This window comes from Peromyscus leucopus, chromosome X (genome assembly GCF_004664715.2).
Source record: "Peromyscus leucopus breed LL Stock chromosome X, UCI_PerLeu_2.1, whole genome shotgun sequence".
NCBI classification, from domain to species: Eukaryota; Metazoa; Chordata; class Mammalia; order Rodentia; family Cricetidae; genus Peromyscus; species Peromyscus leucopus.
This window is the reverse complement of record NC_051083.1, coordinates 18,985,749-19,057,837: the sequence shown is the minus strand read 5'-3', so window position 1 is coordinate 19,057,837 and position 72,089 is coordinate 18,985,749. Positions and strand designations below refer to the sequence as shown.

At 41.3% G+C, this 72,089-nt stretch overlaps 2 protein-coding genes across 2 annotated transcripts; both read right to left on the bottom strand.

The window, feature by feature from the left end:
- Nucleotides 1-36,998: 36,998 nt before the first annotated feature.
- LOC114702847 (BTB/POZ domain-containing protein KCTD12-like) lies at nt 36,999-45,133 on the bottom strand. The gene is made up of 2 exons (XM_028883418.2): nt 44,718-45,133; nt 36,999-38,919 (listed from the first exon to the last, which is right to left on the bottom strand). Exon 2 carries the CDS (start codon nt 38,911-38,913, stop codon nt 38,035-38,037), a length of 879 nt encoding a protein of 292 aa, XP_028739251.1. The 5' UTR covers nt 38,914-38,919; nt 44,718-45,133; the 3' UTR covers nt 36,999-38,034.
- A 4,357-nt stretch (nt 45,134-49,490) lies between these two features.
- LOC114702846 (uncharacterized protein C12orf45 homolog) lies at nt 49,491-50,100 on the bottom strand. Its single transcript, XM_037199125.1, has one exon. The coding sequence runs from the start codon at nt 50,070-50,072 to the stop codon at nt 49,518-49,520; it is 555 nt and encodes a 184-aa protein (XP_037055020.1). The 5' UTR covers nt 50,073-50,100; the 3' UTR covers nt 49,491-49,517.
- Nucleotides 50,101-72,089: the final 21,989 nt, after the last annotated feature.

The following is a 72,089-nucleotide window of genomic DNA, read 5'->3' as shown; positions in this document are numbered from 1 at the left end:
CAAGAAACCTTGCTGTCAGCTACTGGTTTCTCATGGGAAACTTCTGTTTAGAGATTTTCTTTGTAGGCAAGTTTATTGCTCCTGCTTTTTTAAATTTTATTTTTATTTTATCTGCATTGGTATTTTGCCTGCATGTATGTCTGTGTGAGGGTGGTGGATCCTGGAGGTACAGATGGTTGTGAGGTTCCATGCGGGTGCTGGGAATTGAACCCAGGTCCTCTGGAAGAGCAGCCCGTGCTCTTAAACACTGAGCCATCTCTCCAGTCCCTCTCTCCTGTTTTTTAAAGACAAGAATTGGTTTGTTTATTAGTCCAGTAAGAAATAGCAGCAATGTTTTTTCTGAGGTCAGGACTAGGGTTGGGGGTAGAGGAAAGGGGAAGATGAGGGGGGGGCGCGGGGTCACCAACAAGTTATCAAGATTCTGAAGCCTCAAACTCTCCTGTACATTCATCCATTTAACTGGGTAAAGAAAACATGACTGTTCCTAACAATTAGAACCAAGTGTTCTAAAATAAATTTAAACCAAAAATTGTTATGTAGAAACCACCTATCATCTATCCATCGATAGGAGCCAAATACCAGATTTGCTACAGATAATCACATTTCTGCAACTTCCCTTTGCAGTATTGTCACAACCTAAAAAGAAACAAGTTTATTGAAACTTGTCTGATCATTAGCCAAATCTGGCTAGGTGGAGAGAATTTCAGATTACAAGAAAAGCTAGCTGTAAAATTCCATCTTCTGTGCGTGACACAACCGTTATAATCATGAACTTGGGACAGCTGAGGATGGCTGCAGTGGATCTTCAGAATGCACCTGTCTGCTGTCAGAAATGGATGGAGGAGGAGCTTGGGGCTCTATGACTCACCGCTGAACTATTTGCTACTGACAGATTCATGAATAGAAGGATAGAAGGACTAGAAGCCTTTAGTAGTGTGCCTACTTATTGCCCCACCAGGCTCCAATGAGTAGCTCTAATTCCATGGTCATGCAGACGACCCTGGTAAAACTGTGTGGATCACTCACTAAACCAAACCAAAAGCTATTAACCTTAGAAATGGACAGATATGACAAGGACAACTGTTAGGAATGGGAGGGCCATAAGAGAGGGTAGATGGGGGCAAAATAATCAAAATACATTATATACATGTATGAAATTGTCAAATAACAAAGATAATCAATAAAAACCCCAAATCTATAGCTATAGGCTGTCTCTGTAATACTGTTCTTCAATTATGGTACTGTTCTTTAATATAAGTTAATTTAGTGTGTAACCTCTGTCTTGCTTTCTCAGGCTGGGTTGAAGGATGACCTTGATCTCCTTGTCCTCCTGCCTCCACCTTCCAAGTACTGAGATCATGGGTGTGCACTGCCACATCTGGTTTTTTACTACTCATAGATAATTGATTTTGATTCCTGGACAATGATTTCAAATTGAGCCATTTCCAAGTCAAATCTTAGCTTCTTGGAGCATAATAGGGTCCTTTCTCCCAACTCCGTCTCATTTCATAAGCATACCAAGGTTAATCTTAGAAATTATAACACAAAAGCTGCACTCCACTGCTGGTGTGGGTGACAGCTGGACTGAAGAAGCATCCTGAAACATGAACACAAAGACATCTGGAATGGAAGCCCTTTCCTTTCTCAGTAACTCACCGACATAGGAGCAGGCACAGGCATTGCTTCAAGAATGTTCCAGCTGAGTTCAAAGCGAGGCTCATCCTTTTCAATCAAAATGTATTGCCTATTTGGTATGCATGAATGCCTCTGAAAGCTTTTAATAGCAAATGCAAGAGAAAGGATTGTTGCCATGGTGAATTTTCAATAACCTCTTGCTCATTCATTCTTTTCTTTTCTTTTTTAAAATGGGGATCTTTTTTAGTACTGTCAGTTCACTGGAAAACTTTGCAAAGTACTGGTCTTGGTCTGCAGACAGCCATAAATATGAAGTATAGGCTCTGATGAAATGATTGCACTAAAATATTTAAATATTAAAAATGTTGATCTGCCACATGGAAGAGAAACTTAAGGAGACATAATAAATAAATGTAATGTGGGATTTTGGAATAGACAAACATGTAGAGAGACACAAAAGCCAAAACTGAAAAACAAAATGTCCCACTCTCTAATAGACTCTAACAGATTACAGCGGTTCTCAACCTTCCTAATGCTGTGACCCTTTAATACAGTTCCTCATGCTGTGGTGACCTCAAAACATACAATTATTTTTGTTGCTGCTTCATAACTGTAACTTTGCCACTGTTATAAATCAAATGTAAATATCTGATATGTGACCCTCAGAGGTCGTGACCCACATGTTGAGGACCACTGGGAGTGACTTATGGTGCCTTCTACAAATAATTGAAGCCTAATTCTTAAATATCCCTGGTACTTTACTCGAATTGTCTAGTCTTGGAAAGTAAAAATGGTGTCATCAAACCTGATCAAGATAGCATGCTGCTCTCATCTTAGCTATTGGAACACAACTCTCTACAGATGCTCTATGAGCAAGGCTAGGTAACTTATCTTAACTGCCACTCTCTCCCAAGGGCTCTCATTCATTTGCTTGCTTGCTCATTCACTCGCTCTTGCTCCGGCTCACTTGCTTTCTTGTTCTCTCCCTCTCAAAATTTGCCCATACTCTTTCCACTCAAAGTGCATATTCTTTGTTAAAAGGTTCATATAAATTCTAGTGTGGTAAATATTTTTCATTCTTTCACCTTGGGCTCATTGTTCCTGATACTCCAAAAATGGACATTATGTACAAACAAAGAAATCTAGAAAAAAATATGGAGAAGGAGAAAGTATTCCATGCCACTGATATACCACGATCTGCTTATGATTACACTCTATATGTACTGCTTTCAAGGACTGTAATGCTTTCTTTAGTCTTGCACCCATTTTCAGGGTATCTCCACACACACATGTCAAACCTCTCTCACCAAAGCACTCCATACCACATAGAAGAATACAGCTACTATGGGACTTCTCCCACCGATGTTATATCTTCAGGTAGCTCAGCACTGGGTTCATGTCCTATCTAGCACTAAAATCTCCATCAGGATTCTAATAATATTCTTCACAGAACTAGACAAACATGTTCCAGAAATTCACATGGAAGTGAAAAAGACACTAATAACCAAAACAATCTTAACCAGATGAATAATGATGGAGATATCATAATACCTAACTTCAAGGTATATCACAGATCCATAGTGATAAATACAGTATAGCACTGGCTTAACAGACATGTAGACCAGTGGAACTGAATGTAGATGGCCTAGAAATAAGTATACAGTCACAACAACCTAATTTTTGACAAAAGCATATATTGGAAAAAAAGATAGCTACTTCTACAAATGGTGCTCAAAAACCTGAATATTCACATGCAGAATACTTAATTCATAGCTCTTACCATTCATGAGCATTGATTCAAAGACCAAAGATTTTAATGTAATACCTGAAATTCTAAAATATTAGTAAAAAACATATGGGAAACCCTTCAAGATATAAGCATATTCAAGAACTTTCTGAAAATAAATTCAATAACAGGAAATAACAAATACATATAATTGACATAAAATTGGAAAGCTCTACACAGCCAGGGAAGCTCAGCAAACTGAAAAGACAATATATAGAACAGGAGAGCGTCTTTGCCTGCTATCCCTCAGTGAGAAGGCTAGTTTCCAGAACACATAAAGAATTCTAAAAATAACACCCCCTAATCTGCTATTGATAAATGAGTTAATGAACTGAATAGGCAGTTCTTTAAAAGGAGAACAGTAGAAGAAAGAAGAAACACAGATGACCAATGAACCTTTTTAAAGAGCATTCAACACCTTTAGCCACCAGGAAAACACAAAGTGAAACTATGTTGAGATTCCATCTTACCTGAGTCAGAGTGGCTAAGATCAAGAAAACAACAACAAATGCCAGCAAATACGTGGGGAAAGAGAGACCTTCATTCATTGCTTGCGAGAATGTAAACTAGTTCACTCACCATGAAAATCAGTATGGAGTGTTCTCAAAAATGTAAAAATTCAACTACCATGTAGCTAAGCTATATCACTCTTGGATTTCTACCCTGGAGATATTTCACATCTATGTTTATTGCTGTTCTATTCATAAAACAAGGAATAAGAACAGCCTAGTTGTCCATCAGCAAAAGAATCAATAAAGATAATGTGATATATATATATATATATATGTATATATATATATATATAGTGAAATTTTATTCTACCATAAAGAAAATGAGTTATGACATTTTCAGAGAAATGGGTAGGACTGGAATCTTAGAATCAGAAAAATAAACAAATGGCCTGGAAAGATTATTGAATGGGTGAAAGAATTTTCTTTTTAAGCCTGACAACTCGAGTTTGATCCCCAGGGCCCACATGCTGGACAGAACCACGTCTTGTGGTTGTCTTCTGTTCCTCAAATGTGTACAATGGCACACATACAGGCCTCCACATAAAAATAAAAAGTAAATAAATGTAACAAAAACATAAAAAGGAAAAACAAATACACCACCCATTTTCTTTCACATGTTGATCCTAGATTGTGTGTGGGTGTGTGTGTGTGTGCACATGTGTGGGTATATGGGTCATGAAACAAGAGAGGTAGCCTTGAGAGAAGAATGGTCTTAAGGAAGAGATGGGGAGAGGAAAAAGAAGAGATTAACAGACTATTTGTGACATAAAGCAGAATTAGAGCCAGTGGTGAGAGGAAAGGGACAAAACAGAAGAAGATGGGTTTGTGAGAAGGGAGTGGAGAAACAGGATCAACAAAAACAATATAAGAAAGTTCCATAATAAATTTTGTAATTAATAATTTTTCAAAAGACTTAAAATACTTCATGAAGGGGAAGAATGTAGAAGTAGCAAGGCTTTGTTGATGGTTGATGGATATTTCCTCCTTAAAGCATGGCTATTTCATAGAGTTCTTCATTTCTCTCTAACTCTTTTTCAGCTCTGCTGCTCTATCATTTTTGGTCAGAAGAGAAGAATGGGGTCTTAGTTATGTTTCTGGCCCTGGGTGGAAGCATGACATACAGAATTCCCGAAAGGTTGTAAGATTCCAAAGGCATACTGTTTTCCCTTTGTTAACAGTTATTTCAGAGAGGCCTGTTAGTTCCTAGACTGGAAAATATCCTTCAGGAGCCTGTTTGTTCCAGAAACATTAATAAACGTGAGATATCCGAAAACATGTCAAGAAGGTAAGAGAAAAAAATCGTAATGGGATGCATAGGATATAACCCACAAACCCCTTTCACATTGCAGTTGCTTAGAGATCCTCAGTGTTGGGTTGAAGAGGTGGCTCAGCTATAAAAGGCTAGGCTCACAACCAAAAATATAAGAGATCCTCACTGTTAAGCCTTCCTACCTTTTCCTTTCTGAAGATTTAACATTGTAGGTTAGAATACAAAATAATGGATTTCATCACAACTTCTTCATACATATACTTTGCTTGCATTCCTTCCCCTCTCCCTCATGCTACCTCATTTCTTCCAGAGGGTTCCTTTCCTTGCCCTAGTTTGAATAAAATACTTATTTTTAAAATTGTATGTATGTATGTATGTATGAGAGAGAGAGACAGAGCGCAGTTGTGTGGTACATGTGTGGATATGTGGAGGTCAGAGGACTTTTAAGGAATTGGTTCTCTCCTTCCACCTTGCTTTGAGGCAAGGTCACTCTTGTTTCTCTCAGCACTCCGCATACTCATGGCTAGCTGGTGTCTCCAATCCCTAACTCCCTTCTTGTTATATGAGTTCTGGGATTACCAACGCATGCCACCTCATCTGGCTTTTCATGTGGGTTTCAGGGATCAAACTTCTGTCATTACACTTGCACAATACTGGACTTTCACTTGAGTTCTGGGACTCAAACTCGGGTCGTCAAGGTTGAGAGGAAAGAACGTTTACCCTGTTGGCCGTCTTGCCTACCCAACGCCTGCTTTCTCTTTGCATATGTTCCACGACTCTACTTCCCACATCTCTTAACATCTCTTGGCCCCTCTCAACATCACATTTCTAGTTTTATGCTGTACAAATGCATATACATAAATATAAATAAATATACACACATAACTAAAAAAAAGACTGTTTTTCTTCTTTTTGTCGCTCTTTTTCATAAGCCTGCTTGGTCTGACACTCTAGCTCATCTCACTTTTCCTCTGATGATGAGTCTTCCCTCGTGAAGCCGCTCACACTTCCATTGCTGAGCCTGCTTTCTTGACTTCTAACTCAGAAAGCAAGACTTTCCATTTGAAGCTACCAAAATCCTTCGATTGTCTATCTTGACAAGACATGAAAGATAAAGTGAGAACTATTGGAGAAGATGAAGATGACCAGGAAGACAGGATTAGAAGTAAAAGGGGAGAGCAATGTGTCTTACAAAGTATAATGACTATAATGGCATACAAGTGTGAAATGCCATATGACCCATCAGTTTGTATGCTAACTTTAAAAATTAATTAAAACATGAGACCACAGGGCTGGTAATATGTGTGTGAAAGAGTTTACTGTTCAATCCTGAAAACCTGAGTTTGATCCTTAGAATCCACCATGGAAGGAAAGAATGGATACATGTGAACCAGCACACACACACACACACACACACACACACACACACACACACACACACATACACCCACCCCACCCCACACAAGAACTGAAAAAAATTTCAAGTGGAGAAAAATGCAATTATCATAGTTTTATTGGCCACTATTCTCTTTGGGTATTAATTTTCCTCTTTCCAATAATATTGCTTAAGGAAAGTTTTGTGTCTCCCATAAAACTTTGAGATATGGTATCCTGCCAAAGAAAATGAAAGACAAAACCATGAAAGAATGTATTGAGTAGGGTCATAGCAGCTGTCAACTTGACATAAACCTAGAGTCATCTGAGAAGAGGGAACATCAATTAAAGAATTGTCTCCATCTGATTGGCTGTGGCTATGTCTGTGGGGCATTTTCTTAATTGCTAACTGATGTAGGAAGGTATAGCTTTCTGTAGATAGTGCCATTCACAGGCAGGTGGGCCTTAAAGATAGTTAAATAAGCAAGAAGGAGCCAGTAAGCAGTGTTCCACAGTAGTCTTTGCTTTAGTTCCTACATCTAGTTCTTTGCCTAAGTTCCTGCCTTGGCTTTCCTCAATGATGAACTTTAACCTGTGAGCTAAACAAACCCTTTGACACCATGTTGGTTTTGGGCAGTGTTTTACGACAGCAACAGAAACCAACTAGAACAGAGACTGGGGTCTTATTGTGATAGATCTGGCCATGTTGTTTTAGAGAGGATTGTGGAAGCATTTGTAACATTAGGCCAGAAAAGCCATTGAGTTCTTAGAGCCTAATAGGTGGTTCTTTGAGAGTTTGGAAGATAATAATGGTGAGAAAAATACAGGCAATGAAGGTTGGACTTGTGAATTTCAGAAGAAAGAAAAGACTTTAATCGGGGCCATTCATGTAATATTTTGGATTAAAAATCAGTAGCAATGAAGCCTTTGCTTTACTAGCACATTGGATGCTGGTTAGCTGGAGCTGAAAAAGAGTCTTATGTGCTTCATAAGAGACAGCATCTCTGAGTTGAAATCTTCTGAGAATTGTTTCCTTGGGGTCAGCACAAAGAAGCTATGCACCAGAGGGAACTGAGGCTGCATCACACGCTGGTGACCAAATTTGTTGATGGGTAAGATTCTCTCATGTGGTACTGATTTGGGGAGCATGGAAGCTGCAGGATTGAAAGGATGATGAAGAGAAGCTGAGGCTTGGCAGAGTCTGAGTCCCTGAAGAAGACAGTCGAGGCCATTGGTGAAGATGCAGCCTCGGTTGCAGTTGAGACTCCAGGATACTGAAGATGCCAAGACCATGGGACCACCACCAAGGACAGTCACAGGTGTTGTGAGTGGAGCAGGCCTCAGTCTAGGATACAAGTGATGTGTGCTGTTGATGGCACAGCTGAAGAAGTGGAGCTGCTCAAGCCCTTTGGAGCCCAGAAGATTGTGAGTTCAAGATGCCAGGCAATGAGCTATAGGGTTGTATTTACACTGCTAGGTGTTTGTTTTGCTTTGATTCGATTGTAACTGTGCCCCGTTTCTTCCCTATTGGAATAACAAAGCATTTAACTTGCTTTTCATTTTGCCCACAGTTAAGAGACTTTTTAATTTTAAAGAGACACTGGCCTTGAACTACCTCTGCCTCCCCAATGTTGAGATCAAAGGCCTGAGCCACCAGGACTGGTGAACTTTTAAAGTGTTGAAATTCTTTTTGTTGTTGTTGTTGTTGTTTTGTTTTGAGAGAGGGTTTCTCTGTGTAGCTTTGGAGCCTGTCCTGGAACTCACTCTGTCCACCAGGCTGGTCTTGAATTCACAGAGCTCTACCTAGCTTTGCCTCTGCCTCCTGAGTGCTGGGATTAAAGGCTGAAATTCTTAAAGACTGGAACTTCCAAATTTATACTGTATTTTAAGTTGTGTTATTAATTGGGTTTTCCAGTTTAATCTTTATTTCATCTCGAATCCTCTTCAATGTTTCCATCTCCTTCTTGAATTCTATTCTCAAGTCCTGGATTGTTTTTGTCATTTCCACCAGCCTTATGTTTTCTCGGGCATCACCCAGGCATTTGTTCTCTTTAAGTTCCTTCTCCTTAATCTCATCAAGCAGTTTCCTCATGCCTTCTTTAAGCCCCACGAATTCTTTGATGAAGTTTATAATTGTTCTTTTAAATTCTGTCTAATTCATCTAGGTAATTCTCTTTGGCGAACATTTCTGCAGGTTTTGAAGAAGAGATACTGGCTTGATCTTCCACGTTGTTTGTTAGTTCCGTGTCTGATATGGACAGAGCAGGTTGGGGCAGAAGAGAAGATGTGTGGGTGAGCTGAGTTAGAGGTTGGAAATGGCTTAGATTGAAGGAATTCAGGTGATCAGAGAAGACTGGCTGATTTATAAAACGTGTGTCTTGGTTCAAGCCTGGAGTGTGGGTGTATGTATGGCTGGGTGGAGAGTTTGCGTGTGCCACAGGAGGGGCCTGTGCGTTGGTGGGTAGGTAGGGCAGGCACTGACAGAATCCTAGAGGTTGGTTGTGGTACAGGTAGGTGTGGCCAGACTAGGCTGAGGCACTGGATGTGGGACCCAGGATAAATATAGGGTTTGGAGAAATGAATGGAAGGGAGGGTCAGTTAGACTCTTCAGGTTAGACCCCAGAGAGGGATATATAGGATTTGGTTGGTGGAGAGGTTTGATGAATATGATCTTGGCATTGGTTTTCATTAGTGTTTTATGATAGCAGCAGAAAACAAACTAGAACAAACTAGCAACTAGTGTCAGATCTCTCACTTAGTTTTCTAACAGCCCTATAAAGTAGGAGTCCTGTCTTTATTTTATACACAGGAAAAAATAGGGTAAACTGGCTAGCAAAGCTCACCCGGCTAGTCTGTGGCAGAACTAGCATTTGAACCCTTGCCTGCTCGACTATGGACAAAAATTCTTTGTGTGATCAACTTTAATCAAGATAGTAAAACTTAACTGTATATTTCCTAGGGAAATTGGGTTTTAGCACAAATTCCCCACGATCTAACACGGATGCCAAATGTGGGCCTTTGAAGCGTTTGCCTTCACTCCCAACTGATTCCACTCCTGAGCCATTACTCCAGATGGCAGTCTGTTAAGGCTTCTCAGATCAATGTGATTCTTAAGGTTGTGATAATGACTAGACTCCCAGGCTTCTTTCGAAAGTTGCTTCCTCGCTACAAGTTCTTCCTGGCTCTTAGTTCTGAGTACAGATCACACTCTCAGTTCCCTGACTTGAAGTACGGCTTTTCTGGCTCACTGTGATGCCTCTCTCCCCTCTTTATTGCATCCTATTTCTCCTTACGGAAACATTGTCTCTATTTTTAAACTTGTGCCAACTATGCATTCTATCTATTCACTCAGCCTCTTGGGTTGTACCACACAGTTCACAATTGCTTAGTAACTGCCCTTAACCACAAACTAAAGTTATCTAGTTAAAATTCTAGTTACGATAGAACTGTTGGAAATTATGAAGCAAAACAACCCCGAATGCAAACTATATAGAGATCTATATGGTAAGATGTACATTAACAAAGGAAGTTCCCAGTTTTAAGTTTTGTTCATCAAAAACAGTGAGTTGTTTTTTAAAAGAGAATGATTGTTTTATCTGGAATGCAAGGCAAACATACTGGATAATGAGAGGACCGAGCAGATGCCATAACAGGCTGCTCAGTCTTCTCTCAGAGATCAGGCCTCAATTTCAGCTTCCTGAGACTGAGCAAGAAGTTTCTGAGGAAGAGCCACAAACAAAGGGGAATTAATCACTGGTGCGTCTGACAACAGGGACAAGGGAGATCGGATGCACCAAGCCTGGGCCACTGAGCCAGCCCCCACAGTCAGTGCATACTAGGCCAGCCAGCCTCCACAGCAGCTCAAGGACAAAGCCTGAGACTTGTCCAGGCCTGCTCAAAAATGGAAAACTGTAGCCCTGACCAGCCCCTGATTAGCCCTGGCCAATTAGAACATACTAATATGGTTGCCACTTGCTTAAGCCAATCATATCTAAAATGACTTAACTGCTCCCCTTGGCTGTGCTTAAAAGAAGTCTGCTGGCTCCTCTCAAGGTCTTCACAGACCCCAACATGCTGGAATAAAAAACACTCTTGTTGATTGCATACATGGATGTCTTTTGTGTGACTTCTCCAGGACCCTAACAGATAAGAATAAAAATGAAGGTTGTAATAAGGTTTTCAAGAGAAGAAATTTGGAAAAAAAATTTCTTTTATGCTTAAAGTTAGCCAAGAGCATGGATTTATTTATTAAGTATTTATTTATTTAAATGGATTTATTTATAATTTTTTTTTAAAAAAAAATAGCCTTAGTTGCTAGGTTGAACACACATGTAATCATAGCCCTTTAGAGGCTGTGGTAGGAGAATTGTGACTTTAGGGTTAGCCTGGGCTGCATACAAAGACTCTACATAAAAAAATAATCAAGCTGGGCAGTGGTGGTGCACATCTTTGATTCCAGCACTTGGGAAACAGAGGCAGCGGGATTTCTGTGAGTTTGAGGCAAGCCTAATCTATAGAGCAAGTTCCAGGAAAACCAGGGCTATGCAGAGAAACCCTCTTTGGGGGAAAAAAATCCACAACCAAACAAAAAAATCTTAGTATCAATATTGCATATGCAAATCTAAAATTTTATCTTTGTTAAAAATGAGAGATATCTTGGATCACTAGTCTGCATTACTATGATCTTTTTTTACAACTTTTTATGCAATATATCTTCATCATGTTTTTCCCCTCACCCAATTCCTCCCTTATCCTCCTCACCTCTCTACCCACCCAACTTTATGTTCCTTCTCTCTCTGTAAACAAAAATAAAAACATTAAAGGGTTTCTATTAAGATTTGTTTGCTAAGAACATTATCAATATGTGGCTACAAATTAACAAACTAATGTTTGAATAGACGTCACTGTTAAATGTAATCCTTTTTTATTTTACAAATTGCCACTGATTTAGAAGCTTGAAACAACATAATCTCATTGCTCTCAAATCACAGGAGCACATGAAGAATGGCCCCAGTGGAGGAGCTGGAGAGACAGCGCAGTGGTTAAGATTACTTGTTCTCCTATGGAGGATCTCAGTTTGGTTCTTTGCACGCACTTCAAGAGGCTCCCAACCACTTGTAACCCCAGCTCCAAGTGACCCAAAGCCCTCAGCTGGCCTCAACACACACCAGCACACATGTTCCATACACTCACTCAGACACCCATACATACACATAAACAAAAAATAAATCTTAACAAAATGAATGACTTAGCTCAGCAGGAAAGTGGTAGGCTAACTGCAGATCTTTACCTCTCCCTCCTCTCCTCTAAATCTAATGTCTCCACTAGAGTTCAGTAGTGCTACCCACTCCACAAGATGGAACCCATCATCAGAGAAGCTCCCTCCTGCAGCAGATAGGAACAAATACGGAGAACCACAGCCACACATTATACAGAGAGAGAGAGAGAGACCTTGGAACACTCAGCTATAAATGGGATGTCTCCATAAAATCCCTCCCCTCAGAGCTCAGGGAACCCCGAGGAAGAGGAGGTGGAAAGATTAAAGAGCCAGAGGGGATGGAGGACACCAGGAGAACAAGGCCCTCTGAATCAACTGAGCAAAGCTCACATGAACTCACAGAGACTGAGGCAGCATGCACAGGGCCTGCATAGGTCTGCATCAGGTGGGGTCCTAGAGCTGAAAGAAGTGGGCACATGCCTCCATACCTAACCCAGAAGCTATCTCCTGTTGATAACCACTTGCAAATGAAAATTTGGGTTTCTCCAAGTGAGTCTCACTGGAAACAAACTACTCTTAAAGACAGGCTGCATGCCCAGCAGTAGTTGGCCAAGAGAAAACAAACTCATTGGCATCTTTGGTGCTTCCTTGTCTCATAATGTTGTGTCAGGGCTTTTATTTTTTGCTCATTTTATAATACACACACACCCCTGTTTTCACCATATAGATCTATTACAGATCTTACATGTTTATCATGGCTTCCAGTTTAGTGTTTTTATGGGACTCCTGAGTGTGTGAACAAGTGGTTCTGATTCTTGTACCTTTTCTTGAGCTGTTCTTCTCCAGATTTGTTTTGTTTTGTCCTACTCCAATATGTTAGTTTAATTTTATCTTATTACATTTTATTTCACTTTATTATTATAATCCCTTAGAAGCCTGTTTGTTTTCAAATGTAAAGGAGAAAGAGAGTGAATACGGAGGGAAGATGAGATGGGGAGGAACTGGGGAGAGTGGAGGGAGGGGAAACTGTAGTCAGGTTATATTATTTGAGGAAAAATATCTATTTTCAATATAAGGAAAAATGAAAAAATGGCTCAGTAGGAGCTCTTTGCAGAAATTGGCTACAATTGGGGAATAATTAGGATCATAATGATTAGTATTATCCCTCTAACAGCCATTGTTGGACAACCAAGACCACAGCCTATATGATGTTCCAGTAAATCCCCTTTTCATTCTCTGTCTCTCTGTCTCTGTCTCTGTCTCTGTCTCTGTCTCTGTCTCTGTCTCTCTCTCTCTCTCTCTCTCTCTCACACACACACACACACACACACACACACCCCTTCATGAGACAGCAGTTGTATTTTTCTTCTAGGGTTTGCTAGGGTTTGGGTAAGCTTTTCTTGGGGCCTTGTTCAGGTGAAAATAATGCTGTGGGCATGTATCAAATGACGATTGCTTCCTTCCTTCCCCTGGTAGAAGTCAAATCTTTTCTCTCCTGGAGAACCCATTCCACCTCCTTAAGTTAATACCAACTATGGATTTCACACAAGAATAGTATTCCCTACAATCTTTGCTGAACTTTTTCAAAATTCAACTTTTCCCACCCAGGTATTTGTTTTCTCACAGAGGTTTTCATTATAGTAGTTATTATTTGAATTTGCCTATTCTCAGGTTTAGTGAAAACACTGTGATCTCAATTGTCTGATGAATCTAAAAGTAATTATTTTTCGTTTGTTCAGCTGTTAAAAAGCATTATGAGAATGGATGCCAGAAGGCGATGGCACACACCTTTAACCTCAGGATATGGGAGGCAGAGGCAGGTGGGTCTTTGAGTTCGAGGCCAGCCTGGTCTACATAGAGAATTCCAGGACAACCAGGGCTACACAGAGAAACCTTGTCTGTATTAGCCTGGAAACCACAGTCCTAAGAGTGATCCTGAAATAGCAGTGCTTAACTGGGTCTCACGGTTTCTCCTGAAGTACTTAGAAATGAAGCAACAAAGTAATGGACACTCAAATGAAGTGGAAAGGTTATGATGCACTGGTTTAGGTAGCTCCAGGGTTAAAACACATATTCTTTATTTGCCATTTGGTGACTTTGATTACATCACTTTCTTGTCTTTAAATACTAGTGCCTAGCTTTCAGGCATCTTTCAACATCAAGTGTATAAAATTCTAGTGTAGAACAGGCGTGTGTTCAATCAATGATAATTAGGAAAAGCAAACAGAAATAGCTCGGTGCTGAAATGCAAGTGTTGGATTAAACAGCAGAAAGAAATGATGGAAATATGACTGTGTAGTTAAAGAACAGAATGTCTGACTGAAGACTGTTAAGACTGGACAGTTGAGAGTGATAATTACAAATTATCCAGGTGAAATATTGGGGTGAGGTCCTTAATGCATGACGGTAGTCACATCTAAACTTTAATTATACAACCAATAGGAGGAGCACTGCACCACGTTCCACCAGAATGTTATATGCTCTACGGTAATACTACTACAGGCCGTTACTAAAATTTTCCAACAATTTCCTGATCTCCCAGTATAACAGCCATGTGGCCTTTGGGTGATTCACTGAGCTCTTTACCAAGAAAAATACCTTAAAGACAGGTAAAACTCCAATTGTGTTTATTGAAGTCAAGTAATCTTTGCCAGGCATTGTCCATTTTATCTGTATATGAGTGTAATGATGTTCTGCCCACCAAATGTTAGAGGCTAAGACACTGATCTTAGGCCTCCGCAGCTTTTGAATTTGAGTTTCTAGTATTCTGTTTCATTGGCTTTCTTCTCTATTTTTAGTTTCAGTGTTTTTTTTTTTTTAACTCCAGGAAGTGCCACTTCAACATATAATAAGGTTTGACCTTTATCCTTCCTTAGGTCTCTGGAGCCAAACTAATCTATTGTGAGCATATAAAGAGAAGGACGATTACAGTAAAAATACTTTGTTTAAAAAAAAAAAAAAAAGACTGCAATACCAAAAGCCCAAGCAACAACAGGGAAGAACCACGCAAAGTTGGACATCACTAGAATTAGGAACTTTTGTGCATCAAAAGATGTTGTAAGAGAATGACAACACCACAACAAACACGGAAGGGGAGACGGCATTTTAGAAGTATATTGCAAGTAGAGAGCTGGTAGGGTTTAATATCCAGAATATATACAAATTCTTGTACGCCAAACAACAACAAGAACCTTGCTTCAAAATTGAAATAGGAATTTCTCTCAGAAGGACACACAGAAGCTACCAGAGCTTAAGTGCATGGCTCTACATGTATACACATATAGGGAGCACTAACTGGACTCAATGGGGGGACAAAGTCGTGAAGGTGGGAGTAGGACATGGAAGAGGGTCTGGGGGTAGTTGGGGCAGATATGATGAAAATAGATTGCCTACATGTAGGAAGTTCTCCAATAATAAATAAGCATGCATTTTCAAAAGAAAAATAAGGGCTGAAGAGATGGCTCAGCTGTTAAAGGCTAGGCTCGCAGCCAAAAAGAAAAAGTGAAAGATTTACAGATGGATGAGAAGCAGATGGAGATATGGTCAGCGTCACCAATCATTTAGGAATTGCAAATGAGAACCATAATGAGATACCTCTTCACATCTGTTAGGATGTTTATAATAATAATAATAATAATAATAATAATAATAATAATAATAACAATAACAAATTGAAAAATAAACAGAAAGTCATGAATGTGAGGGAAACATTGGTGGACAGATGTTTGGGTCCTCATCTCAGTTCTTTTGGATATAAACATGGGCATGGAATTTCTCTGTTGTATGATAGTTTCTGGTTTTATTGTTTTGTAAACTGCTGAAATGTTTTTTATATATCTACCAGCAGTACTTGAGGCTGCTTATTGATGTAATCCAGGAAATTTGAATTGTAGGATTCTACTGATGCGGGGCATGTAAAATAGGCAAATGCATGTAGACAGTGTGTAAGATTGAGGGGAGAAGATGGAGGATGGGTACTTACTGTTCAAAGGGGCATGGGGTTTTTTGTTGAGTTTAATGATAATGTTTTGTTACGGATAATAATGGTGGCTACACTACATTGTAAATGCATTTAATGCCACTAAATTGTACCTTTACGAGAAGTGAAAATGATAAATAATGTTCATGGTTATTTTACTATGGTAAATAGCTTTACTAAGTGACAGTGGGGTCTTCTTTCCTTCACTGGTTCCTTGAGCTGACAAATGAGAGATTACTAATTTGAGAAATTTTATGGTCTGCTCTGTGCTAGGCACAAGAACATTGTTGAGATTTGAATGCTTCTTGAGATTTTGATTATTTATTATAATAACTATAGCTATGAAATTAAACAGGAGAAGAACCAGAGTAGCAATAGCAATGTTATGGAGGTCATATGGCAATAAGAATATGAATAAACCAAATGTGTCTGTACCCAATGGAACAATATAAAATAACTTCTGTATTGAGAAATGTTGAGCAGGAAGATGACACAGAAGAGTGAGATTTCAGGAACACTATTCTTAGGACAGCTGGAAGATGAGTTACGTGGTGGAAGACTGGGGGACAAAACAGGAAATCGGAAAGACAGTAGCTGTGTTGTTCGAACTACCTACACCAAAGTGTGTGTTCCAGTGTCCGCAGTGACGATGGAAAGACAGAAACAAAGGCATTCCACAGACAGGCTCTGCAAACACTGGTGGCTTCAAAGCTGCCATTGGTAAGGGGAGAACAGCTCAGGGGAACTTGGGGAGAATTATGACAATAACAGAAACAGGAAATTCAAAGTCTACTTTCTGGGCTTGGGGGAAGAGAGGCTGAAAGCTTCGACTTGAAAACGTTGAGCTTGAAATATTTGTACATGAGCAAGATATTCTTCCAACGATTTGAAAGGTGAGGCTAAAACTTTAAAAGAAGGTGGGGCCGAAACATTCTGCTGCATGGCTCCTATAATTACCAAGTATCCTTATCACAACATTAGAACGTTACGAAGAAATGAACTGTCAGGCTATGAAAAGACACAGAGGGACTGTAGATGTGCATTGCTAGAGAAAAGAAGACAGTCTGAAAAGGCTTTTGTTGTATGATTCCAATTATTTGACAATCTGTAAAAAATGAAAATCATGGTGGTCTTTTTTTAAGATGATGATTTCCAAGGTTTTAGGGGGGAGAGAGAAATGAGTACCTAGAGCATGGGTAGTTTCTTATGGCAGTAAAACTACTCTATATGACACTATTGTTGCAGATTATGCATTTGTCCAAGCCCATAGAGAACACTTTACCTCTGCTGTAGTCTGTGGATTTTGAGTGATATTGATGAATCAGTGCTGGTTTATTGACTATAACAAGAACATCATGCTGGTGTAGTACAACGATGATGGGCAAAGCTGTGTGTGGACACAAGGAACAAATTGGAAGTTTATGCTTTACAGTTCGTTTCTCCATGCACCTAGAAGTGTTCTTAAAGTCAAAAGGTATATTTAAAAATTGGGAAGGTCACCCCTGGCAGTGGGACCAGGACCTATCCCGGGTACATGAAATGGCTTTTTGGAACATATTCCCCAGGGTGGGATACTTTGCTCAGCTTTGATGCAGGGAGGAGGGGTGTGGTCCTGCCTCAATTTAGTATGCCAGACCTTGACAACTCCCCAAGGGAGGCCTTACTCTTTCTGAGGAGTGGATGTGGGGTGGGATTGAGGGAGGTGGGGGGGGGAGGAGAAGGGAAGGGAGGGGGAATTGGGATTGGTATGTAAAATGAAAAAAAGACTTTAAAAATAAATTAATTTAAAAAAATTGGGAAGGTCTCAAATAGGCTGTTTTACACCTAACCAGTTAGATTATTAAATTCTTTTTTAATATTATTTTTAATTATGTATATGTGCACGTGTGTCTTTGTGTGGGTATGTGCATGTGACTACGAGTACTTGAGGGAGCCAGAGGTGTTGGATCTCCTGAGAACCAGAGTTAAAGGCAGTTGTGGGCCACCTAATGTGGATGCTAGGAATGAACTTGGCCATTCCTAGCATTCCTCTGCCACAGCCTATCCAAGAGCAGGGAATAATTAGTAGTATTTATAAACATATAAATGTACTTTCCAAGGAATAATTAAAGGTAATTAAGTTACTCTGGACCACAGAAAGCATCCTTTATAGCACCGTCATCTAATGTTGGCAGTGTGGCAGACAGTGGGGAGAGAACTAGATGAGCTGGGCTAGATTCCAGTTCCAACTTCACCAGCAGCTTTCTCAAATTTTACCTTTCTGGAAACCTTATTTATTCTAAGCAAAGTAAGGGAGTTGAGTTAGGTCATGTAAGTTTACTTTTAACTTGGAGTTTTACCATTCTGTGAAACGTGAACAGTTGCACAGCAAATTGCTAAGCTCCCTTCTATCTTTCCTACCAGAAAGTCACTGAAAAAAATGTAGTTTTGCATTTGGCAAAGGAATTTAAATTCATCACAATATTTTGGGGTTCCTTCACATCAAGATTTGACTTTGAGAAGGCATGTGCTGTCCTATCTCAATTCTAATTTCTTTCTAAACTGTAGAATTTGAAGTTACTCATACATCCCTAGATAACCTGTTTCTTAGATCAAAACTTACCCAGAGGGAGAAAGAGTTAAGCCATGCCATCATTTCCAGCATCAGCCATATGCTGAAACTGTCTTTGAGCTTTATAGTCAAAGTTTTCTTTTGTTTTTCAAGACAGGGTTCCACTGTGTAGCCCTGGCTGTCCTGGAACTCACTCTGTAGATCAGGCTGGCCTCAAATTCACAGAGATCTCCCTGCCTCTACCTCCTGAGTGCTGGGATTAAAGGCATGCCCTTCCCTTTAATGTCAACCCCATCTGTATGGTATGAGGGATGTACATTCTAAGGTCAGAAGAGTTTAGGATTCTAGAATCCTCTTAATCATGTGACTGCTTACATTTTATGATCCTGTAAGACTCTCCATTTCCTCATCTGTAAAAAGAAAAGAAATTCGTATCCCCGAGGATGTTTTTAGAGGTTAAATTGAGTGATGGATTAAAACTATTTAGCAAGGACTAGAATAAACTACCAACTATAGTATGTGGAATTCCTCCACCCCTCCCTTCTTGTCTCCTTCCTCATTCTCTCCATTCATTTCTACCTGTGTCACTTTATTTCGTCAAGTCTCAGACTCATTCTCAGCCTGCACTTTAGAATGGAAGAATCTAACTGATAAAAGGTGTTTTACCCACTTTGGCTAGTCTCATTTCCTCAAATTTAAGAATGTGTCTTAGAAATTCAAATCAAATTGATATTTGAAAATACTGTGAACCAGCCTTGGCATTTTTTCCCATCCTCACATATGTCATTTCTTTATTAAAGTCACATCCTATAATCCAAGTTGCAGAAATATTCTTGCCATGGCCGTAGTGTTCATACCACTCTAATACTCTGGGATTACATAGCCAGAATTGTATTTTGACATCAAAAGCGAAGAATGGGCCACTGATCATCCCAAAAGCAATAGGTTGCCAAGTAAAAAGCCCAGGGCCAGGAGTGGCCTGCTTCTTCATGAGTCGTTGGTCATAGATGTTCCAGAGATCCCCAAAATAACACAGACTATTGTCATTGTTTTTTTTCCCACTAGAACTTGACAATAACGACCTATGTCTGAAGAAACCATACACACTGGTCACAGCACACAAAGAAAACTATTTGGCACTGATCAGGAAGCCTCCTCCTTTCTGGCTAGCTCTCACAGTGCTGGAAGGTGCTATGCAGGCTACTGATGTGTCAGGGAAGAAGTCATCAACAATCTTACTCAGCTGTGAACGCTGTGAAGCAAAATAAGGACCAGCATGGCAAGACATGGCTACAACAGTGGTACACATGTTATGAGGGCAATTGATCACTTTATGATTGGATTTAAAGGTACTGTAAATGTGGCCAAGAACCCAGGGTTGGGGAGTTCACAGGCCCTGGGGTAAACATGTTACTATTATATTTCTAAACAGACGTATCAGCAAACTGTCTTCTCAACTTTTATCTCTCTGCATGTAGTTTAGTGTATCTCTTAGGCCTCATCAAAGAAGTTTTTTTTGTACAGTAGATGGTAATTAATGCAGAAACTCACAATTGGTCAAAACACAGATGATAAGTGACTGAGGGATGCTCAGTCACAAATTGGAAGTCAATGTCACACACACACACACACACACACACACACACACACACACACACACACACAGGTCAGGGATTATTGCTAAAGAGGAGGTAGAAAGATTGTTAAGATCCAGGGGTCTGGGAGGACAACAGTGTCTTCTGAACATAACAGGACAACCGCATCCACAAAACTCGTAGTGGCTGTGATTGTCTGCACATTGTCAAGCCAGTCAATTGTCCAGCATGGAGTGGGAAGGAGTTCATGAGCCCCATTCCTAACTGAGGAGCAAGTGGTGGGGGTAGGAGACTTAGTTTTCTTTAAGGGTGTGACTCCTGGTAGGTCTACCATTCTCTAGTGGATGGCTCTATAACCAGAAATGTGTGGACAGCACAAATTAGAGTTGATGGGTGTGCCAGCTAGTTTTATGTCAACTTGACACAAGCTATAGCCATCTGATTGGAGAGGACCTTAATTGAGAAAATGACTCCACAAGATCTGAACAGCCTGTCGAGAATTTTCTAAATTAGTGATCAATGGGGGAGGATCCAGCCCATTGTGTGTGGTGCCATCCCTGGCCTGGTAGTCCCGAGTTCTAAAAGAAAGTAGGCTGAGCAAGTCATGGGGAACAAGCCAGAAAGAAACACTTCTCCACAGCCTCTGCATCAGCTCCTGCCTCCAGGTTCCTGCCGTTTGAGTTCCTGTCCTGACTTCCTTCAATGAACAGTGATGTGAAAGCATAAGCCTAATAAATCCTTTCTTCTCTATGTTGCTTTGGTCATGGTGTTTCATCACAGCAGTAGTAATCCTAACTAAGACAGTGGGTTATTGAATTTTAAAAAAGAGGACATGAAGCTAATGGAATAATGTGGTGAAGGCATATCTGGGAGGAGTTAATGGGACAAGTTGCAATGAGTATGATCAAAATACAGTATATGAAATCCTCAAAGAATTAATAAAAATTCAAAACATTTTTAAATGAATTAGACTCAGAGATTCAGACTATGTCAGGAGTAGGGGATCAGGGCAGAAAAGCAGGGGCCACCCTGAAAGCTGAGAACAAACAACAAGAATAGTAGGAAATAGAGTTCTTTGAAAGGCTCTGTAGTATTAGCTTGCAATGGTCAGATCTGAGCTGTACAAAGTCAGCTTAAAGATAAAACAAGCTTTGAGCCACCGTAAATCTTGAGCCCAAATGCTATAGCTATTTAATCTTGTATTATAATCTTGTTTTCCATTTATATCTTAATAAAACGATAGAATGCATAGTCTTATCTAACCAGTCATCTCATTATAAAATAACATACAGAGCTTTTCACATTCATATAGATGGGTATAATCAAATTCTTGTGGGCTTAGTTTCTGGATATCATCATGTTTTTGACTCAATCATAGATTTTATACTATAATGAATTAACCAATGTAAATGTCACTTGTAAGCCTTTAAATAGCCAATAGGGTTCTTCTGGTAACATCTTAAACATGTCATATGACTTTTAACTTTTAAACTTTTTTATTAAGAAATTTTTAATTCATTTTACATACCAATCACAGATCTCCCTCTTCCCTCCTCCCGCCCCTCCAGCTTTTCCCCCAACCCTGCATTCCCTCCTACAAGAAGGTAAGGCCTCCCATGGGGAGTCAGTAGAGCCTGGTACATTCAGTAGAGGCAGGTCCAAGCCCTTCCCCTTGCCTCAAGGCTGTGTGAGGTGTCCCACCATAGGTAGTGGGCTCCAAAAAAGCCAGCTCATGCACCAGGGATAGATCCTGATCCTACTGCCAGGGGGGCCCTTAAGCAGATCAAGCTACACAACTGTCTCCCTAATTCAGAGGGCCTAGTCCAGTCCCATGGAGGCTCCACAAGTGTTGGTCTAAATTTCTTGAGTTCCCATTAGTTTGATTTGGTTGTCTCTGTAGGTTTGCCCATCATGATCTTGATGCCCCTCACTCATAGACTCCCTCTTCTCTGTATTTGACTGGACTCCTGGAGCTCAGCCTGGTACTTGGCTGTGGATCTCTGCATCTGCTTCCACCAGTTACTGGAGAAAGGCTCTATGATGACAGTTAGGGTATTCACTGATCTGATTACTGAGGTAAGCCAGTTCAGGAACTACTACCTATTGCTAGTAGTCTAAGCTGGGGTCATCCTTGTGGATTCCTGGGAACCTCCCTAGTACCCGGTTTCTCCCTATCCCCATGATGTCTCCCTCTGTCATAGTATCTCTTTCATTGCTCTCCCACTCCATCCCTGTTCCAGCTCGACCATTCCATTCTCTTATGTTCTCATCTCCATCCCCTACCTTCCATTGCCCACCCCTCATCCCCAATTTACTCATGGAGATCTCATCTATTTCTTTTTATATTTTTATTATTAAGAAAATTTGATTCATTTTACATACCAACCACAGATCCCCCTCTCCTCCCCCTCCCACCCCAGCCTTATCCCCAACCCACCTCCCCATTCCCACTTCCTCCAAGGCAAGGCCTCCCATGGGGAGCCAGCAGAGCCTGGTACATTCAGTTGAGGCAGGTCCAAGCCCCTCTCCCGCTGCACCAAGGCTGCACAAAGTATATCCCACCATAAGTAGTGGGCTCCAAAAAGCCAGCTCATGCACCAGGGATGGATCCTGATCCCACTGCCCGGGGGGGCCCCCTAAACAGTTGAAGCTAAACAACTGCCTCGCCTATCCAGAGGGCCTAGTTCAGTCCCATGGAGGCTCCACAGCTATTGGTCCACAGTTCATGAGTTTCCACTAGTTTGGTGTCTGTCTCTGTACATTTTTCCATCATGATCTCGATGTCCCTTGCTAATAGAATCCCTCCTCTCTCTCATAGATTGGATACCTGGAGCTTGCATGGCGCCAGGCCATGGATCTCTGCATCTGCTTCCATCAGTTACTGGATGAAGACTCTATGATGACAGTTAGGGTATTCACTAATCTGATTACTGGAGTAGACCAGTTCAGGCACCCTCTCCACTATTGTTAGTAGTCTAAGGTGAGGTCATCCTTGTGGACTCCTGGGAACTTCCCTAGCACCCTGTTTCTCCCTATTCCCATGATCTCTTCATTTATCATGGTATCTCTTTCCTTGCTCTCCCACTCTGGCCCTGTTCCAGCTTGAACCTCCCATTCCCTTATGTTCTCATCCCCCATCCCTTGCCCTCCATTACCCCCTCATCTATTTCTTTTAAACTTTTAACAATCATAAATAATTTGAGCCAGAATTTAATTATTCTTTGAAAACAGTGGCATATGAAGGTATAATAAGATCACACTCAAAATTGTCCACAGAATGCTACTTACATTTTAATATTTGCTTCTTATCTATTCCTAATGTTTCTACTAGTTTTTAATCTGTGGTTACTGTTTTACTTTGCTGGGAGAGCAACTTCAAGCTGTATGTTTGATCAGTGCATGGTTTGTGTGTTTCCTATGCAAAAAGAGTAAATGCTTATTTTGTTTTCAGCCCAGAGAAAAGATATTGTGATCAACATTTTAACTCCCACAGAAACTTAGCTCTTATGTCAGGTATTGCTAAGCATAAAATAAGTGTGTAGCATGTAATTAATATTTTGCCTTTTTTATCACATAATCCCCAGTCCTGATGCATGACACTCAAGTATTTGGTTAGGGAATTTATTATCCCTTTATGTAATGAACAGTCCATACTCTCATGGAGCTTACAATGGTCTTGTATGAGAAATAAAGTTCAATCAAATTTCAAAATTGTGTTACTACTGATTAGAGTTAATAACAAAAAAATCCTAGAAGTTATAAGAGGTGACTAGAAGATCATGACCTATTCTAGATAATGAGCTATTAGGTATTTTGCAGGAATTTTTGAAAGAATGAATAAATGATTAATTATTTGACTAATTACAATTTTGTTAAATTCATGCTCTATCAAATTGTGTCTATTTTCCTCTTACAAACTATTCTGTCCTTCTATAAAGATAGATTTTAACTCAATGGTTAACTAAGAAGCAAAGATCATACTTTCAAGATTCCCTTGGGGACTGGCATGACTCAATTGACTTGACAATATTATGTGCAACAACAATGGTGTGTGGAAATTCAAAATTGTGTTTCTTGATAGTTTCTCTTTTTCTTTTGTGATAGCATCTGGCTACCCAGCTCAAGCTAGTCTTCATTCCAGATTCTGCCTTTCTTGTTGTTGGGATCACAAACATGTGCCACCATTCTGACTTCAAAACATTGTTCTTAAAGAGCAAGAGACTGATCCCCTTCCTTCTTCCTGTCAATGCAAAAACAACTCTTGCCTCCAAGGCAAGATGTAGTTTATTCTAGAGTCAAATATGAATGACTAGAGCCTGGAGACAGATGTGGGTGACTTCAAATTCCATGTTTTAATTCAGTAACAATTTCATGCGGTATTTAAAATAACAAAACAAAGGAAATATCAGTCGAGATACTTTTCAAATCATTTGTAGGTGGGACATCTGGAAAGCAGGAAAAGTTCATCTACAGGCCCCAGACACTATCTGAAAGCATTCTTAGTATTTTGGTTGGTGGAAACTAGTGCTGTTTATGCATTCCAAAAGATTTACATAATAGTCCCAAAGATGTTAGTCAGGTATAGAGAAGGGCAATAACTAGCTATTGAGGGGCTAAAGATGGCTCAAGATAGTTTTACTATGAACTTGTAATATTCCAAACTATTGCAGTCATTGAACCAGCTAATCAGCCACAGGTCCTTTCCAGGGACTATTATTCACAGTCCTATGGACTTTGGTTCTGGTGTAGTAATCTTGGACCAGGGAGGGTAAAGAAAATGCCACAACGGGAGTAGAGCCACAAGACAAAAGAAGCCTTAGCTCTTGGCCTCTTTGTAGAATTGAGTAATGTCCCAGGTTGGAGTCTACTTCAAATTTTTACAGGTGAGAGATACTTGTACTTAAGCCACTACTTTGGGTTTTCTCTCATGTGCAGATGAACCTGTCAATCATATGAATCCTATACTTGCTAGTTCAGACTCATTTAATTTTCCTCATAGTACAGCGTAAAATAATGTGGCTTTGGAGTAAGTAAGCTTGTCATCAGACCTCTTTCACATAAATTCTATGATGCATGTAAATTTCTATGACCTCCACCAAGTAGCTTGACCACCCTTAGCCTCAATTTCCTTATTGGGGAAATGGAAATTAAAATGTATGATTCATAGTTATAAGGGATAACCCATCCAGCTTTCTAATAGAATAATACTAGGATGTTTAAAACCATTTTAAAGGTCCTCTTTTAGAAGGGATTCTGTTCCACCCCCTTACCCATTCCTCCTTATAAGAAAAGAGATGATGCAAACCAGTCAATTCTATGCAAGAGAAAGAAAGAAAGAAAGAAAGGAAGGAAGGAAGGAAGGAAGAAAGGAAGGAAGGAAGAAAGAAAGAAAGAAAGAAAGAAAGGAAGGAAGGAAGGAAGAAAGGAAGAAAGGAAGAAAGGAAGAAAGGAAGAAAGGAAGAAAGAGAAAAGAGATGGTTATAGGCTTGGATAGTGGATAAAAGATGATCAACATATGGTCTACTTGTCTTCCTTCTTAAAATAGTCTCTTCATGCAGTGTCATACCAAGGGAGGACCACAGAACTAGTTATTTTACCTAAGTCTGAACAAAACCATTGAATTTTGGAGGGAAGAATCAAAATTTTGCACTGTGACCATATGTGCAAGATGCATTCTTGGAGTCAGTTTTAACAATAATAAAATTGATGTTTTCATATTCTATTCGTCTAAATCTTATGTTTATTTTGCAACTATTCGAATTCACAGTGGGATCCTGGGGTGTGAAGACAACTCAGAATTCAATAACGAGGTGTTTTGTAAACACTAAAATTAAATTATAGATAAAAGCACAGAACCCCAAATTGGATAAAATTTCTGTAAAAGATAATATGCTACAAGCAATACCTCTATCTAAGTAGTGTGTTACACCAGCGTTCTCAGGATTGCTTCCGAGGTTGATCAAAATAGCACATGCAAGTTACTTAAGACTGCCTAACATTTAAGAACTGATATTAAATAAAAAGTACACATTAGGTTGAATTATTGTCTGTAACACATTCTTTTCTCCTTGAGAGTCTAAGACATCATCAGCTACTTCCATTGAAGTTCTCTCCCATTGAAGGAAGTAAATATCATGTTTCCTCATAAGTTTCTCATTAAACTTACCATGCATTTTCTATCAAATTCAGTTCTTCTGCCCTCTTGGAATATTTATCATTAGACCTCAAAGCAATTGCAAACCATTTTTTTAGGGATTCTACAATCATAAATATGGCACTGTATATAAATGGAGTAGCGTATTCATGCTTTTATTTGTCTTATGGAACAAATGAAAATGCGTTACTTTTGGATTTCCATTAATGAAAGTTTGAGACACGCTAACTTAAAACAAAAAAGTGATGTGTACAAGATTTCTGTTTAAATATGACTGCTATTTTGGTGAAGTAACAATAATTCTACTTCAGTTTCTTTTTTTTCTCTTTCTTGAAACATGGTAAAATTCTGAAACTAATTTTGTTCCAGGGACCCAGACCTTAAAAGGCCCCCAGACCTTAGGACAACTGACTCCATGATGGAAGTGCCATTCAGGCTATAAAACACAGCATGTAGACAGAACCATCTGCCAAAACTAAAACAAAGGCCTAATCCATCAAAGTCCATAGTTCTGGGAAAGTCTCTAAATGTACTAACCTTCCTTTTGGCTTCTGCAGTTCTGCCTCTGGCTAACTGTTCTTGTTAACTGAAGTATGTCAACCCAGGACATGGTTTTTGTGCTTAAAAGCTCCCCCTGAGAAAGGCTCTGGGCTGCACTGAGATCCCAAACACCTGATGTAGTATCCAGCTGGCTAATAAAGATCCATCCCTGGTGCATGAGCTGGCTTTTTGGAGTCCATTCCCTATGGTAGGATGCCTCACTCAGCCTTGATGCAGCAGGGAGGGGCTTGGTCCTGCCTCAAGTTGATGTGCCAGGCTTTGCTGACTCCCCATGGGAGAACTTACCCTTTCTTGGGCATGGATGGGTGGTGGGGTGAGGGAAAGGGGAGAATGGAGGAACTATAGTTGGTATGTAAAGTAAATTAAAAAATTAGAAAATTAAGGTTAAAAAACCTTTCTATTGGCTTAAACCGATGTCCAAGCAATCTTCTCTGGTGAATACCCCACAACATTTCTGGAGGTCCCACCAAGATCCCAGAGACCAGACTTTGAGACACTGGGGCTCTCAGAGCCCTTTGGAGGGAGGAAGAGTGTGGTGGTTTTCTAGGGGGTGCACAACCTGAGATGTTCCAGGTCCCCAGGGCCCCCTTTGATCAACCACTGCCTAACTTTTCAGAGGAGGTCAGTTGCCTCCACCCCAAAAGCAAATAAATCAGGAAATTGCTTGGTCTGTCACCTCCAGAGTCTGGTTAAGCACTTTCTGTTTGGACACATAGGAGAGAGGAGGGACATGGCTGCTGATCCAGTGTCAGGGATCTGTGAGAGATGTCACTGGATCCCTTTAGTCAGGTGTACGATGTGTGGCGGCCACCTTGGTTGTTCTTTCTCTCTGTTTCTTTCTTTGTCTCTGTCTGTCTGTCTGTCTGTCTGTCTGTCTCTCTCTCTCTCTCTCTCTCTCTCTGTGTGTGTGTGTGTGTGTGTGTGTGTGTGTGTGTGTGTGTGTGTGTCTATGTGTTTCTGTCAGTTCTGTTTCACTGTACTGACCAGTGAGAGATCCTCTCCCCCACCGGCGTAAGACCTATGATCCCTCCAAATCCTTTTGCTTTTGCCTGGTCACCCAGAGAAACCCCAAACATCCTCCACCTGTCCCACTCCAGGAGCAGAAAGAAGGCTTGCTTGTTGTGTTGCTTGACCCCTGCCGACAGTCAGGGTTGGAGCCTGTGTGGAGGGGGAGGGACCGGGCCTCTCATCCAGGGCCCCTGCCACCTGAGCAGAGTGCACACAGGGAGGGGGAACAGTTCCCCCAGGTGAGCATTCCCTCAGCTCCGTGCCTGCTCTGAGGAACCCCAGGGAAGGGGGAAAGGTCCCCTGGGGTGAGCAAGAAGGAAAAGAGGAAGTTCCACTGTTTTCTCTTTCATGATTTATGTCTCTCTTTTTTTTTAACCAATGATCCATATAATTCGAAAACTCAAACTCCACCATTCTCTGAAAAACTAAAATAAATAAAACAGCCCCTGGGCTGGGCAGGGGGATTGCTGCCAAACAACACAGTCTGGACAGAACGGATTTTCCCTCTGTCCAACGCTGACCAGGGAGACCATAAACAATCTCTGCTAGGTCCTCTTTAAAGGATTCAAGACAGCTGCTAAAAAGATTTCCTTTGTCACCCAGTTGGCCCTAGATACTAGAAAGAAGATATAAAAGTTTTTTTTTTTTTAATTCAAGCTATAAGTAAATCCCAGTGGCTAGAGGTAGCTCAAAAAAATATTTAACAGCAGAGAACTGATTGGGACAAGGCGTTTTGCCTAAATTGAAACTCACCATCACCTTCTCTGATGATGAGATGCAGTTGGACTTAAAGATAGCCAGCAAAATTTTGGTGTTCCACCCTCTGTCAGAGAAATATCTCCTGAAAGTTGTGCCTCCAATCAAAAGATACAGTTGGGCTGTCTCCCAGACTGACAACAAAGATTCCCAGGGGTATGGGCAAAAAACCAACCCCAAGACTGGCCCAACACCAAGTTCCTAACAGTTCAGCTGCCCTGTCCAGATTACACAATACCCAATGGCCCTGGACACAAAAGGGAAATTGCAGTCCATGTTGCCTGGCTTGAAGAGACAGGCATCCTGGTGCCCTGTCAGTCATCCTGGAACACAGCTCTCCCACCTGTGAAGAAACCTGGGACCTCTGATTCTCATGAGTCTGATTCTTCCAGAGAAACAGGTGTACACTGTCTTGGACCTGAAAGATGCATTCTTCAGCCTCCCATTGGCAGAGGTGAGTCAACCCATCTTTGCTTTTATTTTTCTCTGTTTTTTTTTTTACTCATTTAAGATATTTTTCATTTTGCATACCAACCACTGTTCCCCCTCCCTCCTCTTCTCTCACTCCCTCCACCTCCCCTGCCCCACTCCCATCCACTCCTCATAAAGGGTAAGGCCTCCCTTGGGTAGTCAACACAGGCTGGCATACCAAGTTGGGGCAGGACCAAGCCCCTCCCCCCTGCATCAAGGTTGAGTAAGGCACTGCACCATAGAGAATGGACTCTAAAAAGCTAGTTCATGTACTTGGGATAAGTCCTGGTCCCATTGCTAGAGGTCCCACGAACAGATCAAGCCAAACAACTGTTACCCACATTCAGAGATCTTAGTTTGGTCCCATGCAGGCTCCCCAGCTGTCAGTCCTGAGTCCATGAGCTCCCACCAGCTTGGGTCAGCTGTCTCTGTAGTTTTCCTCATCATGATCTTGATCCCCCTTGCTCCTATAATCCCTCCTCCCTCTCTTCAACTGAACTCTAGGATCTTGGCCAAGTGCTTGGCTGTGGGTCTCTGCATCTGCTTCCATCACTCACTGGATTTAAGTTCTATGATGACAATTGGGGTATTCACCAATTTGACTATAGGGGAAGGCTAATTCAGGCACACTCGATACTATTGCTAGGAGTCTTAGCTGGGGTCATCCTTGTGGGTTCCTGGGAACTTCCCTGGCACCAGGTTTCTCCCTAACCCCATATGGCTTACTCTGTCAAGATATGTCTTTCTTTGCTCTCCCTATCTTTGCTTTTAAATGGACAATCCAGTGGGAGATTGCAGCAGGTAGCAATATACCTGGACCACCAGGTTGTCCCAGGATTTAAAGTATTCTGCAACCCTGTTTGATGAGACACTAAAAGCAGACTTCCTCCACTTTCATCAGAGGTTTCTGGGAAAATAGATTATAAAAGTGCCACTGAGGGACTGCTATAAGAGTTGCACACCATGGGCTACAAAATGTCAGCTAAAAAAAGCCCAACTTTGTAGACGGCTACCTAGGTTTGCTACCAGCTGAAAGGAGGCAAAAGGAGCCTGTTCTCTAAGTAGGGTTGCTGCCATCCTTCAGATCCCAACTCCAAAGACTAAGAGACAGGTTCCAGAGTTCCTAGGTGCAGCTGGATATTGCTGCCTCTGCTGGATATTGCTGCCTCTGGGTACCAGAGTTTGTGGAAACAGCAAGGCCTCTATTTGCCAGCACAGAGGGAGACAGACACTAAGCCACTGATCTGGACTGAGACTAAACAAAAGACAAAAAGTGTTTTAACCCAAACTTGGAGCCATGGAATCGCCCTATGACGTGCCTATCCAAATTATTGGAGCCACAGGCTCACCCCTACCCCCATCTAAGAGCTGTAGAGGCTACAGCTATTTTAATGAAAGACGAGTTAACTCTGGGTCAAGACCTTATGCTTATAGCATCCCAGCATACGCTTGAGGCCCTCCTCCAAGGAGAAGCAGAACGCTGGCTGTCTAATGACAAGTGTGACACAGGACGAGGCTCTACTCCTGGCCCACCCTCCAGTCCAGTTTGAGAAACACACTGCCATTAATTCTACTACACTCTTGCCTGATGACCCAGGTGCTCATCTGTGACTACCATGAGCTAAAAGGTAAAATCAGGTACCTGGGAGCTGCAGTAGTTACTTTAACCAAAGTGATTTGGGCCTAGTCCAGGTACCTTATCCCATAGGGCAGAGCTGATTGATCTGACCCAGGCTCTCAGATGGGGAAAAGGAAAGTCCACCACTACATATACATAGACCTCCAGTCAGTATGCTTTTATTACTGGGCATGCCTACAGTATGATCTATAGAGAAAGAGGGCTTCTCACCACTAAGAAAAAGGACATTAAAAAATGTTGGCCCTCCTAGAGGCTGTTTGGTTTCACCTATAAATTACTGTCCTCCCCTCCTGGGCTGCTGACCTGGCCACCTAATGAACAGCCCTAGGAGCAGTGAGGCCTATTGATGTTCTGATGACATACCATGACCTGGTGCTTCCTGAGACTCCATGGTAAAGAAGAAATAGACAATTCAAATCCACAGGTTGATGGAGGACACCAGAGGGAAAGAGCATTCTCCCAGTAACAAGTGGCAGGACTCTGGTAACTGACCTTCATCAGGCTACTCATCTGGAGTCCACTAACCTTTGTGAGTCGATCAGAGCAGGGTATGTTACTATGTTAGTATGGACAGCCTAGTGTGGGACATCTCAGCCAGAGGCCAGGTTTGTGCTCAAGTGAATCCAATCAGAGAGCCCTTACCCAGAAAAGGGTCCAAAGAAGAGACACCAACACCCCAGCGATCTCTGGGAAAATTGACTTCACCAAGATTTAGCCGGATGGGGAGGATAAAAGTGCTTAGTAGTTTTTATAGATACTAGGTGGATGGAAGTGTTTCTCATCCAGACAAAATTTGTTCAAACAGTAGCTAAAATCTCCTGCAGGAACTGGCCTCCCTCTAGCAAAGGGATCTGACAACGGCCTAGCTTTCATAGCCAAAAACTCTCAATTACTAGTTAAAGCTTTAGACATAGATTGAAAACTTAGTTGTGCATACAGACTTCAGAGTTCTGGACAGATCAAAAGAATAAACAGGGCGTTAAAAGAAACTATAACAAAATTCTCATTAGAGTCCAGAGAAGGGTGGATAGGCCTCCTTCCTTTGCTTTGCTTCTGCCTGCTGCACCCCATATAGGGAGAGATTTACCCCCCCATGAGGTTATGTGTGGAAACCCTCCCCCACTGCTTCCCAGACTCAGAGACCAGCAGCTGGCAGAACTCTCTAACCATTCCTTTCTCTAGTCACTACACATCCTCCAGTTCTCCACACAGGCTCTTCATTGGACCACCTGAGGGACCCAGCTGACCTCTGAGTTCACCACCAGTTTCCCCTTGTTCGAGTCCAGTGATGTGATCTGGGTCAAGTGAGTAGACAAAGGGGCACAGAAACTAACCTGGAAAGGACCCTACCAGGTGATCCTCTCCACTCCTAAGGCAGTGAAGGTAGCTGGCATCACACCATGGATCCACACACCCAGGTCAAGAGAGCAGAAGCCACAGACACTACTGTCAATGGACTGACTGTCTCTGGACTACAGTCCCATTGAAATTAAGGTTTCATAGGTCTCAGGGCCTTCCACCCCCTGCCCCTCCACCTCCTCCTGAGTCTTGTGTTCTATACTACAGATATGAATATAGGATTATGAACCAACCCCCACTGCACTCAGGCCTGGACTGGAAACTGAGGAAGACAGATACAAAGAAAGTATTATCTAGTGTGACTACAGACCAGCCACGTGTTTTCCACCTTGACCTTTACTTGCTGAGGTCCACTATAAATGTCTGGTTATGTTAAAGAAAAGGAGAGATATGGAAGTTTGTCTTTTGAGATAGGAATACAGAGTTTACAATTCTATGCATGTCCTGTGGCTGGGTCCCCTAGTTGCCAGAAACAAAGGAGTTTCCTTTACAAAAATTGGGGTTGTAAAACTGAGGCTTCCTGAAAATTTCCTTTAAAAGATTCTGGCCTTTGGGAAACAGGAAAAACCTGGGGAATCAGACTCCATGCCACAGGAAGGGACCCTGGGGACAGAGTTTATCACTCACAGCCAGAAATCATCCAGGAATGCTGGTTATTCTTTGATACCCAGCCTCTGTAGTGTCATCCCATTGACTGACAAAACTCATCATGACTGGGGCAGCCCGGATTAAAGTCAGAGGACTTATAAGGGGCTGAAACTTGTGTAATATCCAAAACCTTTAACCTAGGCACTTGCCCTTATTCTGATGCCTGCTATTCTGACTTATAAGTTAATTCATCTGGATAACAGCAATATCACTGAGCCCCTGAGACTACTTGGTGAGCATGTACCAATGGTTTAACTAAATATGTCTCTTCTAATGCTTTCCAAACTAAGTAGACAGGTTGATCTGACCTGGAGGTACTAAAACACCAGTTAGATTCCCTTACAGAAACTATCCTACAACATTGGAGAGCCTTCGATTTACTTCTCATGAGATAAAAAGTATATATGGACTTAGAAAAAGACTGTTGTTTCTATGCTAACTGATCAGAAATAATTAGAAAAAAAATTACCAAGATTTAAAAAAGAAACAAAACAAAAACATAAAACAAATAATTGGTACCAGTCTTAGTTCTCTTGGGGTCCCCTGGCTAACTACTCTGCTATCAACACTGGCTGGACCTTTAATTCACATTCTGAATGGATTAATAGAGAAGTACTTCATCTTAAACTATATGGCCAATTATTTATGAGTTCAGTAAAATTAATGGTCCTTAGGACTAACTACATCTCTTCTTGAGACAGGATTCTCTATGTAGCTTTGCGCCTTTCCTGGAACTCACTTTGAAGACCAGGCTGGCTTTGAACTCACAGAGATTCGCCTACCTCTGCCTCCCGTGTGCTGGGATTAAAGGCATGCGCCACTACTGCCCAACCTCTAACTACATCTCTTAAGAGTAGGATGAGTCCATTTGACTCATCCACTAAGACCAGTGTGGAATGTAACAGGGCCCCAGACCTTAGTAGGCCTCCAGACGTTAGCACAATTGACTCCATGATGAAGTGCCATTGAGGCCATAAAACTCAGCACATAGACAGCATTTCCTGCCAAAACTTAAAAAAAAAAATCCATCAAAGTCTATAGTTCTTGGAAAGTCTCTGTTAGGATCTTGCCTTCACTCCTGCACACGCACAGCTCAGGATCTTGGGTCTTGCGTCATCAGGGGTTGCTGGTGACTACATACGTGTGGCGTGGTCACAAAATCTGTGCTTTAAAAGCCAGATGCAGACCCCACGCTCTCTCTGCTCTCTGCTCCCTGCTCTTCTCTGTTCCCCTCTTCCCCCACCCCACTGTCTTTCTCCCCTGCCCTTTTCCTTCTAATAAAGCTCTGAATACTGATATTGGGTTCTGTCATGACCGTGACCTTTCCACTCCACAACCAGTGCCACCACCAGCGCCGATTATCATCCTTTCAGTCTCTGAATGTACTAACCTTGTGCTTTTTTTTTTTTTGGCTTCTGTAGTTCTGGTTCTAGCTAACTGTTATGGTTAACTGAAGTGTGTCAATCCAGGACATGGCTTTTGTGCTTAAAAGCTCACCTGAGATAGGGTTGGGGCCACACTTGGGTCCCAAACACTCCATGTTGTCACAGGCTAGCTAATGAAGACTTTCTATTGGCTTAAACCCATGTCTAAGCAGTCTTCTCTGATGGATACCCCACAACAAACTTGAAGGCCAGAACCTGGGTTGGCACACAAAAAAATGAAAGAAAAAAAAAAAAAGCAAAATGAAGGGAAGAAGAAAGGGAAAGAGGAACGGAAAGGGAGAGAAGTGGGAAATAGTTTAGTTTGCTGACATTAGTGATATTGGATCTCGTCACTATAGGGATGAGCTAGCACGTGGGGTTTGGCCTTTTCCACTTGAGTTAACTTTCTCTTGAGGCTCTAAGGCTTAGACAGCTGTCACTTTAAGGGCTATTTAGCCTTTGAACACTCTTTCTTCTTCTGCAGATGTTCACATTTTGGGAGGAAATGGGTGGAGCAACAGAATGCACTCAACATGGAAGTAAAATGAAGGGAGGAAGGTGACAAGGGTACAAGGAAGAAGGAGGGAAAGGGAGGAGAGTCAAGAAAAACCAATTACAGTTGAAAACGCCACAGGAAGCCTTAGTACTTTGTATGTCAATTAAAAATAATAATCTAGCCAGCTGTGGTGGCGCATACCTTTAATCCCGGCATTGGGGGGAAAGGCAAATGGGTCTCTGTGAGTTTGAGGTCTGCCGGGTGTACATAGTAAGTTCCCAGCCAGCCAGGGTTACATAGTGAGGACCTTTCCAAGAAAGAAAGAAGGAAAGAGAGAGGAGGAGGAGGAGGAGGAGGAGGAGGAGGAGAGAGAGAGAGAGAGAGAGAGAGAGAGAGAGAGAGAGAGAGAGAGGAAAGAAGGAAGGAAGGAAGGAAGGAAGGAAGGAAGGAAGGAAGGAAGGAAGGAAGAAAGAAAAGACATATTTAAGAAAATGAAAGTGAGACATATCAGAGGAATCAAAACCCTCTATAAAGACACTTGGGTGTAGTTAGATAAACACTGTTAGGTACTGTGAAGAATTTAGTGTTGTGTCTTTATTGTTAGCATCTTTGTTTGTTTGTTTGTTTGTTTGTTTGAGACAGCATCTCCCTATGCAGCTCTGGTTGTCCTGGAACTCACTGTATAGACCAGGCTGGCTCATAGAGATCCGCCTGTCTCTGTCTCCTGAGTACAGGGATTAAAGGCGTGTGCCACCATGCCCAGCTAGTGTATCTTTTAATGGTTGAATTTCTTTCAGTAAGCTGGGGGGTGGATTTGATCTTCTGGTTGACAGCGGTCAGACCCTTCCATTGTCTCTAGCTGCCTTGACTGGGAAGCTGAGAGTAGAGCAGTCAGTCTTTTGGAGGTAGGCAGGACTGTCCTGACAGCAACCATGGCACACTGAGGAAACTCCAGTACAGCTGTATGCAACAACCCGCGGGTCTTGTTCTAGTCAGAACTTCTCCTAGGCCGCTTTCACTGGCTTTAGAGCACTCCATTCTGGGCAAAGGAAGCCTTGATAAGCTCAGGGTTTCCATGTTCCTCTTCGCTTAGGAAAGGAGGGGGAGCACTCCCACAATGACTGGGCAAAAAGCTAATGAATGGTGCTAAGGTCAGGCTTGTGATTTAGTTCATAGGGCAGATTTGCAATTGGTGGAGCTAGAAAATATGCACACGCAGCATTGGAAATGGTGGAATTACAATCTGTATACAAACACGCCTCATCCTTTTTCTTGCTATAAAATCAATGTGTTCACTACATTTTTTAGGTGGTTCTGACAGGTTTCTCCACACTCCCAGTACTACAATAGGCCCAGTAATGACGTCGAAATAGACTGGGTATATATAATCTTTATTATTCATATTTTTAAAATTTTTTGAGATTTCATACATGAGTACTGTATTTACATCATTCCCACTTTTCCCTTCCCCCCAACTCTTCCTGTATCTTCCCAACTCCCTCCCAAGTTCATAATGTCGTCTTCATTAATTAGGATTGTTACATCTATATTTATTTACATACATATGTGTATAAAGAAATACAGCTGGGCAGTGGTGGTGCACATCTTTAATCCTAGCACTGGGGAGGCAGAGGCAGGCAGATCTCTGTGAGTTCAAGGCCAGCCTGGGCTACAGGGTGAGTTCCAGCACAGTCAGGGCTACACAGAGAAACCCTGTCTCAAAAAAAACCAAAACCAAAATGATAACAACAACAAAAGAATGGAGAATATGGCTTCAAATTCATGTGCAATGACATACTGTTTAGGCCAGCTATAGATTGTGGAAAAGAAAGTGGACCGCATGGAGAAATGTAAAATTAACGAGCTCTGGAGATGATCAGAGGAAAATCATATGGCCCTTGAGAGACAACAGAGAATATCAGCTATTGACAGCTCTCCAGACCCTCTGAAACTTTATTTGACTACATTTCCTTCCTTCAGACTCAACAGAAAAAAATATAATAAATGTGAGCTTAAAATACTCAGCCACACCACTGACATATGCACATTTTAAAGTCTTTTTAAAGATTTATTTACTTTTATTTTATGTGCATTGGTGTTTTGCCTGCATGCATGTCTGTGTAATGGTGCCAGATCCCCTGGAACTGGAGTTACAGACAGTTGTGAACTGCCATATGGGTGCTAGGAACTGAACCTGGGTCCTCTGGAAGAGCAGCCAGTGCTCTTAATTGCTGAGCCATCTTTCCAACCTCCTTTTAAATCTTTTTTTTTCAAGCTACTTTATGTGGGTTTTAGTTTTTTACAACTCAAAAAGACCTGACTAGAAACTGAATTAAAAGACAGTGAGAACAATAAGGATTTGCAGAGTAAAATAAGGGCAGAATAAAGGAGAGACAAGGCTATCAGACTTCCGTTCCGTTGCTGGAAAACTTTTCACAAGGGCGATGAAGAGCCTTTGCAATGAGCCCTAACAAACTCTTTTTCTTGACTTGGTTTATAGTCTTTTGTGATTCACTCACTTATCTTAGATCCCTGACGTTTTCATATGAGAATGAACACTTGCTTTCTACCTGTTTGGTTAAAAAGTCACCAGCAGGGAGTCAGAAGATTAATTCCAGGGTTTTCTTTTTTTTTTTTAGTTCTTTCCTTGGTTTCCTTCTTTCTTCTCCCCTTCTCCCATCCCAACCTCCAGAAAAACGAACCACACACTCACACCCTGTCAAAAAACATAAACAAGTGAACAGTTGATAGGCACAGCCAATTATTTGACTAGTGAAAAGCCAACTAACTAATATATGCATATACTTACACAAAGCAACCCTTTGCCCATCCTTCCCTTCCCTGCATATGCTTGCCTTCAATTCTAATGAAAGCTATTTTAAGACAGTTTTTTTTAATGGTACCGCTGTTTATGACAGAGGTAATAGCTATGATACGCCTCCTTACTATTTTCTTTACATGAAAGCAAATTAAGTGCTAAGCCTTTTATTCTTAGAAATAATAGTCATACAATTGTTTGCCTAGTTTCTATCAAAAGTCCTCAGTAATTTTGGAACTTAGTCCTTAGTAATTTTGGTCGACCTTTCTATGAACCTCCTAGAGGACTGTTGTCAAGTTCTACTCAGCATGGTAAAATGTCTGCAAAGCACATGCACACTTCCTACTGTAATCTGTCGCTCAGCAATACAGAGTTTTACAAGTAGCAAGGTACATAATCAAGTTCAATGTGTGTTATTAAGAAACAGCTTGGAAGCCATGGCTTAATATTTCTCAACGCTTTTAGCTCTGTGGTTATATTTAATTGCATTCACTCCAGAAATACACTTCTCCTATCTATCCTGATGCACACCTTTCATTGTATGGCATCCCCTCCACAGCCAGAGAAGGTTGGTATGCAGACAGACTGGAATGACGAATAAGAAGAAAACCAGCAAAGGTTCAAGTGGCTGTGATGACAGAAGTGGCATTGTCCAAGATTATACAGAACACTCAGGAGCCTAGAGGGACTAGTGTGCCTGTTTCTAAAGGATACAGTTGGTATGGGAACAGAGGAGGGAGACTGTTTGGGCGTTTGTATTTCCTGGATGATTTTTAAGTGTCACTCACGATAAAAAACATATTCAGTGTAAGAGGTCCAGATCCTGTCATCTGTTTGGTCGTGTGTGACAGTGCAGGTGCCAGTGGAGTTGCATGCTACCATGTGGAAGCCAGCATCAGCTAGTTTGTCGAAGGCTTGTTCCAGAAAAGTGAATTTGAGGTAGTATCGAGAAGTGTATCGCTCAGGAGGGCGGTCTGGGTCTCTGCTCTCATTCAGAGTATCGCCGAACACTTCTTTGGCTAATGAGATCTTACCACACACCATGATTCTGGCCACACGGCGGAATTTGGCGTCTGTTTGGCTGTCCCTGCCCAGAGTATAGGAGCCTCGATAGCCAATAGTGATGAAGCCAGCCTTCTTGAGCTCAGAACCAGTGGCAGCTGTCAGAACCATGGAATTATCAGGGCCACTGATATTAATGCTATTAGTTGAAGAGAAATTAAAAGTGGTGTCAATGCTGGGGGAAAGCTCTTCCAGATCAATTTGACATGAGTCATTGCCAACTGAGCTGAGCTTGTTCATTTTAAGGGCCAACATCTTGGCCAGTTCTGGCAACTTAAAGTATTCTGCTTCCCTATGGAGCCGGCCACACTCTGGAAAGTGGTCAGGAAGCACTACCTGCAGATCTCTCATGTAGTCTAGGACATAACGAAAGAGAAAACCATCTCGATCTATGAAGAATCTCCCTTTGTTGTCCTGGATCAGAGAGCAAGGGTTCTTTACACTGAACATTTCCCAGAGCCGGGAACCAGGAATGTTGATCAGAGTAGGGTAGCGAGTTATGTATACCTGGCCACCTACATTGAGTTCAATAATCTCAGGAAACTTGCTGCAATCCTCAGATGGTTTGACACAACTTGACTTTTCTGGCATGGCCATGTTGACCTGAAAAAACAAAACATTACTTTTGAGTAAGAATGTATAACATGGGGAGTCTGTTCATAAGCATCCATTTTCTGCATACATATATTCTGTCTGTTCATAAGTGTCCATTTTCTTCATACATATATTCTGTAGATCAAGAAATCCAAGGCTGGGGAGATTGTTCAACCTGTAAAAACACTAGCCATATAATCCTGATGAGTTTTCTCATCCCGAATCAAAACATGGATTCAGTGCCATATATCTGTAATACCAGATGCCTATAAGAGGTGGGGACAGGAGAATTTGCTAGAAGTTCATGTGGCAGCTAGTGTAGAGTGTGTAGCACAGCAGGAACAAGAAAGATTCCATCTCAACAATGTGCAAGGAGGGAAGTGACTTCTGAATCTTGTCCTTTGACCTCCACATGTAGACCATGGTACACACGCATTCGCACACACCTCACATTTATTGATTGAAAAGGAGAAAGAATAAACTCATGCAAAAGCATAATCATTTGCCCATTAACTATGTTAACTTGAGAGCAGCAGCATAGAAAAGACTTCATGGTTTGGCTTTGCCATCTTTTCCCCCCTTTTGGGCTTCTGTCACCCTAGATAAGAGCTCTACCACCGAGCAAAAGCCCAGCCCTTTCTATGTTCAGAATTTCTTCCAAAATGCCCATGTGTCAGACAATATCTGTCATTTCATGGCAGGTTACCAGAGTTTATGCAAGACCCCCTTTCTTCACTGTTTCTGTTTTTCCACTTTATCTTCTCTGACCCCAACACAGACAACCACGTTGGTATAGTTAGTGTGCATCTTCTTATGTATGTATTCTTACAAAAATGAATTTTAGGGTTTTAAATATATATGCTATTATATTATATATTTCCTCCCTGATTTTTTTCAGTCTTGGTACTATATTATTCAGATACCTTTTGTTGATATATACATGTATATTATTCTCTTGTTTCTAATTATATTATAAGACCTTGATATTTTCGTCTAACACATTTTATCAACCACACTCCCAGTGGCTGAAGCCTAAATTGTTTTAAACTACCTGTTCTAGTATACATCCCTGTACATGTTGTCTATGATTTCCAGGTCTTCGCCCCTTCCTATCTTCTAATCTTCAGCTCCATATTGGCAGCCCCTTGCTGACTGCGTTGGCAGCACCTCACTTCTAGCAGGTTCAAAATCGCCTTTGTGTACGTGAAAGTGTTTTTTAAAAATAGAAATCATTATTATTTGTCTTCATGTTTTCAGCACAAATAGGTCACATTCTTTGACTTTTCTCCTGTTAGAAGCACAATTTTGCGTCACCTACATTGACATTCTAAATGTTGAGTCATCGTATTGATTCATCCCTCCTTATCCATATATGTCAGTAACCTAGAAACCATTCCTTTGTGATGTCTCTTGGACACACATTATTCCTACTGACATGTGTTTTATACTGTGCACTAATGTAAGACCCTCCTAACAGCTTGTCTTTCTCTGGCTGTTCCACATTCACATCTGTCACATACACATTCATTTCCATAAAATATTCTAAATTCTGATACCAGATCAGTTGCTATGCTATCTTCTCTGTTTACTTATTGCAATTAAACGGTTCCAATTTACCTATATACCAAATACAAACCTCTAAACTAGTTGCATCTCCTCTTTAATGACAAGATCTTGTAACACTATATAGGACTTAGGTGCCGGGCCAACAGTGGCATACACATGTTTTTCATACATATAAGTATTAGCAGATACAATAAAAAAGAGTCAGTAAAATGTAGTAGTTAATAATAAGCTCTGTGGTCTTCTGCTTGAGGTTAGATACCAGCATAAGTACTTTTTAGTTATATGTTGGACAAAGTTTTTGAATCTGTTATTGAACAGTTTGTGGGTAATAAAAAATAATGACTTCATCAGCTAAGAAAAATACCCAGCAAAATAATTCGCCATTTTTACAATGAACACAGGTTAATAATATAAATGAAATAAAAAAAATGAATCTGAAAGCTATGAGAAAATAAAATGAAGGCAAAAATATTGGCTCCAAAATTCCATAAGCTGGTCTTTACTTTGCTCTTTGCTCATTAATTCAAGTTCTCTTTCCCTTTGAAAGAATGGAGACATTAGGTACACTGGACCCATACCCAGTCCTTCAAGCTCATCCACTTTTTCATGCCCGTGTGCCTAGAACTTAGGATTCTGTATGTCTGAAATGTACTTTTTATTTGTTCTACTAATTCAATTCCTCTCTATTCCTTTCTTGTGAAATCATAAAAGAAGCTGGCAGGTTTGAATTAGAGTCCTGATTCTGCCAGTTATTAGCTAGGTAGCCTCGGGCAAACTGTGTGTTTTCTTCTCTGAGTCTCTATTTCTTTATCCAGAAAATGGATATAGAAAAAAAACCCTGATCAATAAGATGAGAAGGAAATTGTATATGAGGTATAAAAGTACTTAATACAGTGTTTGCTGTGTAATAAGTACTTATCAGATGATTACTTACATTAGCTTCCTGAGCTTGTCTTCGATCAGTGATCTCAACCTTCCTAGTGCTGTGACCCTTTAATACGTTCCTCATGTTGTGGTGACCCCCAACCATACGATTATTTTCATTGCTACTTCATAACTGTAATTTTGCTAGTGTTATGAATCTTAAAGGAAATATCTAATTTGAAGGATATCTGATATGCGACCCCTGTGTAAGGGTTGTTTGACTCCCAAAGGGGTTGAGAACCACTGGTTTAGAAAAAGTGATGAAGGATTGCTTTCCACTGAGAAGGTACTCAGTGTGTCACAGCAATCCATGGAGATGCTGCTTAAATGATCCATCCTGTCTGACTTTCAACCCCACCCCTTTATATTCTGTGTTACTGCTGCAATTTAGAAATACTTGTATTGGAACACCTGATAGCATTCTGGAGTTGCGTATGTATGTAGCTGTCTGTGACTAATATAGCCTCAGATAGAAAGTAATCTCCATCTATCCTTCTTTGGGTCAGCAGCACTGTGAGCCTGGTAGGTAGCAAGATTGGAGTAGCCATTGGATGTTGAGTAAAGCACCAGCAAACTCATGTTAAATAATAATGTCATTAACTTCATAATCCCAGAGTAGATGAGTAGAAATCCATTTCTAGAAATCCATTTTGAATGCATGTATGTGCAAAAAGAAACGTAACTGATTTTGTAGATTTCTGAATTCAAAAGTTGTTATTCTTCGAAAAATACTATCAAAGGTTGAAGATGTTTTCCCCCATTGAACAAACAGATCATTTTTAAAAACAGCAGTTTTTTTTCTCCTTACTGCTTTAGATAAAATTCTGTATAAGTCAACTTGAAGTAGGCACTTAGAAACCACGCTTGCTCAAAAAGCATTGACTCATTGGGCCCCACAGGTTAACTAAAAGCAAGATGAAAGTTGGATGCCTCTGCCTGCATTCTGCATCTGTCTGTCTCCTTTCCTTCAGCTGAAGGTATTCAGGTGAATCATTGTCTTTAATCTTTCCTCTTGAGTCACCTTGGATCCCAGGATTGGAATGGCAGAAGCAGACCACCCTCCAGGAAAGGGGAATAATCTGTTACAGTCCATTTTGGATCAGAAACAACAAGAAGAAGCACATTGATCCCTCCACACAATAGGGTTTCTTCAGGTCATCTTACTGGACCAAAACTGAAATGGCCAAGCAGACTACATCTTGACTAGGGCAGTTTAATTATACATGCCTCTTGCCCTTTGTACCAATTCTCCCTCTTCTCAGCGTGGAGCACTGAATACATCTGTTTGCACATTTACTTGTTTCTCTGTCATATTGGTGATATATCCTGGGGGCAGATACTGTCAGAACCCAGTCTTCAGCCATGAAAACTTAATTAGCCAATGACCCCAAATCTTATGAATCAGTTATAGTCAATCTAGGGAAGTGGTTCTCAACCTGTGGGTCACGACCCTTTGGGATTTGAAGGATTCTTTCAAAGGGGTTGCATATCTTGCACGTCAGCTATTTACATTATGATTCCAAACAGTGGCAAAGTTACGGGAGGTCGTGAAGTAACAACAAAATCATTTTATGGCTGTGAGTCACAACATGAGGAACTGTATTAAAGGGTTGCAGCATTAGGAAGGATGAGAACCGCTGCTCTGGGGAATCAAGCTGGGCAGCCTGTTTTGTCACTCATCTTAACAAAGCAGTGTTAGTTAATTTCAAAAGGACAGAGCCTTTACTCTGGGAGAAGAAATCCGAACAAAAGTCAGCAGAGAACAGCACCAGAACTTCAATTGCTGCCTTTCTCAAGCATGTTTTTAAACATAAATAGAAATTTCACTCTGAAACACCACTTGTGACATTATTCCTCATAGCTAGGAATCTCAATGTGTTTGTTTGTTTGGTTTGGTTTGTTTTTGTTTGTTTGTTTGGTTGGTTGGTTGATTTGTTTTTTTTTTTTTATTTTTAGAAAGAAAACGGAAGTAATTTCTTTAATAATGAACAAATCCCGTTGAAAACAGCCCCTTGTGCCCTGTGCCATGAAGTCAGGAAGGACATACTCCACAAACAGGAAGATGTTTATGTGTTTGCAGGGTTTTGCAATGGACAACTTCTTCCTCCCTTTCTCCATCCCAGTGTTCCCTGCTGAGCTGCTTCTGCTCACGGGGACACAAGCAAGCAACAAACGAACACAAGACTTCTTTTCATCGAACCACCGGCCAGCTTCTGAAATGCTTCTTTTTTTTTTCTTTTTGTGAGGGGCCTGGGGGGCAGAGGGCAGCCTTTCAAGAAACCCTGAAATGCCTCATTTAGTCTCTTTCGTGAATAAACCCGACTTTGATGAGGGTTTGTTGGTGGTGCCCTCGGTAAATCAAATAAGCGTCCCCGTAAGGAGGAAGTAAATGGGTGACACAATACAAATGCCTTAAACCAGGTTTGAAGAGAAGCCCGCTGAAAGCAGCTGGCTTCCAAGCCGCAAGAACTGAGTTGTGTGTTCTAGTGTTTCAAAGGCGGTGAGGAAACTAACCAACGTCTCTCTCTCCCTTTCTGGCTCGGGATAATTCTACTTGTAACCAAGATCCATGTCTTCCAAAGACAAAAGTCAGCTACAGCAAAGTACACCATACTGTGTGCTCGTCAATATGGTACGAGACTGCCTGAAAAGGTGCAGGAAGACATTTCTGAGAAAACCAGACACTTTATCAATAAACCAGTGTCCAGTTTTACTAAGCTTGAAATCCCTATGCCCTAATCCCCCCTTCCTCCCTCCCTCCATTTTCTTCCGGAGTCCTTCACTTTTCTGTTTCTACTGGCTTCTGTCCCTCTCCTCTTTTATACCAATGTGTTTTAAATATGCACTCCTTCGGAAGAACAAACCCACACATTTGAATTAGAAAAGCGATTCCCACCTTGGGTGCTGCTCCGTTTCAGAGATCCAAGGAATCAAAGTAGTTGTGTAAGCAAAGGGGGGAAAACAACTTGAAGAATTAAGTAACAGTTCTTTGCCTCAGCAATACTCCCTTCTGCTTCCAACTAGCTTGTCTCTGTGACTTTTTTTCTGCTCATAAAAGAATGTGTTAGCGTTGAAACCCATCAAAATGCTTTACAAATTAACCGGATGCTGAAAACCAGTCTGAATTTCCCCTCAGAAAGCACTTGGGCTGCTTTTGGAGCTCTAAACTGCCTTACAGACACAGGTTCCACAGGAGAGCCTCTCTCAACAGAAACAACAGCACAGCCGTGCCTAGCCCTGGCGCAAAGGCAGAAGCTCTGGGATTCCCGAAGCAATGGACTGGAAAGGGAAGACAAGGAGGTTGATAGCATAGTTACCTTGAATCTCCAGCCACTGAGGTACCGGCCAAGCGAGGCTTCCCGGCTCTGAGAGCTCTGCTCCCCCGAGGAATGCCTTTCTGTTCTTCCGCTCTCTGGCTGTGTGTGTGCTGTGGTGCTTGGGTTGAGTTTTCCTCTGTAAAACTAGCAGTCGTGGAAACCCTCCTCCCCTGCTATGACACACTTGACTTCCTCTCCAGCCCGGCCTCCTTACTCTGCAGCCCGAGGAAGAAGCAGAGCAAAGCGGAGGAGGAGAAGAAGGAAGGCACGGAAGGGGGCGGGGGCGGGAAACAAAGGTGGTGGTGGCGGGCATAGGAGAAATTTTGTTCCTCTTGGTCGGTCCCAGCAGAGCGAACAAACCTTTTGCAGTGACAGCTCCATGAATGACTTGTAAGGGTTTCCTTGTTTGTTTGTTTCCGAAGCAGGGCCTTCTTAACAAGCCCAGGCTAGCCTTGAAATTTACATCCTTCTGTGTCAGGCTCTGTCTGGAGTGCTGGGATGGCTGGCAGGTGTGGACAACCACATCCACTCGGAATGGAGTTTTCAATGAAGAACTGGTTCAATTCTGAACTTCATATTAAGTCTATTTACTTTAATGCACATAACCCTGCACGTCAGATAGTATGCTAAGTGCCAAAAATAAAGAAATACTGTACACATTTTTCTTTCTCGAAAAGAAATAAATTCACTCTGAGTGTTTAAACTGTTAGGGACACGAAAAGCCAGTGTTGTAGGAACAAAAAGGAAGCGATCTGGTGCTATCTGGGGAAATCTGAAGGTTTCCTGGAGGGTGAACTAAACTGAGTTTTACCAGATGAGTGAGAATTAAGCCACAAGAAGACGGAATTAGTATTGCAGGCAGCAGGAACAGTGTCAACAAAGACAAAGAAGTGGGGAAAAGCACACCATGAGGCCCACACTCAACTGTTTTTGAATGCTAGAGTCAAGAAAGGAGGAGGCCTCAATCCTAAAACCCAAGTGAATGCTCTCCAGATGTGGTGTGGACCCAGCTGAGAAGTGAACCCCTTACCCATCTAAGTTATTTTATTGTATGTGCGTTTCTCTCCATATGCACTAGTGAAATCATTGGATTTAAATGTGGATCTTTTTTTTTTTTTTTTTTTTTTTTGGTTTTGTAAAACATCGAGTTTATTCATTTTTTGACAATTTCATACATGTAAACAATTCGTCTTGATCAACTGTACTCCAACACCTTTTCCATCTCCCCCAACATGACCCTCTTCCCTCAGAAGTTTTGAGTAAACTTAAGATTCTTGTGGGACAGCTTAAGCAACTGTGTGCCTCCTGTCCTGAGGCCCACCCCACCTGAACAGACAGTTTCAATGGGTTTCATATCCCTGTCATAGAGAGGGGTATAAGCCAATATCCACAACACTGGAGCAACTGCTTGACAAAGAGGGAAACCCTGAAGCAGGTGGAATGTGGCAGTCTGTCTGCTTCACTGTCGGTAAAACCAGCATGTCTGAAAAGGGTTGTTGGAAAGCTTTGTTCCAAGTCTCTAATAAGGTGCCACAAAATCACACTGCAGAAATGGCACAAATACTTAAATGGCAGTTGATGTTTCAATAAAGACACATGTGCATTAATGGTGCTTCCAGCAACCATAAAGTTGTTAAATAAAAACGCCAATGTGAGGGTGGTCTACCTTCCCAGGAGTTGTTGGCCAGAAAGACAGGCCCCAGAGGTCCCCACATTATACCGACTATTGTCACTATCCCCCACTGCTGAAGACACCACATGCTCAGACTTTGGGAGACTGGAACACCAACCTGGGCTTAAACCAGGATACACTGCCCCATCCACAGTCGTTAGCAGCCAGTGTCAGAGGCACTATGCAGGCCACAAGGGAGAGCCTATTCCTACAGCCTGGCTTTGCTAGGGACCGCAATTTGCTCCATTACACAGGTAACAGCAAATTCAGTGTTGGTGCAATCAGCACGGGTAGTCAACATTCTCCCGGTTGTCTGTCCAGCCCACTCCATGTTAGAACTCCCGTCAGGTCAGAAACTCCGGGGATCAAATAAATCACACATTCAAACAATGGCAAGCCTACCATCGCTTTGCTAAACACGTATGTACCCCATCAACTACTGTGGTGTTTTAAATGAGAAGGGTCCTTACATGAATGTTGGGTCCTAGTTGGTGGAACTGTTTAGGAAGGATTAGGAGGTGTGGTCTTGTTGGGAAAAGGGGTGTCACTAGGGGGGGCTTTGAGGTTTCAAAAGCCCAGCCAAGCCCAGTCTCACTCTCTGCCTCCTGTATGTAGAGCAGACATAAGCTGCTGCTACAGATGATCAGACTCACCCTCTGACACTATAAGGAAGCTCACAACTAAATTCTCTATTTTACAAGTTGTTGTGGTCATGGTGTCTCTTCATAAAAATAGGAAAGTAAACTAAGACAATTATCCTCTGAAATATTTATGTGTATTGGAGTCATACTGCGACTGCCTCTTCTTGCACTGGGCGGCAACCACTGTAGCCCATGATGGTGATAATCTGATTATTGCACACATGGTGAACTCTCTCTCTAGTCGGGTAGTTATGCCGTGAAACATTTTGCTCCCCTCCATCAGTCCAAGTGAAAAAATTTCACAGATCTCCCCACTATCAACAGAGCCTCTCCCATATGAATAAAAGCCGAACATGACAATCTTGCTCTAAACGTGAGCTTCTGGTTGAATGGGAAACCATAACCTGGCCTAACGTGCTACCTTCTGGGCATTATGAAATTGGACCTAACCCCGACATGGGCATTTATGATTAGGACCCATTGTGCCTAGAAAGACCGAATGAGAGAGACACTACTCTTAGTAGGTACATGGATAGAGCTGTGCAAGGGCACTGCAGGTAAAGCAAACCACACTTACAGGGTTATCTACTCCTGTACAAGGGGATACATCTAGAGCCGCTCCTCCAAGTCCCCCTCTGAGCTGTCAGCCAACTCCTATCTATAACCTAGCTGTTATCCCAAAGCAGCCACTAACCACCCATCGAGTGTTCGTTATGCAAACCCAAGAACACCCGAGAACCTTCCCCGACCATCTCATCTTCATTCACGATGTAGGCTGTCCCTCAGATGTTCCCATTTGCCACCTTTCCTCTTTGAGCTATGACCTGAGTATGCTCAGGAGGGAATGCATCAGTCTCCAACATGCCTTCCCTTTATGATTACATATAGGCTTCCCAAATGAAGTGCCCACTGTTTCTTTGTTGGGGAGCATGTCCAGTGTGAGAACGATATATAACCTTTGTTCTCCTGTACATGGTAATAAAAATGCTTTACTCTTTTATGCCTCAGCTGTGGTCTTACAGCTTGGCACTCACCAAGATGTGAAGCCGCTGTCTTTGTCACAGGAATACCCACTTTCTGTATTTAGTCATTAGGCAGGAGCCCTATTATCAGCAATCTAAGCAAAGCCCTGGTTAAGTTTATTTTCAAGTTCCGAACCACACCTACACAGATGCTTCTTAAACCAAGAAACCTGGATATTGGAAAAACAGGATACAGACTGGCTCTGGGTATTATACACAGCTGTGCTAGGGATTTGTGTGTGGACACTGGATACCAGAAAACTCAGTTAAGATGTGATACTTGCACAGACGTGCAAGATGTTTTTGACCACTGGCTTAGGTCACTACCATGGAGGTATGTGCCCTTCTGACTGCCTGTATCACTTAAGGAGTATGCATCCATGGCTCCAGTCTTTCCTCTTGTTTTGGCACAGAAGCCCAATGGCTCAGTTCTCAGGGGGGAAGATAAGCATAATATCTCTAAGGCTCAGGACTATGGAAGAAGGTGCAGACAGAGCTGGAAGGTGGGAAACTGGGTCCAGGCCTCATAACCTGGCTTTAGAGACTCTGGCTCAGTGGAGGCAAGGATGTAAGCATCAGCACATCGAATGTCAAACCACCACAAAGTGAGAGAGCTGTTACCATGTCCTCCAGGTAATGGGCATGCTCCGATACTCAAGTAGCCTCCTGGAGGGATGGTTCATTCTCCCACCTCTGGCACTTGCTAGCTCTGACAAAACCCAATCAAGACTGGTGAGTCAGAACAGCTACCCACGTCACCCACCACTCTGTAAGCTAACTAACTGGAGAACTGGAGTCATTCTTTCAGCTGTCGGTACCATCACAATTTGAAGACAATGCTTACATGAATTCATATACATATAGCAGCACACAGTGATATAGCACACAGAGATTTGTAAACACTAAACCTCTTTACAGCAAGAGCTCAGTATGCCTTTACAGGATCTGAATGCTGTCCATTTACAAATCTTTAAAAGGCAATTTTGCTTTCCTTTAATAAAATCTAGCCACCATACCTTAAATGGCAGGGGCTATTATCCTGGGCTGGTCTCTAGTACCCAGTTCTTATATAACAAACCGCAACCTGTCTTGGTACAGAAACAAACCAAAACCCAAACCCTCAATTTGGAAGCGGGAATGTTCTAACTAGTAGCCGGATATTAGTGTAGATGGGCTTCACTGAGTCACAGGCCACACTGTTCAGATCATGTCAACTTAGGCAAATGCCTCATGTAACCAACCCATCAAAAGTTATTTCTTCCCTATTTCCCTTCTCAGTACCCAAGGGCGCTGCCCTCTCTGTCATCAAGATCGAAACACTTCCTATTTTGAACACACCCAGACTTGCAAATTTTTCTTTTTGACACTGAAAGAGCATCAGAGGGACCCTAGACCCATCACCCCAGAAACCACCTTCCCCCAGTCGCAGGTAGGGAGGACCTGCCTCTCTTTTCACTGGCCTATCTCACTGCTTCTTTTTTTTACTTGCCGGACTGTCTAAAACTTCAATCTTGCCTCTGCCACCTTCTGCATTCGGAAGCTTTATGGTGTCTATGGTGACTTCGGAGGGGATGCAGTCTTCATCTTCAGACTCTGAGCTGTCCTCAGAGCTGTCCTGTGAGCTCTCTTCTGAGCTGTCCTCTTCTTTTGAATCTGACCGGTTCATCTCAAATAAGGCCACATCCATCTGTATGATGTTTCCTGATGTTCCATCAATATTCTCGATATTGAAGCAATCAGCTGGAGCAGCCGCCATTTCCTTTCGTAGCTTTTCATTTGCCTGAGCCATCTGTGGGAGGAAGGCCTGAACCTGGTCTAACAAAGGGCTCCTCTGAATCCTAACTGTTTGAAGAGCAGTCTTCTTGGAATGAGGCTTAGAGCTGATGAGCAATTGGTCCCAGATACCTCCGGAACCCTCGCTCCCCGCGGTCAGCAGCTCCCTGGACACCGTGACCTGCGAGCAGTCTCCAGAAGACGACGAAGCTGTGGGTCCGGACACACATTCGCCGTGGAGCTCCATGCTTGCAAGACAGCACGAGAGAAACGAACCCGGATGGACTGTGGATCTTTTTTTTTTTTCAAAAATGTACCAACACTCTCCAAATCTTAAACTTCTCTCTCAGTCACATAGTAAAACATATTTCTGAGAGGTTGATTTTAAAATGGTTTGGTTTGGAGTGAGGATATATTTGTATGTAGAAAACAGAAAACCAGACTGAATAATATGGAGATATTTATTTTTTTATATAACAAATCTTAGGTCAGTTGTATCACTGGTAATTTTAATAACTGAATGAAATTCATTAACATTTCTCTCATTAACATATTTAACTGTGCTGATTTTTTTTGTCGGCTTGACACAAACTTAGACATATCTGGGAAGAGGGAATCTCAATTCAGGAATTGTCTACATCAGATCACCCTGTAGGCAAGTCTCTGGAGGCATTTTCTTGATTAATAACTGATGTGAGAGGGCCCAGCCCAGTGTGGGTGATGTCACCCCCACACAGGTTGGTCCTGGGCTATATAAGAAAGAAACCTGAGCAAACCATGAGGAGCAAGGTAATTAGTAGTATTCCTCCATGGACCCTGCTTCAGTTCCTGCCTCCAGGTTCCTTTCCCGACTTTCTTCAGTGACAGGTTGTAACCTGGAGGTGGAAGATGAAGTAAACGCTTTCTCCCCTAGGTTTCACTTAGTCATGATCTTTATCACAGCAATAGAAACATAAATAAGTGTGGTGTTGTGTTCCCCCAAATATTGTGCACCCTAATAAACTTATCTGGGGTCAGAAACAGAACAGCCACAATATTAAACATAAAGGATAGGCAGTGGTAGCACACGCCTTTAATCCTAGCATTCCAGAGGCAGAAATCCATGTGTCCAAGGATACAGACAAGGCATGGTGACTCATCACGCCTTTAATCCAGAAAGCGAGCCTTTAATCCCAGGGAGTAAAGCAGGTAGAAAGCAGAAAGGTATATAAGGTGTGAGGACCAGAAACTAGCAGCATTTGGCTGGTTAAGCATTTGGCCTGGTTAAGCATTTGGCCTGGTTAAGCATTTGGCCTGGTTAAGCTTTCAGGCTTCTAGCAGCAGTTCAGCTGAGAGCCATTGGTCTGAGGAAACAAGACCAGCTGAGGAGTTGGCCAGGTGAGATTAGCTGAGGCTTGTTCTGTCTCTCTGATCTTCCAGTGTTCACCCCAATACCTGGCTCAGGTTTGATTTTATTAATAAGTACTTTTAAGATTCATGCTACAAATAAGCCATTGTTTTTGACATGTAAGCAACTCCCTTCATCCTCATCAAATGGCTTTAGCAGCTTCACACGTTGCATAGGTCTGCAACAAGTTCTCAAGACACAGAAGTGAATTAAAAGGTTGTGTTTACAGTCTAAAGCAGTTTGGTTTTTCATTCTAACCCTAAATAACCTATGTTAGTTACATTTTTTTAAGTAGTAAAACCCTCTCCAGAAAATTTACCTGTATTCCCAGAGATTCTTACAGATCATATTCACCGTGACTATGCGAGGGAAATGTAACATCATTGGCTTAATTTATTTTAAACCGTTCTCTGGGCTAGGGAAGGATGCAGTTCCCTCTGGTGAGTATGATGGGTAAAATCTGAAAAAGTAATCTGGGGCCAAATTTCCAAGTGGCAGCTAATAGTGTCTACAAGCCATTGTTTTTTCCCCCTTCGATCTCTCCCTCTCTCTCTCTCCCTCTCTCTCTCTCTCTCTCTCTCTCTCTCTCTCTCTCTCTCTCTCTCTCATGTGTGTGCGCACGCGCGCATGAGCACACACATGTATGTGTGTGAGAGAAGGCATGTATGATGTAACTACACATATATGTGCAGGTGTGTACCTGTAGAGGCCAGCAGAAGATGTTAGGGGTCCTGCTCTGTCACTGCCTCATTCCCTGGGGAGAGGATCTCTTACTGAACTTCGAGAGTCAGGGGGTAAATGAACATCACATATCTAGACTAGATGAAACTTTCCAGATTCAGGAGGGCCCCTTTCCAACCTTCTAGATGCAGTGAACAACTGTGAGGGGAGGAGAGACCTGCTAAGCTGCTGAAAGGAGATCTTTCAGACCTGTCAAGCCTGCAATTCACGGGCTGTTGTGAGTACCTGTTCTGGGAGTGAGTAGGTAGGTGTGTGCATGTGCACACATGTGTGCATGTGTGTGTGTGCACGCATGTGTGCATGTGTGTTTGCACCCCCCCCCAGGAAAAGGTCTCTCACACAACAGCAGCCTCTCAGATGCTTCCAGGACTCATTTCCTAGCTGGCTCTGCTTCAACTGCTTCTGAAGCAGCCAGGTTTGACTTGTGTTTTGATAGGATCTGGAGAATAGCTCTTGGAATTGCTGTTACTTTTGGTGGAGTGGGTGTTATTCTAGTATGAACAAAAAAATTATAGGGGAAAAGGGGCTTGCAAAATTCTCATAGTGCTCATCTGAATTTAAAATTAATGGAGTACAATCATTAACTTTTAAATCATTTGACAAAACGATTTCTTGTTCATAATAGATAATGTGTGGCTTTCAAAGCAGTGTCATTCTTTGTAGCAGGAATTTTCACACCTTGGCACCTACATTCTGAACTCTTAGTGAGACAGAGTTATGTAGTGAAAATCTGTCTCCAAAAAAAAAAAAAAATGCTGCTCTCCGCACCATATTGGACTTGCTTCAGCCAGGCCTTCACACAGCCTAGCATGCTGGCCAGGGACCATTGCTCTGGCTCGGCTCCATCCTGAACTCCACTTTGAGTTCAATGTTGTAAATGGTGTGAGGTCTGTTTCAACTTTCTGGCTTCGATATGTTTGTGTCCAATAGCACTTGCTGAATAGTCCAATATCTCTTACCATGTTGGCATTAATCCTTGGTCAAAAATCTAATTCCAAATAGTTGAAGCACTCTTGACCTAGAACAAAGCTGCATGCGTGCCGTTTTCTGATTTTAAATTATGTAGAAATCATTCACAGTCATGTCAGTGTGGTACTGGCATAGAACCTGGTTTATAGGCCAATGGAACAGAATAGAAAGCCAGGCACAAACCCAAGTGTGCATAATCAACCAATTCTCAAAAAAAAAAAAAGTACACCAAGAATACACAAGAAGAATTGATATTTTCTATGGTAAGTGATTGTCTCAGTTAGGATTTCTATTGCTTGTGATGTAGCACCATGACCAAAAGCAAACTGGGGAGAAAAGGGTTTATTTCACCTTATGGGTCCACATCACAGTCCATCATTGGAAAAAGTCAGAGGAGGATGAAACTGAAGTAGAAGCTATGGAAGAGTGTTGTGTACTGGCTTACTCACCCTGAGTTGCTTAGACTTTTGTCTTAGAGTAGGATCACTACCCCAGGGGTGGTACCATCCCTAGTGAGCTGGGCCTTCGGACACCTATTATTAGTCAAGGAAATGCCCACATTTTCTCAATTGTGGGTCCCTCTTCTCAGATAACTCCAGCTTGTGTCAAGTTGACAACAATAACTGGCACAGTAATTTGGGGATAACAAGATCTTCATATGTAAAGAAATTAGGTCTTTACTGTACATCATACACAAAAAATCAATTCAAAATGGAATGAAGAGTTAGAAGGCCACAAACTAGAAAACAGATGAAAAGTTCCTGAGCAATAATTTTTCGGATTCAACACCCAAGACACCGACAATGAAAGCTGACATAAACCAGTGACCCTTTGAAAAGCATGTTTGCAAAGAGAAGGGAATGATTAACAGAATGGAAGAAAACATTTGTAGGCCATATACCCAGTAAGAGCAAATGTAGAAAATGCACAAGTAACTCATTTGACTCAACAGCAAAAGCAGAGCAGCAAGCAAACAAAGCCCCCGAATAACCCAATTTTAAAGCAAGAGGAATTTAGACAAGAGGAAAACCAAACTGGAGGCAGGCATAGCCAGCAGATGCCATCTACCTAGGACCAAAGATGTCAGTAACTATATACTTTATATCAGTCACCAGTCATAACCTAATTAAACATTGCATGCAGCACTGAATCGCTGAGACTGTGCAGCTAAATCTGAAACAAAAGTGTTGTTCTGGGAGTGGCTTCCTATCAGTTCATGGATATGCTATTCCAAGACGCCATCGCTTGAAGAAAGTGAAACTCCAAACTAAGCTATACCACAAACGTATCCAGAACTTCAAGTTACTACAAGCAGTTTTCAACAGGATGGGTGTGAACAAAATCACTTTGGTGGATAAATTAGTAAAGGGAAAGTTTGGGGGAAACTGAATTTGTCAGATAGTTCCAGAAGCTACTAAGTCAATAGGCTGTCTGCAGATTTTCACCGCTCTCTCCTCTCCTCCAAATCCAATCCTGCAGTCTCACCCCCAGCTCTGGAGCAGACCACCTCCTGTGGCTTCCCTTACCACTTTCTCTGCCCCCATCTCCAGTGGATCTTACAGATCTTCCCTTTAACCCCCTCCCTCATGACCACCACCACTCATCACTTTATCTCAGCTCCAAACTCCAGCAGGCATTCCCTGGGAACTTGCAGAATGCTTGTTCTAGGAAAGCAGGCAGGCTAACTGTACATCTTTACTAACTGTACTGTCTGCCTCCTCTCCTCTAAGTCCTATCCCATTCCCCACTTTACCTCCATCTCTGTAGCAGACAACTTGCTACATCCTGTTCCTCACGGTCCCCATTTCCAGTGGACCACACAGAACTCCTCCAACCTCCTCATACTCATCCTGTTATCCCAGCCCCGAACTCCAGCAGGCATTCTCTGGGAACCCACAAGCCACGCCTGCCAGAGAAGCAAGTAGGCTAGCAAAGCAGGTAGGCAAGTTCAGACTTCACTCTCCTGTCTCTCCTCCAAACCCAATCCCCCAGTCTCATCCCCAGCTTTGTAACAAACTACCTGTTGTAGCCTCTTCTCTCTCTGTCTCTCTATCTCTATCTCTGTTTCTCTCTATCTCACTGTCTCTCTGGGTCTGTCTCTGTCTCTGTCTCTATCTCTCTCTTTCACACACACACACATACACACACACACACACACACACACACACACACACACACACACACACTGCTCCCATTCCCAGGAAACTAGGCTGGTCCCGCTTTCCTCCATCCTGTGAACCCTCTCAGCCTCCCCACTCCCTGAGCCCATCCCCATTACTAAGTGTCAGTTTCCAATAGAGAAAATCACAGTTTACCATGAACTACCAGTGTCCACACTTGCCAGGACTCCAGAAGATTTCCCTACTAAGCAACACACAGCCACCACATCCTCTAAGAACCAGAGGGGGCAACAAAAACCAAGGAAATTTGTAACATAGCTGAAATACAAGACAAAGACCTTAAAATAGCCATTAGGAATATGATAGAGGTCCTTAAAGAGGAAATGAATGAATCCCTCAAAGAAATCTATGAGACGGGCAGTGGTGGCACATGCCTTTAATCCCAGCACTGGGGAGGCAGAGGCAGGTGGATCTCTGTAAGTTAGAGGCCAGTCTGGTCTACAGAGTGAGATCCAGGACAGGTACCAAAACTACACAGAGAAACCCTGTCTCCAAAAAACCAAACAATAAATCTATGAAAACACAAACAGTGGCAGAAAATTAATAAAAACATCAAGACCTGAAAGCAGAAATAGATTTAAAAAAAAAACTGAGGGAAATCTGGAAGTGAAACATTTAGGAACTTGAACATGAAACTCAGAGGCAAGCCTCACCAACAGAATATAAGAGATAGAAAAGATAAACTCAGGCACTAAAGACACAATAGAAGAAATGGACAGCCTGGTCAAAGAAAATGTTAAATCTAAGAAACTCCTCGCACAAACCATCCAGGAAATCTGGGACACCATGAAAAGACCAAATCTAAGAATAATAGGAATAGAGGAAGGAGAAAAAATTGAAGTCAAAGGCACAGACAATACTTTCAACAGAATCATAGAAGAAAACTTCTCTAACCTAAAGGAGAAGATGGCTATCAAGGCACAAAAGCACACAGAACAACAAACACAGTGGACCAGAAAAGAAAGTCCCCTTGGTACCCGTTAATCAAAACATTAAATATACAGAACAAAGAAAGAATATTAAAAGCTACTAAGTGAAAAAGACCAAGTAACATATAAAGGCAGACCTATTAGAAATTACACCCAACTTCTCAATGGAGACTCTAAAAGCCAGAATGGCCTGGGCAGATGTGCTATAGATTCTAAGAGGCCACAGATGCCAGTCCAGACTACTATAGCAAGCAAAACTTTCAATCATCATAGATGGAGAAAATAAGACATTCCATGGTAAAAATCCAAATTTAAGGAACATTTATCTATAAATCCAGTCTTACAGAAGGGGCTGGAATGAAAGCTCCAACTTAAAGAGGAAAACAGAAGGAATAAATAATGCAGCAAATCAAAAGAAGGGCAACACACCACCACCACCACCACCACCACCACCACAACAACAACAACAACAGAAATGATAACAGGTATTACAGTCTTACTCTGGTACTGGCATCCTAGAGGATTCTTAGCAAGCCCTGGGTCTTCAGTCTACACTGAGATCCCCAAGAACTAGATTGATTCTAATACCTGCAAAGGAATACTTCAGGAACAGGATAGATGAACTTGCCAGAAAGAATGAAGGCAAGCAGGCAAAAAGCAGAAGCTACCTTCTTCCAGGTCCTTTTATTGTGGCCCAGATTTAAGGTAGGTCTTCCCACTTCAAATAATCCAGTCAAGAAAATCCCTCACAAGCATACTTAACTGCTTGGGTTTTAGTTGATTCTGGTATAGTCAAGTTGACAGCCAATTACAAGTACATCCCTTGTCAATTCGACATACAAGTACATTTCCTTGTGCCATGTTTAGTTTCTAAATGAAAATAAGAATCAAGACATAATTTCATCTAACATGATATAACTATTCCACAAACAACTGAAAATGCCTTATATATTTTAGAATAGGTAGAAATGTCCCTTAAGAGTACTTAGTTTTTTAGTATCTCATAAGATACACGTTATAAAAACCACTGATAATGTCTCATTCTATATTATATTTCATGATAAAAATAGCAGGGTGATGGTGGCTCACGCCTTTAATCCCAGCACTTGGGAGGCAGAGCCAGGCAGATCTCTGTGAGTTCGAGGTCAGCCTGGTCTACAGAGCGAGCTCCAGGACAGGCTCCAAAGCTACACAGAGAGTCCCTGTCTCGAAAAAAGACAAAAAAATACAGTAAATAAAACACACATATCTGCTAAACACATGTGTATATATGCACAAACATGTTCATAGGACAAACATAGGTTAGAAACCCTCATGTCAGTTACAATTCTTGTATCTTTAACTGGTCACACAGCCTTGGCTGGTATTTATAATGTCTCCCTCTACTACTCATTATGTAGTGCTATAGAATAATCTTTGTGTACACTATGAAGATGTGTTTTTGCCAGTGTGCCTTGTGGTTAGTTTTATAAAAGGCTAAATGGCCAAAAGCTAGACAGGAAGTGGTTAGGGGGAATAGCCAAACTGAAAGAATTCAGAGGAAGTAGGAGACAAACACACTGTGCTGAAAAAAGGTACTGCCACATGGTAGAAATATGAGTCATAGTTAAGAAATATGGGTCAATTTAAGATGTAAGAGCTAGTTAGTAACAAGCCTTAGCTATTGGCTGATCATTTATAATTAATATTAAGTCTCTGTGTGGTTATTTGGGAGCCGGCTGGTAGGACAGAGCTGACTGGTGGGAGAGAGAAACACTGCCTATGGTGTATATCTATGGTGTATATCCACCCTCAGAAAACACCTCAACAACTCTTGGTTCTTTTTCTGGAGCAGTGATCCGTACCTTCATTCCTGAACAGTCTGTGCCCTTTGTCATTCTGCCTGGATTAGGCTGTTGCAGTTTCCCATTGACTTTAAATAACAGGACATGGTAGCACCAAGAGATGCCCTAAAGGATCTCCTGCATTCAAGACATAATCCGTCTTACCTCCATTGTGGAGAAGCAATCAAATTTCTGTCTTAGTTAGGGATTCTATTGTGATAAAACAGTATGATCAAATGCAACCTGTGAAGCAAAAGTTTATTTCATTTTACACTTCTATGTAACAGTCCGTTGCTCAGGGGTGGTGCCACTCTCCATAGGCTCAGCCCACTCAAATCAATCATTAATTTAAAATAATGCACCACTGGCCAATCTTATGGCGGCACTTTCCCAATTAAGATTCCCTCTGCGCAGATATTCCATTATTGCAACAGTGAACATATCTTGCCTAGTAGCTGATATTGTAACATACAGAGTCCCGAATTGGGTAAGACCATTGGTAACTTTTCTCCCTCAGTCTCTTGCATAACACCTTCCAGAAACTGCTAAAGCTAGCCAGCAGGCAGAGTTTCCTGGTCAGTTCAAGATTGATTTCTCAGTTTGTTGCAACAAAAGTGTCTGATGTCTTTAGCTATAGAATCCTACCATCTTGTTCTGTTGGGCAGTCAAGAGTGGTACACCAAAGCTAGCAGTCTTCAGTTCGCTTACATTCTACCTAACTGAATTCTGCCTCCACAACTCCATAAAAAAGATTTTGCAAAGTCTTCAGAGATATGTATGTATGTATGTACATGTAAGCCGAAGGGACAAAAAATTCAGTACTTACTTGACAGTTTTTCTTGTTGAAGTACTCTCTTCTTTTGATGGCTATGACATTATACCCTTTCACATGTTTCCCCTTCATCATCAGCTATTCTTCTTCTCATCTGAAGGTTCACTCTACTCCATGTGTCCTTCATAATATTTAGTCCTAGGTATTATCCTGCCTTTCACTAATCCCATCATTCATCTCTCATTCACCTGCCACAATGATCTGTGCTTCATATCTAAAATATGATTCTCTTAAGACTTTTTATGTATTTCTGTAGCAGATGTGGTTTGAATAAAAATGGCCCACATAGGTGTATACATTTGAATACTTGGTCCTCAGTTGGTGGAACTGTTTGGGAAGGATTGGGAGGTTATAGCCTTGTTGGAGTAGATGCATCACTGGGTGGGGTAGAGTGGACTTTGAAGTTTCAAAAGATTCATGAGACTCCTAGTGCCCTCTCTCAGTCTGTCTCATGATTTTGGATCAAGACGTGAGCTCAAAGCTGTTCCTTCACTACAGTATCATTGAAACTGTAAGCCCACAATAAACTCTTCCTTTTATAAGTTGCCTTGGTCACAGTATTTTACCACAGCAATAGAAAAGTAACTGTGACAGATAAAGTAGTGTGGTCCCTAAGATTCTCTATATCATGGTGACAACATTGATCTCCATTATAATTTATACTTGATATTCTAGAAATGTTATATTATTGTAATTACCTACAGTCGTCATACTTTTTTGTGTGTACTTGGCTAAATCCTACTCATTGTTTCAAATTTACCTCTTATCTTACCTCCTCCAGGGAGCTTCTTGTTACCTCTGCTTATATTAAATTTCCTTCGTCATAAATTTCCCCCATCTTTCTGTGCATATCTCTGCCACTACTCTTGCCATAATTTAGTGATATTTATTTTGTGTACATGTATCTCTGCAACCAGTCTTAGAGCCTCTTTAAAGAGTTATATTAAAAGATTCTAGTACAATGCTCCATAAATGTTTGTTAAGTCACACATCATATACAAAACATGGAAATACAGAATATATGGCCTGTTTAGAGAACATAGTCCCAGGAATGGAAAGTTGGTAATACCAGTGTTGAAGTAGTAAATACATAAAGGAGGACTCTAAAAGAGATTGTAACAGTGACTGTGGAAAGATATGGTTGTGCATGGGCAAAGAGACTTTTTTTAAAGGCTAGTGTATTAGTCAAGGTTCTCTAGAGAAACAGAATTGATTATATGTATAATCAATATATAATGAATATATATATATAAAACCAGGAACTCTCAAGATCCCCCAAATGATGTCAATAAGATAACATTAACTTCTGTAGTCCCATAACAAAAGAAAGTCATAAATCAATGCAGTTTTCAAAAGCATATATATGGTAAAAAGGAACATACCATGCCTCTGTTTAGGCAGAACCCAGCTCTTATTAAAAGGAAGTATAAAATAGTTTATTCTGGGCCAGGTATGAATGACCATGGACTAGGAATACACAGATGCTAGCCAGAGACTAAATATGCTTTTTATCAAAGGCATTGATTTGGACATCAGGCCAGGGATTACAGTAGACTGGAAATTTTCTTCTATATGTTTCTGATGCTTTCTTACGACATTTTTAGCTTTAGAATTGGTGGAAGCTAGTGGTCTGCTAAGTAATACATTCCACAAGCTATGCCCAATAATCATAAGGATGTCATGTCAAATATAGAGAGGTTGGCAATGAATGGTATTGTTATGGTAGAAAAAAATGTTAGGGTTAAAACGAATGTTAAAATGTTAGGGCAAAAATGGCAAGGTCGTGAACGCTGAGGAAGGTAAATAAGTGAGCTTGCCAAGCTGACCAGATAAGAGGGAGAACAGGGCTGAAGGAAAAACCAGCTAAGTTAGTCTAGGTCTTTCTTGGCAGGCTCTGAGTGGCATTCACAGACACACCCCACCCACTCTGAGGAACACAGGCAAGGCACTCCTGCCATTTCACATACGTTTCTAATGCATCTAATCAGAACAGAGGAAAGCTGTGGATAAAGATGGCTTCTAAAAGAGGCCTCTGTCTATTACATGAAGCATACCACCCCAGACCTCCTCATGGACAAAAAGTTAGATATGAAATAACAAATAAAAACTAGTTGAATCTTGGTAGCTGTGCCTCTGGATGATTAAACTGCCCGTTGGCAGTTAAGCACTGCTAATGTTGTTGTTAGATTGTTTCCACTATGTCAGAAACTAAGGAGCCAGGCTAGACAATTGAACATGTACCCTAACATCCTTAAAATACCCAATGTTGTTATATTGCCGGAGTCCAGCTCCGGATGACGGCAGGGTCTGAAGATGGGTGGATGCAAGAGCAGCAATGGGAGGAATCAGATGCAGGACACTTCTTAGTTTCATTTTAGGAGAGATGGACAGAGAGGAAGCACATCTTGGTATGGCTTGTCCTACTCTGACAGGAACCATCCCCTGCAGGACAGGTCCCAGGGAGGATGTAAGGAGTTGGTGAGGGAAGGAGGTAAGCCAGGCCATGGTGTTCTGGAGAATCTTGCAGCTTGACAAGCAGCCAGGATGCTTCTTTATTTATACAGGATTTAGTAAGCAGGGATACATTCATGATGTTCCAAAACATAGATTATATCATTTTTGTTTGTGGACACCTGTTTCACTTCTTTTTGCTCATCTTTTAGTCAACATTAATAAACTATGACAGAACAGAACAGAGTTATCATTTCCAATCATTTTCCCTCAAGTTTTGACATCACTAATAACCAGAGTTATCATTCTTACTCATTGACCCCATAACCCAATTTTTAAGTATCTAGAGGTAAATGACAGCCTGTTCTAAGGCCAGTAGCTTTGGTTGCTTCAAGGATGCAAGACCAAAACAAAATTTCCAAGCCAGCCTGGGCATGTTGCCATGTCCCAAGCAGTGTATTATTAACACTTTTTTAAAAAAATGTATACAGTGTTCTGCCTGCGGGCTAGAAGAGGGCAGCAGATCTCATAATAGATGGTTGTGAGACACCATGTGGTTTCTGGGAATTGAACTCAGGACCTCTGGAAGAGCTCTTAACCTTTGACCCATCTCTCCAGCCCCCGTATTATTAACTATTAATGGCCAGAGTGCCCAGAAAAAATCCTCAGGCCAAAGCTGCTGCAGTTATTATTCAAATTCTAGCATAATACAATGTATGTATTTTGTATCTTTATAGAATTTGTCTATATATTTAATCCTGGAATTCTGTTGTTCCTTGGTCATATGACACCAGAGTAGCTCTGCATGTGCTAACTTTTCTAAGAAAGGGAGGTCCTGACACCTCACACTTTTATCATCTTTCCACTCTACACTTTGCTCATCAATATGTCACTGTGTAGGGCAGAGGTATATGCCACATAGTTGTCTGAATGCACAGTAGGAAAAGACTTGTAATCTGAACTGTGGCCAACTCCTCTAGCCCACTGAATCTTGTTGACCTTTTTAAGTTTACTTGGTTTTAAATATCTTATTCCTGCACAAGTACAGGAACAGATGTTTCCAGAATGTCTCATAGCTTCATGAAGAGACCTCTGGCTTCTTCATGTGTATCACAACCTCCTAGGCGTAAGGAAGACCTTCAAGTAGAAAATAGTATGTTCAGGACTATCCTGGGGAAGCTTAGAAGCAGCATTCCTGGGAGAAGGCAAAAATAATTCAGAAGAAGTTTTCCAACATCCCCAAATTGTACAAGTATAACAAGTCCCCCAAGCATGCAACAGGTGAAGATGAAATCAAAGGTGGCATGACGGCCATCATGTGACTCAGCTTTGCTGGATCTTTGTCAGCTGTGCTGGCTTTATGGCTTTTGTCATTCCCATCAGATATGGCTGTGATATTATCCTTCGCATTATGGTTTTGACACCCTCTCCTTTTGTGTAAATACCTTAAGAGTATGATCCGGTTGGCCATGATTTGGCATATTCACCTTACTACATGAATATGCAAATTACCTCATAAACATTCATTGAATGTCTTTACCATCTACAGTGCAGAACCTACTATCCTGCTCCTGACCTTGAAGAAGTCTACTCCACCCCCTCTTTCAAGCACTGGCTTTGCTTTCTAGGATGCTCCCCGGTTTCTCCTTGGAATGTTTGCTTTGTTTAACTTTATTTCTGTTGCTTTGCTAAATAACTGTCTGCTCAAAATTATATGGGAATATTAGACTAGCTTTGAGAATGATGGAGCCTTTACTGGGGTTCTAGAAAACTCCACATCCATCAAAGCTGCTCTGAGCTAGTGAGTACCTTTGGGGTTCCTGTCTCATGAATTTCAAAAATGAAATTCTCAAACTACAGAAGGCAAGTTTTAGAGAGAATTTTATTATAGATTCATAGGTGGGAGGTTCAGAGGGAGAGAGAAAGCCATGCCATCTGATTTAGGCATGGAGGTCAGCCACGTGGCAGACGAGCAGCCACATGACAAGGGAGAAGAGCTTTATAAAAAGGGTGAAAAAGCCTGACCGGAAAAAAACATACTTAGGCGCTGACTGGCATTTGAAAGAAGAAAACAGAAGAGAAGAAACAAAATGCCTGTGTCTCTTCACTGAATTCCTTCCTTCAAGGAAACAAGAATCAAGAACCTCCTCAAGACCCACCACAAAGTTAAGGAAACCAGCAAGACCCACTACAGAGTTAAGGAGACCAGCAAGACCTGTCACAAAGTTAAGGAGACCAAAGATAGCCCAAGAGAAGTTTCACTCTCTGTATGCGGCATCCTCTCTCATCACAATCGCACAGCTTGAGTTAGTCCATCAGTCTGCAGGAGCTTCGACACAAACGTGACTTCTTCAGGGAACTTCACATTTCAATGGAACATTATTGAATAGGCCCACCCAATAAGTAGCCACTTCTCTCAGAAAATGTGCATGTATTTGATTTTGCCTTTTTGATGTTAATTAAAGCCCAGACTTTAAAGTTGTGTGTTAACTTGTGTATTTCTGTCTTAGAGAGTTAGGAATGATTTCTTTCTGATGAAAAATTATAACCCCAATGATTATGGTTTATTTAAATGTATGATATCTATGATGTTAAACAGTATTGTGTCTAGCATTGCATACTTTTTTTAACATTTTGCATTTGATGTGTGAAATTGATCAAATGACATTGAAATAATTAGTTATTCTGCCTGTTCCCTCATTAGTAACTTGGATAAATCTGAGACTTGTGTTTAGTCTATATGGGAAAGTCATGTGCTTTAAATTTTCTAAATGTTATACTTTGACCAATTGTGCTCTGAGTTTTCTAAATGTTATACTTTGACTAATCTTCCTCATTTTTATATTACATTGGTTGTTTAAGTAAAATTAAGTAGGATTCTGAAGAAAAGTAAGATGTGTGTGATCAGCCCCCACTTTTATGCCGAAGTCTCTCTACTTCTGAATGTTCCAGGTTTCTGAGATTTTTGCTATTATGAAGTATCAAATTGCAGGGTCATAGGAAATAAGTTCTCGAATGCATTGAAGGTAACATTGAGATTGGGATTGATTATTTATCTCCTTGCTGCTCATGGGAGATTTTTAGATGTCTAAAATAATTTTATTAACAACTAGAAAGAGAATACTGTTGGGAGACAGCTCTTTGTCAGGGAAATCTCTCAGTATGTAGTGTCCAGACTTCCTAGAAAGGGTGGTGTGTTTATTAATGTGCATAATGAAGGTAGAGGGGTTCTGAACCATGGGTGGATGGGGGAGGAGGAAGCTGAGAAGCTAAGAGAAAGGGGAGGGTGAAGAAGGACGGGAAAAAGAAACTGAGAGACCGAGCACAGAGAGCTAATTGAGATACTCCTTGTTTCTTGGAAATGTTTGATAAAGAAAACATGAACCAAACAATGTCTGGTGAAAGAGGAATTTTTGTGGAAGTTGAGAAAACGTGATAGGGATGTAAAAGACACTCCAAGTAATACAATTGCGGTTATAAAGGATTTGCTAATAGATTAACTTAGGAGGCAATAAATCACACAAGTAGAACTTATTATCTAAAGGAGCACTGCCTCCAAAATCCCCCAAAGATAAATAGTGTGCTAACCAGGACTGTTAGATTAGCAGAACTTCTGATGCTAGGATGTAAGCTTGTTCACCAGGATTGACCAGCCATTAGAGCCATCCTCAAAGAACATGCCTCCAAGAGCAAACGCTAGGGGGCAGTGCGGGGTCACAAGCACCTTTAAGTCCTGGTCTGCCACCAGCTTCCCCTTGCTCTTCTCAGTAAAAGCATAATTCTGCCAGGTGGGCAAAATGAACCCAGGTAACAACTACGTGAAAAGAACAACACAGGTGTACTTAAGAAAAAATTCGGGAGATTTCTCTGCTGTGTAACTCTCCCATCTGCTCAGGTTGCCAGACTTGAGTCTGCTGCCTGTTTAGATTGCTCAAAGTGTAACCGGGAGCCAGGATCTGAAAGAGATTTAAGGCTAATAGTGTATGTGGATAATAGCCTACGGAGTATCTAAGCTAGTGAAATCTTCTTTTTTAGCCCAGTTCTTCCTTAGGCAGTACCGACAGCCAGCCATGCACATTTTCCACAAAGAGCCTTTCCTTTACTAACCTTGAGCTGTGCAGAGTGATTTCTCAATAGGAGGGTACATTATCTCTATTACAATATGGGAGAAAAACTGGGGTGCTTGACTGTAATGGAGGTTGTCTCAACTCAGGTGAGCAATCACTCAAGGAGCTATAAAGTATTAGACATCCAACAGGCCACTGAATTACGTGGGCCAGTGGCTTCCAGATCCTTTGTCTCTGGAACTCAAGGAATCTATTTCATGGACAATGGAAAGGTGTGTAGGAGAATGCAGTTTTATTATAGGTGAGAGATTGAGAGAAGGGAAGTAAGCAGAGGTCCTGTATAACAAGAGTGAATCCCAAGAATGGGCTGCCGCTGAAGGTCCCGCTAAGGTCAATAAGGCTTTATTGGATTGAAAACTGGAGGATGACTACTCAGTCCAGTTTTCTTACCTATGAAGTGTTCACGATCTTCTACATCCTGGTGGCTAAACTGGAATTTTGGTCACACCTTAAAGGGACAGTGAAGTATCTAAACCCAGGGCTCCAGGCAGCTACTGATATGTGAAAGGGAAGAGAGACTTAAGTAGGAAACCAGAAGAGGAATCAGTGCCTCCAAGCGTTTCTGGCTTCTGTAGAAGCAAAGATGTTTCCAGCTTCCACCCAAGACAGAACTGGTTGTCAATAGGAAGAAGCAGAACTATTTATTTTCTAGTCCCCTACCTAGAAACTATCTGACTATTTCTTTCTCTTATTCTGTTTGTTTGTTTGCTTGTTTTTCAAAACAGGGTTTCTCTGTGTAGCTTTGGAGCCTTTCCTGGAACTCACTCTGTAGTCCAGGCTGGCCTCGAACTCACAGAGATCTGCCTGCCTCTGCATCCCGAGTGCTGGGATTAGAGGTGTGCGCCACCACCGCCCAGCTCCTTTCTCTTAGTCTTACTTTAAAAATTGCACTATGATTGTGTGACATGAGAGTAAATGGTGACAGCAAGTGAAATACGAGGAGATGTGAGTTCCAGTTAAGACTGGGAAAAAGTCAAGTGAAAGGGAAAAATAAATACCTATTTCCTGATGATCTTCAAATCAAATGAGAGAAGCAGAGTAAGATTAAGGCAGGATTAAAAGGCAGGAAAAATTGGGGGGACAAAAGAAGGTAAAAAAGCCTTCACTCTGGAATCACCCTGGCCTCCTGCCAGTAGAAAAGCAAGACTAGCAGGAATTCCAATACAACCACCAACAGGTTAGTCTTCCTTCCTCTAAGCTGAAAACCTACAATTTTCTAGGAATCTCCCCAGAAACCCCATGTAAAGGTAAAAAGACACTACTGCCGGGGGGGGGGGGGCTTAAGTAGATCAAGCTACACAACTGTCTCGCTATGCAGTGGGATCAGGATCCATCCCTGGTGCATGAGCAGGCCTTTTGGAGCCCACTACCTATGGTGGGACACCTTGCACAACCATGGGAGGCCTTCCCTTTTTGTAGGAGGGAGAGGGGGTGGGTTGGGAAGGGCTGGAGGGTGGGAGGAGGGAAGAGAGGTCCCTTTGATTGGTATGTAAAATGAATAAAATTTTTTCTTAATTAAAAAAAGGTTAAAGGACACAAACTAACCTCCTTGTGCAACTCCTGCGGCTCCTGGTTTCCTTTGATAGGATTATAATTCTATCTTCAGAGCCACCTCACTTCTCTCAGTTATCAAAAGAGAAAAAACAAAAAACAAAAAAGGTTTCATAGCAACTTGATGTGATTTCACTTGAGACCCAGAAAAATGGCTCTTGCTAAGACAAATAACTGCGTCTTTCCCTTGGGGAGCCTGTACCCAACTTGAGCATGTCTTACTTTCTGTGACTTTTTGGGAGAAGTTAATATCCATGCTTTCTGGTGTGTCTTTCTAAGAGCTTTTCTTAACTCAAATCTTTAAGAAAATATCCAACTCTGCATCATCACGTACAGGCTAGTGCTGAAACTCTTTTCAGTGTTGAAGTCATAGATCCTGGTTTAGACTGAATCAAGATCTGTAAAAGTCTAGAAGACATTCTCAATCTGCTGAGGGAGTAGTGTGGATCTGTTTCTGTTTCCTCACAGCTGGCAAGATTACCAGATTCAAAAGAGGACTGCCCAGAATGCCTATTTTTAAAAATAGCAAGGATGACTATTGAAATAGGGAATATGTCATGAAGGAAGAAATAAAATTTATCTTTGTTCACAGGCATGATTATACGTAAAACATCCTAAAGAGTCTACTAAAACTAAACAAATAAAACTCTGTTAGAAGAAATAAAATCATCAAAGTTACAAGATACAAGAATCAGTTAGATTGCTAGTGTCATCACGAAAACATAGCTCTTCCCTCAAAGGGAATTTGACAGTTAATTTAAGAGCCAAATGTGAGTGACGATGACCTGGGAACAAACTTAAGTTACCTCAAAGAACATGTTCCAACACAGTAAGGGAGTCATGAAGATTTTATAGCAATACAACAAAGAGTCATAAATCAAGGCACTTTTAAAATCCTTCGGTGGAAATGCTGTGTGGGCTGGTTATGGCAGAGCAGGCCCATCTCTGTTAGAGGCCGAAGATACCATGACTTTCTTAGCCTTTAGGATGGAGAACACTACGAGGTGCGCTTGTCCATTCCAAAAAGGATTTCACTAGACAGTCATAAAACAGAGGTGAGCAATACTGATTATTTAGGAGACTAACGATAGTCTAAGACAATTAGGCTCCTCACTTGTAAAATTGCAGCCTTTTACAATCACAGAAGTTTTATCAGTCAGATTGTGTAAGCATAAGTATGACATTTTTTCTGGGAACTTCAGTTCAGAGTACACATTAACTATGAGTTATTCAAAAAGAAAATTAGCCAAAAAAAAAATCTCATAGTGTCACACACAAAATATTTAGGTGTTAAAAAATCTACACATTAGAAAATATAAAATGTTGCTGAAGAAAAAAAACTTCAGTCAAGTCACAAATCTTATGTTCATGTCTTAAGATTGTTAAGATATCAATGCTAGTGAATGCGATCAACATACTAAAGAATATATTTCTTATTAAATTCTGAGTGGCATTTATTTTGGTTTTGTTTTGCAGAAATAGAGAAATCTATACAGGCACAACTGTGAGAAAGAACAAAACCAGCTCGTTACAGAGCTACAGCACTCAAATTGCAATGCTGGCGACACACATTTATTCATCTATCAGGAATTTCCCACTCAAGTCTTTGCATACGGTCAAATAGGAACCACGTGCCTGGAAAGAACGAGGATGTCCTAAAGAGACCCTCGTGTCCCTTACTTTGCCTATGTGGACTACTGAAACAAGGCATGCAAGGGAATCATAACTTTCCCCAGGAGAAGAAAAAGGCTGAAGCCTAGTGTCAGGCAGAGGGGAACTTACCTCTGGGAAGGTGGTTCCATATACAATTAGTCAGAACACTTGCTGGAGAGATTGAAGAGGAAACAATGATGGGCAGGACCACACCTTCACCAAAACTGTTTTATTATGTATAACTTTTCCCTAACTCTAATGTTAGAACCCCAAAGATAGACTTGGAGTGCAGGATGTCACTGGATTTTTGTTCCTCGTCTCAACATAGACACATTGCCTAAATCTCATTTTTTTTTTTTGCTCTTACTTGCTTATTTAATTGGCTTATTAAGGATGAATGGCTAAACCTGGTTTATTGGGCTATCCAAGTCCAAGTCTCTGTGACCCTTAATAACTCTAGCAACAAAATTATTCTGACAAGTGTGCTATGAGGATTCAATAGGAAAAGGACAGTATTTCCAATTAACCATATTAGGGAAACAAGTTATGTATCTGAAAAAGGAAAAGAAAGAAAGACAGAAAGAAAGGAAGGAAGACAGAAGGAAAGAACAAAAGAAAAAGAGAAAAATGGAAGTGAGTCCCTTACCTGAAATCACATGCAAAAATTAACACACAATGGATCGAAGACCAAAATATATGAGCTAAAACTTACAAAATATTGAGATGGAAATATGGAGGCCAAGGAGAAGGAAGAATTGGGAAGAATTTCATGGATACAACATCAACATGACAGTTAACAAAAATAATAAGAGGTGGAATTTAATTATGTTAAATTAAAATCTTAAAGTCATCACAGGACACAATTAAGAGTGCGAAGGCAAGCTATGAAATACAAAAAAAAAAAAAAAAAAAAAAAAACCTACAGAAGGAAGTGCTATGTGTGATGGTAACATAGGAAGTCAAGAGTTCTTCCAGGCAGTGGCAGTGGACCAGGAGTCCCAGACAGCTCCATACTGCCCCCTGCAGCAGCATGCAGTTCTTTTCAGGGACCTCTGCCCAGACAAAGGCTGCACTCTTGGCTTCAGACTGAGCCATGGAGGGGAGGTGGAGACTATTAAGATCTATTACCACAGACTTAGGCACAGAGTTGATGGGAGAGGCATGCAGGGACATAAAAAGACACACCTAAGTACAAGTGGAGCTCTTTTTGTTTTTCTGAGACAGGATTTCTCTGTGTAACAGCCCTGGCTGTCCTGGAACTCACTTGGTAGCCCAGGCTGGCCTCGAACTCACAAAGATCCACCTGCCTCTACCTCCCAAGTGCTGGGATTAAAGGTGTATGTCACCACTGCCCAATGTGTAGTTTCTTAAAAGAAAAATCAAATTTAGCTGTCTTGGCAGAGGCCTTATGTCCAATTTTGGTAGCTCCCAAGTTAGATCTTAAAGTGTAGCTAAGAAACTTTTTTTCATTTTTTCTTTTCCCCCCTATATTTTGATAAAGGAGATTATAAAGTGGCTTTGGGGGTATCTTGGGTAGGATTGTAATCTGATATACTAAACCATGGGCCACAAAGGTTTTACAAGGGGGTTAGGACCTATCCTCTTCTGTAATTATATTTCCTGATTCCTGGAAAATAACAGGTTTGCAGAGAAGAAATGGAAAAGGTCATTTACTCTTACAACTTAACCAAGCATAATTCACCACTGCTGTAGAATTTGCATTTGGAATATTTCCATATAAACACTATATGGAAGGAATACTGTCTCTGTGTCAGCAACCTTCATAGCACACGCTAATTGTGATGAAATTCTTTAATCTAGTGAGGAACTTTAAACATACTCCAGTATGAAAGGCTTCTTCCCATCTCATACTCTCTTAATTTTCCTTGTCTATCCATCTTACTACAACACAAGACAACAACAATACAAATTTTATACTGGGCCAAAGACTTTAAAATATATCTTTCTCTAAGAGCGATGTGCAAATGGTCAATAAGCACTCAACACCACCAATCATTAGGGAAATACAAATGGACACCATGATGACATATTACTTCATACTCACTGGAATGGCTGCTTTCAAAAGAAACAATAACCCAGTGGGGTGGCAAAAAGAACCAACTTTACGAAGTTGTCCTGTGACTTCCACAAATAAACATGTGCATGTGCATATACAATCAGTCAATCAATGTAAGGAAAAAAGAATAGTAGGAAGAGTAGGTGGAACAGGACAGGACAGGACAGGAAAAAATTGTAAAATTTAACAGGACAGGAAAAAATTGTAAAATTGAACAGGACAGGAAAAAAATTGTAAAATCAAACAGGAGAGGAAAAAATTGTAAAATTGAACAGGACAGGAAAAAATTGTAAAATTAAAACACAAGTTACCAAATGACTCAGAAATTCTGTTTTTTAGTATGCATCTGAAAGATTTGAAAACAAGGTCTTGCAGTGTTTATAGACCATTGTTTATTGCATCATTATTCACAATGGCTAAAAGGTAGAATCAACACAAGTGTCTCTTAGTGGATGAATGGAGAAACAAAATGTGATGTGTGCATGATATATGTGCATACAGAATATTTAGTTATTAAATTGTAATTACATCTATTCATTTTGTGTGTGTGTGTGTGTGTGTGTGTGTGAGAGAGAGAGAGAGAGAGAGAGAGAGAGAGAGAGAGAAAGAGGGAGGGAGGGAAGGAGGGAGGGAGGGAGGGAGAGAGAGATAGAGAGGGCATGCCATGGTTTATATATGGAAATAAGAGGACAACTTTGCAGGAACTGGTTCTTTCCTTCCACCATGTTGGTCCCTGGGATGCAGCTCAGGCCACGGAGATGGACATAACAAGTACTTTTACTTGCGGAGCCATCTCTGTGGCCCATATTTAGTTTTTAAGAAGAAGGAGATTCTGAGATATGCTTCAACAGTAGACAAGTGCTGAGGATATTAAATGAACAAAAAAATTGATTCACGAAAAGACATATATTACTTCAATTCCACCAGTACAAAGTATCCACAGCAGTCAAATTTCTTTAAGGATTTTTTTTCATTTTTAAATGTGTATAACTGTGTTTATGTGAATGTATGGCACATATGTGCGGGTGATGGAGGAAGATAGAAGAGCGTCTCCATCCCATGGAGCCAGAGTTACAGGCAGTTGTGTGCCAGCAGACATGGGTGCTGGGAACTGAACTTGGGTCCTCTGGAAGAACAGTAAGCACTGAGCCATCTCTCAATAAATATAGAAAGTGGAATGGCGATTGTTAAGGCCTACAGTATTGTGGGGTATCCACCAGAGAAGACTGCTCAGACATGGCTTTAAGACAACAGAAAGTCTTTATTTGCCAGCTGGTGACTACACTGAGTGTTTGGGATCCCAGTGTAGCCCAGAGCCTTTCTCAGGGTGAGCTTTTAAGCACAAAAACCATGTCCCGGGTTGATATACTTCAGTTAACAAGAACAGTTAGCCAGAAGTGGAACTATAGAAGCCCAAAAGTAAGGTTAGTACATTCAGAGACTTTTCTAGAACTATGGACTTTGATGGACTAGGCTTCTGCTTTCATTTTGGTAGGTGCCACTGTTTAAATACTGAGATCTATGGCCTAAATGACACTTCAATC

Coding starts and splice junctions, on each gene's coding strand:
- LOC114702847 (XM_028883418.2), bottom strand. CDS start 38,913: ATGGCCATGCCAGAAAAGTCAAGTTGTGTCAAACCATCTGAGGATTGC.
- LOC114702846 (XM_037199125.1), bottom strand. CDS start 50,072: ATGGAGCTCCACGGCGAATGTGTGTCCGGACCCACAGCTTCGTCGTCT.